This window comes from Lygodium microphyllum, chromosome 17 (assembly GCF_053477565.2).
Source record: "Lygodium microphyllum isolate KBCC chromosome 17, Lygodium_microphyllum_v1.1.10, whole genome shotgun sequence".
NCBI lineage: Eukaryota > Viridiplantae > Streptophyta > Polypodiopsida > Schizaeales > Lygodiaceae > Lygodium > Lygodium microphyllum.
Window position 1 is genome coordinate 19020585 of NC_141151.1, and position 72089 is coordinate 19092673.

The 72089-nt window shown below is 41.2% G+C and overlaps 2 protein-coding genes and 1 long non-coding RNA gene across 4 annotated transcripts; 1 reads left to right on the forward strand and 2 right to left on the reverse strand.

Annotated features, from left to right (window-relative positions):
• Positions 1 to 4529: 4529 nt before the first annotated feature.
• Positions 4530 to 46137, reverse strand: LOC148021642 (3-hydroxyisobutyryl-CoA hydrolase-like protein 5). Of its 2 annotated transcripts, XR_015694361.1 has the most exons (17): positions 45997 to 46137; positions 45850 to 45913; positions 45645 to 45728; positions 44857 to 44925; positions 44430 to 44496; positions 44271 to 44344; positions 44099 to 44182; positions 20228 to 20312; positions 13301 to 13386; positions 7920 to 8041; positions 6961 to 7021; positions 6279 to 6377; positions 6064 to 6165; positions 5930 to 5971; positions 5447 to 5559; positions 5255 to 5365; positions 4530 to 5163 (listed from the first exon to the last, which is right to left on the reverse strand). XR_015694361.1 is itself a non-coding variant. In XM_087697109.1 (16 exons), the coding sequence occupies exons 2-16, from the start codon at positions 45889 to 45891 to the stop codon at positions 5335 to 5337; spliced, it is 1161 nt and encodes a 386-aa protein (XP_087553235.1). In that variant the 5' UTR covers positions 45892 to 45913; positions 45997 to 46137; the 3' UTR covers positions 5188 to 5334. The 2 variants fall into 2 exon arrangements, 1 of the variants encoding a protein (XP_087553235.1); XM_087697109.1 differs by lacking the exon at positions 4530 to 5163 and having other exon boundaries at positions 5188 to 5365.
• A 16219-nt stretch (positions 46138 to 62356) lies between these two features.
• Positions 62357 to 63837, reverse strand: LOC148021643 (uncharacterized). Its single transcript, XM_087697108.1, has one exon. The coding sequence runs from the start codon at positions 63718 to 63720 to the stop codon at positions 62608 to 62610; it is 1113 nt and encodes a 370-aa protein (XP_087553234.1). The 5' UTR covers positions 63721 to 63837; the 3' UTR covers positions 62357 to 62607.
• Positions 63838 to 66360: 2523 nt separating this feature from the next.
• LOC148021644 (uncharacterized) lies at positions 66361 to 67650 on the forward strand. The gene is made up of 3 exons (XR_015694362.1): positions 66361 to 66953; positions 67046 to 67130; positions 67305 to 67650. It is a non-coding gene; the product is annotated as an uncharacterized LOC148021644 (long non-coding RNA).
• Positions 67651 to 72089: the final 4439 nt, after the last annotated feature.

Genomic DNA, 72089 nt, shown 5'->3' on the forward strand with positions numbered 1-72089 from the left:
CATTGCAAGAATTCTTAAAATATTTACTACAAGTACAATAATATAACTTCTATATACCTTGTGTACTTCACATTTCCAAGGACCTATGCTTCTCAATATATATCACAAAATAACCAGCTATTGACATGACATTTGCAACATTACATTATACACACGAAAGAAAATAGATGTAAAGTCAATATCGTACTATATAATGGATGATGTTCATTTCCTCCCATGCATTACGCGCAAAATAAAGTAGATATGAAGTCAACACGGTACCATATAATGGATGATGTTGATTTCCCCCCATGCATTGAACTAATTTTGTGAAATATTCAACTACTTGGAATTCAAATCGAGTTGAAGGATTTGTTAAGGGTTTCAACATTATGAAGACAAGATTATAAAAGAAATGCTAAACTTTGGTACAAACATTCTTAATATGATATCTTTCCAAGTCCATACTACATTTTCATAGATCTTTCCAAGGCTCACACTTCAACTTTGATGACTTTTTGGTCATGTTACTTAAGAATCACTTATCTTTTTTCTATGAAATTCAATAATTCCTCAATTTTGTGTAGCCATTTGGCACCTAGGAGGTTTCATTGTATGCATATAATTGTTGTGTAACTTTGAAAGCTTGTCAAAGATGCACATTAGGCAATGTATAGTGGAGAAATGAATATTATCAATGTCAATTGAAAATACAGATTTTCAAATCTTGTCTAAGCGCGGCCTATTGGGTGGCACTGTTTAATTGCATGCCAATGCTCTTCCATTCCACACTACATGTTTAACAAACTTGGAATACTTATATGTTTTTGTATATAATATGAACAAGGTAACGATACCAATGCCTTAGTATCACAACTCAAAATATGCTAAAGTACCTTGAAATCACCACCAAAGTGCTAGTTGACATTAAATTCTCCTACTCCTTTCACATAGAGCTTCTTACCATTTGCCTACATAGCAATTGTGTCAGAATAAGGAGTTCGTTAAAAGATCCATGGCAACACATTATACATCTTCTTAGATACCTCAACTACTACTGCTATCCACCAAATTTTCTTTTTCAGTTATATACTAAATGAAGGAGTAAGTGTTATGTCTTTCACATGGGCCATTGCGTCCCTTCACAATCTGGCATTCATCAAACTTCACAGCGAACTCCAAAGTCAAGCCAATTCTTGATAAACATATTAAACCATAAATATATTAGAATATAAGCACATTGTATTATATTATCAATGCACCTTGTAGAAATGAGCCATTATGCACTGCAATTTAACAAGTCAACAAGAATAATGTCGAACTCATTGTGTTCATAGAAAATAGTTTTCTCAAGTTTAGTTCTTTCTACTTTCATATGATCCTAGGTTTAAAAAAGTGTTGTCCAATTGATTCTCTAATTGATGAATTTCATGTTTATCACATAAATCTAAGTCAAAATAGGCAATGCAAGACTACATGCTTTATCTTGTTACAAGCTAGTGTATTCGCTATCATATTATATATGGCCTCATACCCTATGGATTGACCCCAGGTGTATCACAAGCTATTTGAACTTCTTCCACCAATAAACTACTAAGAATATCTATCATAATCTCATTTAAAGTAGCAAGACAAAGTGCTCTATGTTGAGAATCTCTCAAAATTACAACCAAATGCTTGTATTTTAAGAACATATTTAGAAGCTCTAAGTGATTTTCACATTAACCTCCCACATTATCAAAAAATTTCCTTTAAAGAAAGATGCATTATCAAAAGACATATAATTTTAGATTGTCTTTCAATGGGCGATTACAAGTCTTAATGCTTATACGTCTTTTCCATGCTCTAACATTTAAGGATAGTGACAACATTAATAATAATGAAATTTTCTTTCCTTGGAGCCCATGAGAGTTTGCATGTATGTTTACAACTTTTCTATAGTGTTCTTATCCTTCTCCATTTTCTCTAGAAGTGATTTCAATGAAGCATTCTCCTCCTGCAAGGTCTCATTTCTTTATGCATCCTCTACCATCTCTTGTTTCTTATCTTTGTAACTACTTCAATTCTTCAAGTTTATGCACTTTATTTTTATGGACTTACAAGGCTTTTGTAATACACTTAAATAGCCCTAGGATTGTAACAAATTTTAATGAGTATTATACAACATTGATTTATAATATTGAAGCATATGAATATTACACACCTAAGCATTTACATCAACTTAGTAGACCTTGTTTATTATTCCCAACAAAAGCAAGCAACTAAGTAATTGAACTAAAAGGTGGATTTAGCCTAATGCTTAAGATCATTTGGATACAAGGAACCATCTACTAAAAAATCAGTATTTTTATTTTCCTCTAAGTGATATTGAAAAGTAATTATTACATCTAATCCACACTTGCTTTAAAGGGGCTTTATAATAGCATACTCTTCATAAATCCACTTTTCTTTTATGATTGCTTATGTCCCTAAGCTGTTCCATTAGCAAATATAAGGCAAAAGAGGAAAGGATATGCATTAATTTTATCTATTTAATATTATCATTAAAAATTTAGAGGATAAAACAAAGCATGAAAAAAAACTTAGATAAACATATAATATGGTTAGGCAACATTGGAGATTTAAAATCTCACTTTTTGATGGGAAAGAAAAAGTGTCATTTTGTGGGTCAAAATTATCCTATCCCTACTGATGTGACACTCATGAAAAGTAGGGGAGCATAAAGTGGGATATAACTTTCTCTGTAGAGACCCAAGCACTATGTGTGGATATTTTAAAATGTAAAGTGATTTGGAGACAATTTAATGCGAAAGAGTGGTAAAAATGAGTATCTCAATGGAGCAGAAGTCCAAGCCAACATGGTGTTTTTTGAAGAGACATGAGTCATTTGTAGCATTTCCAACGACCTAGGAAATACAAAAAACACATCCATATATAATATCCAATGATCATGTGCATATTATTTATATACCATTCCTAACCACATGGCTGAGCATATTGGGTTTATTCCAAGATGCATAGTATCCAATGATCATGCACAAATACATACACATCATCCCTAACCACATAGCCAAGCATTATTCCTAACCTCATAACCAAGCATCTTGGGTTTATTTCAAGATGTATAGTATCAATGATCATGCACAAATGCATACACATCATCCCTAACCACATAGTTGAGCATCTTGGTTTTATCCCATCCTACCACACCAAGCTTTGCTAGAGGAGTTTTGATGAAGTTAAAAGAGTTGAATACGTTCAAACAAGAATGCTACTTCATACGTCCTTCATTTACCTTGATTGACATGGACATTTAAAATTTATATCGTAAACTTAAAGTATTGGTTAGTACTTTCAATCAAATTTAACCACTACAAGTCCTCCAAGATATGTTTTAAGGACGGAAGGACCCCATAGAATAATTATTTTATCAACTAAACGATTACTTATTGATCAAGACAAAAAAGTAACTTTCTAGCCATGCAAATAACGTTGTGCATATGAATATACTAGGTAAATTTTGTATCCATACTTTAACTATAATCTATCCTAATAGCTTGACTTGTCTAGCTAATGTTCTTTTTCATAATGTATCATCCTTAGGATGTTAACAAATAATGCCCAAATTTACAAGCCATGTTGGTGGGGCTATAAATATTTAAAAGGATATACTCAAGTAATTCTCCCTATGTATTCACAAAGGTTTACTCTGAGCTATAATGCATTACAATAAGCATCAAGGGATATACTATGCATACATCCATAATATCACCCATCTTAAACAAATCCTAAAAACTAAAAATATTTCCGTAAGTCCATTATAGTAGTGAGCTTGTCTAAAACACTTGATCTTAGTAATTTACCCCCCGAGTTACATAGCCCAACTATGCATAGGACAATGTCTTATCCTTTTGTTTGCATTGAAAGCCTTGCTAGTAAGCTTTTAATGTAGCATTTATTATGTAAGTATTATAAGAATGCTAACAACCTAATAAGAAAATCTTAATCAAACACTCTTAAGTAATAGGGATTTCATTCCTAATGACAACTATACATTAAGAGAAATTTTTATATGTTAATATTTGATCCATCACCTATTCAATACGATTGTATAGAATTGGCAAGAACATGAGCCGAGAATAGAATCTAATAGCCTTGTGAGCACAAACTAGATATTATGCTAGCCATGATTGACATGCCTAATCAAAGACTAGTTTTTAGGCAATGCGTGCTAAACTATGCTCTCCAAGAGTTAAAATTGTGTCATATTCCCATCATAAATAGATCATCATCACTATGATATTGTTTATCGCGCGATAGAGATGGACCACTAGGTATCATGTTCAACACACAAGAATACATCACATGTGTTTCAACTCTATGAGTGGATATGTTTATGCACTATATATATGCACAAGCCTTCCATTATAAAGGACAAGGTTCTCTTTGAGGCAGGATAGGCCGGATAAAGGACAAGTTAAGGCAACAAGAGACAAGCAAGCTAGATAGACCGTAGACTTGCCAAAAAGTGAAACAAATATAATGAGAAACATAAGTAGGCAACCGTTTTACATATCTTGTTCCAATCCTTTGTGTGAACTTGGCAATGAGGACACCCAAACAATGCTAGCCCTCTCACTGCTAGCTAGTAGAGAGGTGGCTCTGCGAATCCGTTGTACCGAACTCTTCCTTCGCTAAATCGAAACCACCCTCCACTTCAATTGCTGCATACGCTACCCCATGTCCGCAACCTTCCCTTGAAATTGACTCAACCACCGCTCCTGTTGTCTCCACTTGCATTATGAAGCTTGAGAGCAAAGTGTACAGAGAGAGAGAGAGAGAGAGAGAGAGAGAGAGAGAGAATTGACTATGAGACAACCATTGGTAATTGTTCTTGCATTATGAAGCTTGAGAGCAAGTGTACAGAGAGAGAGAGAGAGAATTGACCATGAGACAACCATTTGTATACGATGGGATCTGATTGCTGCAACTATGATGATAAAGAAATGGGGTGGAACTATTATTGTGATTGCAAAGCTACAAAGTGGTGTCTCTCTCTCACACACAGAACGAGAGAGAGAGAGAGAGAGAACAAGTCGTCACCTAGAGTTTAGATGAGTGTTCACACTTAGAAACAATCTATACTAACCATGTATACCTCCAAGTGGAGTGACGATTTACTTTCTGCTAAAGCGAGAAACAAAGAAGTGCTCAAAAAGGGAAGTAATATTAGATTGAACAATTAGACACTTGTCACAAAATTTTATAAGCATACTTGCTTTTAGGTGTTGATAAATTGTTAATGGTGTCGACAGAGGTGGCATTTGGAAGCCTCAACTTCGATGTGTAGTATAACTACACAGTGGTCTCAAATTTTCCGGCCCACCTGCCAATATGCAAATCCTTTAAAAATCAAAAAAGTAGGGGGGCTGACTAAATTAAACAGAAAATCTAAAACATTTAGTGCCTTGAAAGAGTCTTCTCATCTGGAAGTTGTAGCTCTTGGGTTGGGTCTTCATAGCTTTGAAACACGCAATTCAACCTCTCTTCTGTAACATCAACAAGAGAAGCAGGATCCCACTGCAAGGAGTGGAACAAGTTTCACAACCAACATGAGTGATTGCTGGTAGTTGTAGGATCGATGTATGATGCCTCATCAAAAGACCATGATCCTCTGACTGATCTTAGAATATACAGTTTGACAATCTGATCAATGATGCATATAGAACAAAATACGTACATACATACATATGATCATCCTCTGACTGATCCTAGAATATACAGTTTGACAATCTGATCAATGATACATCTAGAACAAGATACGTACATACATACATATGTATGTATCTATGTATGATATAGAACAAGATATATGTATGTATGTATGTATGTATGTATGTATGTATGTATGCAAACATGCATGTATGTATGAATCAGAAGTGAATTGGACCTTGGGAGAGTTGTCCTTATCAATCACAATGGCACGTATTCCCTGCACAAATTCACACAGCTAATCACCCTCCTCTATACACAACTTAATAATTTAATTGATTTTTAAAAAAATCATGACACTCTTTCACTCACTTCATAAAGATCATTTGAAGCCAAACTGGCAAGAGTACCCATAGTCAAGCGGAACTCCTTGCGCAAGGAATCAGCTAATGACTGGTCTCGTCCTTGTCTTAGCTGAAACAACACGAGGAAAAAGGGAGATGTTGGACACACACAGATCAATTGGGGAGAAGTAACTGCCATTTGTTGGCTAATAAACAGAGGATGTTCTTTTCATGTCAACGTACTGATCGAAATGTCATTTTTACTCCAGTCGGGGAGGATCTCTTGAGAACTTTGATAGCTTCTTTAATCCAATCTAAATCAGTGGCCAAGCTCTCTTTGACCTGCATTCAAATGTCCGTGGATAAGGACAACCAGGAGAAGTGAACCCTTCGGATCAATCAATCATGCCTTAAGATGATATGTCAAAATCGTTGAACTATGACACAATCATATTTCATAGGGTAAAGAAGCCAGTACTTTGATCAGTCCAAAAAGAACACAAATGTACAGGCTAATGCAGTTGCCATTGCTCATCACATGATACACTCATTATCATATCTTTGAGAAAACCACTTTTCCTCGCTGTGAAAGTTTCTGCAGCACCACACTTATATCTACTCTTTCCTGCCATTTCTTCCCTATTGCTCTGTTCTCTCCTTGTTTCAACTGCTTTACTCTAAGCCTTCTTTCTATCAAGGCAGACTTAGTGCTCAGTCTATCAGTAAAATTCTGGATCCTTATAAAACCCAAAATGTCATATTAAAAAAAGTACTTGACTGACCACATTATTTGACAAGGCACATACAAGAGCATGGGCACCTCAGGAAAATGCGATTGGCTCTCTACATGCATTTTTAACACAAAGAGATGTTACCAAGATAACTCTTAATGAAATGTCTGGAAGGGAAATACTGCAGAACCCACCAGCAACTCAAGTATCTCCTCTACACTGTCCTTTGAGAAAATTCTGTTCAAGGTCTCAGCACTGCCAAGTTCCAAAGAACCATTTCATCAGATTATGGTGATCTAAGAATGAGGATGTTCAAACATGACAAACTAGAGTGCACATATTAAATACATTGCTTAATTGGGAATTGAAAACAGCAATTCATGTGCATTGCAGATCATAACAAAAGCCAAATCAAAAACAGAGGTTAGGAGAAAGATGAGAACAGACTTGAAATAAACGAAATTCGTGATAGAAGGAAATAACCTGTAGATTTAGTGTCTAATTAAATTTGTAATCCATTTACTGTGAATCTGATAAATAGAATAAATGTCCCTCACTAGAAACAGTGGGGTTTATCGACTTCTCTCTATCAAACTTGCAAAGCATGTGCAGAATGGATACCCCTAAGGAAATTTGAATCCCTGTTGCCTCCATGAAATGCAGGTGTCCTACAGGTACTCGGTACTCCATGTGTGACATTTTCATGTTTTAAAACTTATAATCAAATTACTCCTAACATGACTGCTCTACAGTTAATATTATCTTACAAAAGTCAATCATGAATATAGACCATTTCCGCTAGAACTGTCCAAGCCACCATTAGGAGCTGTATGAACCTTCTAAAGGTCACCTAATTTGTAAGGAGATTACCACTCAGAAGCAGAATCAGAGCCTACTGGATTCTAAGAAAATTCTGGGTCCTATTCTTCAGCTTATCTAATTGTAAGGCAAGGTTCTTAAAACTGATTTAGCATAATAATCCTCCAGTCAAACAGTTCATACTAAAAATACATAACTTGATGTTTAATGAACTCTTGAAGAGTTTCCAGTCCCCCTGTAGAAACTTGAAATATTGAAAATAACATCAAATACAGCATTTAGTCAGATGAGTATAATGTGATCAAAGACTGCATGTATTTGAATGTTAACAAACCTTTGAAGCGCACTTTTCTTCCCAACCTGGACTTCAGACGAAAACTGCTCTATTACTGCTTTAATTGTGCCTTCATCTGAAGATTTCAATTCAAGCAGGCTCTTTTCCAGCTCTTCTAGCTTCTGTAAGGAGAATTAAAAAGAAATAGAAGGATTATTGTGCACATAAGCCACATATTCATAAAGAATGTTCATTTTTGTACTACACCCACAAGCTGACAAGTATGGCCCCAACTTGGATGAAATATCGTCACCATGGCCAGATAACAACCATAAGATTCCCACATGAACAAACAATGTCACATTCCAAAACATCTTGCAAATAACAATATACGAGCAACGAATGTCAATAATAATATTGAGATCCTATTAACCATACACTAAGCCTACTGAGTGGCTACCCATCTTGGAAACTTCTATTCTTATTAGATTGCTCTACACACATATTTCTGCTTTAGTGTCTGCATCAACACTGATGTCTGATGTTTCACATAGTCAATAGAAAAGGCTTTTTCATGCCTTGAAGGGGAGGAAGAGAAATGCCTTCTTGTGGATCTGGAATTCCAGCACCTTTTTCCATATAGACCTTCAGTTGGTCTGGCATTATGGCCCACCCAATCGGTTGTTCACACAACCATTTTATTTGTGATGTACTCAGCTACTCTTCACAGGGTTGTTTGTACTTTGTATTTTACCTTTGGGGGGTCTTCTCCAAGACATTTTTGATAGAATTTTCTCTTCTTTGAAAAAAAACGACTTTTTCATGTCTTTCGCCAATAACCAACCAAAAAATGCATGCCATTCATTTTGTCTAACACATCTACTTACCAAAATAAGCAGGCAATTTGAAGGCATTTCTCACACCTAGATTGGTCTTCCCTCTAGAGGGGACATCCTATTGAGGATGATTGCAATTGGCAAGATAATGTCTTCATCTTTGCAGTGAAGATGGCAATCTGCTCTTGAGAGGACTCAAGAGTAATGGCACATGGTGATAGGAGATGGTACACATACCCCTAGCTCTTGGCACATGACCATTGAACCAGCAATGAAGGATTTGACATCAGGCATGTATTGGACTAGTGCGCGGGCTATGTAGTACAAGGATAGAGAAAAAGAAAGTTGGGAAAAGTGCAATTTCCACAGGAGCCTAGAAAATGTGTAGTTTTTCCAAGGTTTAATGATCATTTGAAAGTTTCGCCAAGTAAGCAACTCATTAAGTTGTAAAAGAAGCCCAATACTTTAAGTTTGGTTAAGTGAGCAGCTCACTTATGCTTAATCGACCCTTAATTGAATTCTAATTTTGATTAAGGGGCAACAAGTTATTCGTTTAGAAAGTTGATGTTGGCTACTTCAGGTCTCTTTTGCTCTCATTTGACAAGTACAAGTTTGGAGACAGCCTTTGTTCTCTTGTTTGCTACAAAAGTTGTGAGTTTCAACCATGGAGTGTGAGCTAATAGTGTGTATGGAGTCATGACAATAGGTATTGGTGCTGGTTTTGATATAATTGTAATTAAGAGAAGTTACTACAACACTACGAGCAGAGATCCTCTTTTTGACCCTGAAATCTTGAGCCTTGTAAACTTTGGACAACTTGGTTGTGAAAAGAGTGACTTTCTTACACTTTCATCACAAGAAATCCCTCCTTTTGTGCGAGGAACAATATGGGATTGCATGGGCACTATGCAAGACGGTTGTCAAAGCAAATGCTCCATGAAACTCTACTCAAATATTGGCTGCCATTTTAGGGTTTGGTAGGCTGAAGTGTTCTTGTGCTCTTTTGAACACTTTAAAGTTGGTTGAAGACCACCATCAAAGGTGGTGACAAGGTCATTGAGCACTTGAGGATTAGTTATGTTAGGTGACATCGCTGAATATCAGCCGATATACCTAAGTTCAAGCATACAAAAGTGAGATTGTAGTTTTTCTTTTGTGGGAAATGCATGGATATTAGAAAAATGCAAGGCAAGATGGAATGCATATAGCAAGGATCAAAGCAATTTCCCTTTGGTTTCGAACATGAATTAAATGTTGAGTTGTTGTGGCAATAGTATTTACTCAGTTTGACAATGAATTGCGTGTCCAAAGGTTAGGGCAAAGCACTTTGATTGATGCACGACCAAGGCTAAGGCTTGTACAATAGATCATATCAATGGGGAACAAAGAAATGCATGTGTTATACATTGTTTGCATTCGTAGTAGTGTGGGACCAAAGTTTTGCACCTTTAATCTCACTTTGCAAGTCAATTGGACTGAGGACATGTATTCATATGCATCATACTTATTAGAGTGAGAATGGAAAGATTTTTCATGCATTTGGTCAAGGTTAATGAGAGAAACTAAGGATATCATGCTAGAGCCACATCTAGGTTAATCCAAGAGCAAGGCACATAGGAATCACTAGCCATTGATAGGGTGTTGGTTTGTGAGAATAGGTCATTTGAATTTTAAGCTTTGAGTAATGATAAAGAAACATTGTAAGGTTGCCCCCCTTTCAGGCCTACTGTATCTCCCCTTTGTGTAAGAATGTGAAAGAGCCATGCCTTGATAGACCCAATGATGCAGCCTTTCTTGGATAAACCACTAAGTCAAGGAGAAGGATTCAAATGAGTAAGATCAGAGCAAAGCTAACAAGCACTCAACATTGGCGTAGGTGTGGCCTCTTTGTGCCTTCTTATCAAATTTTTGGAGGGGATTAGCTATAATAGTAAGATCTCTCTCTTCTTATTACTAATCACCAAAGTAGTTGGTAGTTGGCTCTAGGTTGGTTATGGTAGAGATCCCATAGCATGTGCGAGATGCAGAGCAAGAGAGTGGAAACTTGGATTTGTACTCCAGAAAGCACAGATGGGGGGACTGTTTTGGATGTTGAGACTCATACGGTTGTTCTCCATTGGTCGCTATTTCAAACTATGTGTGCTAGTCATCAACCTTGGGTCTCTACTATTCACGTTTTCTTGGAGATCATTGGTTGTGTCTTGACTGCTCTCTTGGAAAGGGAAGCGTGATAACTACCCCAAGTTCAATCAAATGGCACGTTTGGGCTTGGTCTCTATTGCAGATGCGACTCTCTTGGCTCGCAATGTGATGATATCTTTCAGCACAATCAAAAGGGTTTTCTAGATCCCTGGTGGATACTGTGACTTATGGGGCAAGATATCAATGCAATTGCAAGTCTATCAACCCTTCCTCGAGCTTGATTTGATCCTCCTTGGCAAGATTGGAATCTTGTGGACCAGCTGAGTTTGGAGAGGGCTTCAATTAACCAAATATATCACCTTATGATTAGAGATTGCCATTGGTTAGCAACTAAAGCCAATGCTGTTGGGGGATTACATAACAACAAGGCATGATGGAAACTGACTATTATAGAAGGGTAGCTCAATAAGGCTCCATTCAAATGCAAAAGTTTTCTTTGGAAAATGCTGATAGGTAGCATGCCCCTTGCCTCAACTCTTTGTAGGTGTAATATTTCGAATTCCAACTGTTTCTTTTGTACTACCAATGTGGTATCTTCCCACCATAGATTTATTTTGTACCCCTTAGCCAAAAAGATCCGGTCCCACTTGTCTAACATTTGGAGAGTGGGCAATGAAACCTTTGTTGCATCCTTTTGCTTGGGTCTTTGGTAAGGCAAAATATCCCCACTCCCACACAGCCACATATGAAGATCTTGTTTCATTTTCTTAGGTTTTGGGGCTGCTAGCACAACTGGGTCACCTAAAATACCTTCATCTTCGATTCAAGCTCCAAGGTTCAAAGTCATAATGCTAAGCTCAAAGGTCTTCACCATTGGTAATTGGATCTTATTCAGCATGCTGGCCTTCTTCATAGGGAGGATTGAGTTGCCTGGCATCCGACAATTTCTTCTGCTTCTCTGCCATGACTCTCATATTTCAAATGCCATTAAATATAATTACTTGTTACAAGAAAAAGAGAGGAAACTTGGAGATATTATTTAAGGGATTGTTCTAGAGCTTAGGAGGGGGAAGAGCCCTTAGGATGGTCTTCCATGGCACAAATGAGACTATTTTGAGACTTGAGGTGCAGTAGCTTAGGTCATGAACAAAGCCTCAGCATGTGGTTATGAGAATGTCCACGGCAGCCATTAATTTCTCATTCTTGGTTAGCATTTGAGTGGCATCCTGATTCCAAATTATTTTTAGACCCAATGGACTCAAAGGCACCATCAAAGATGGGAGATAAGAGCATCATTGCTTGGTTCATTTGGATTGTGAGTTGTAGTCATGCCATTGACCTTTAGGATATCTCCACTACAAAGACACTCTCTAGGATCTCGATAGAGATTATTCCTACTCTCCGAAGAGAGTACAAGGTGACTAAGACTCCGGCACCTTGTTTGATTCAGCACCTCACATGGCCTGGCATTACAACCCACCACATCAGTTGTTCAAACAACTGTTGTATATAGCAGTCCTTCACATGACCTTTTTTGTACTCTGTATTTTACCTCAGTTATTTTCCAAAGTGTTATTCATAGAAATTTTCTTTTCTAGAAAAAAGTATACAGATGCCTTGTGGCAAGGACGTTTGGGGAAGCATATGACAGACTTGTAGGGAGCATGAATCACGACTCATGAGAGATTTTATGAAGCAATGTTTCTTAAAGTGAGCTGCAGTTCAGAATTCTAAAAGGGAATCTGCATCAAGCACAAGTGATCCTAAGTTCAGAATTCTAAAAGGGGACCTACATCAAGCACAAGTGATCCCAAGTATATCCTTACTGCTTCATCATCCATCCTGGACAAAATTCAAGGAACTCACTGAATAACAAAACAAAAATTCAATGCAAACAAAAAGACAATGGTACTAGTTGGAAGGTAACATGACAGCTGAGTACCCTGCAACAGTGTGCATCCAGTAGCATATGATATAGCAGGAATTGTTTCCTATATAGAGCTCACATGTGAAGTTATTCCTTTTCTTGTTGGATCAGTAAGGATGCAAAACCTGACACTTGGTACATCTCTAGTAAAACATGTTGAGAATCACACAATTGATGGAGCCTACATTTGGTTTGCATACTCGTAGACAGAGGCATGCAATGTGGTTGCATGCATCTTCGAGCAGTACTTGGTAAATATATTAGAAATAAAAATACATGGGAAAGAAACTAACTTTTTGGTTTTCCAAACAAGTGTTCCATCTTTTGTTCAGATCATTTTATTCAGAAGTTGATGAACTTTTCATAAATCCATACAAAATGAAATGTGCTTATCTGTTGAAATTTGAAGTCCATTAAAACAACATAGCATTGAGCTCAAGGAGATGAAGCAAAAAGCAAACCAGGACAACATGAAGTTTGTATATGCAGCTTCTTGAAGCAAACAACCAAACTCAAACACAGTTGTCTATACGAACCTCTGAATGCACAAAATGAGTTGCAAGGCCACAGTTTATCATATCAGCTCCATCAATTCTTGCACCAGTCAAAGCTAAATAGTCTCCTGTTGTTTCTACCACATTAGTACAGCTACAATCGGGTCAGAAAATTCAAAATGAACAAAACTTAGCACATGACCCACTATCTCTTGTTGATATTTTAGGCATCGCCATTGTAAACAGAAGTAAAGTAAATGCTGCATTGTATATAACAAGGAACATAATGCCCATACAACAGTGGAGCATAAGGAGGAATAGTTCGTAGGATTCAATCAATTGTTGGACAATATGTGAAGAAGGATCACTGCCTAGGGTTGTGAGTACTTTTGAAATTCTAGTTCTATCTTTAGTCATCTAACAAAAGAGGCATGTATCTCAGTTCAAGGATGCATGTGTGCCACATGTCATTCATGCAACACATGGTCACACAGTTAAGAAGGGAAGTGTGGAAACAATACCAACATTCCTATGACAACTTTCACTTATGAAAGGGGCTAAGGTACTCCATTTTGAGCATATAAGAGCTTATATGAAAGCTGAGATGAAGTATCACAAGGAGGGAAGAAGACATCAGAGGTTTTGCTGCTGTGACATGACAGCCTCAAAAGATGCCATTTTCCACTGCTGAATATTATCAATCCTCACCGCAACAGAGTTCCATTCTTTTCGTCGTGCCTTGTTCAACGTAGCAAGTTGATTTAGGTCTGCTGGTACTTTGAATTAGCGAATAAAAGCAAGGAATTTACATCAATCCCTCACACCTGCAACCCAACCAAAGCTGCGCCACTGCTTTACACTCCTCTTAAAGAGAAGACAGCTAGTTGTACGCAAAAGGGTGAGGTTCTTGACTGTTAACTGTGTTGCAAAGTAGAGAAGACCAAATCTTCTCTCCCGTTGTATGATTATGAGTTTCTTGCTGATTTTGATGAGCCCATGTAATTTGTAATGACACTAGAGGAAAACAAGTTATTTTTTAATTAAAGGACCTAGTCATTATGCATGAGTTGTTATATTATATCATGTCATAGTACAAAAAGAAAAAGTACTTTAGTTAGGGCTAGGTCATGTAAGAGACCGCCAGACACCAAGAAACTTAATCGTCTCTAGTCAAGATATTAGCATGCTGGATAAGATCAAGTCGCCACTAAAGAAGTCCCTTAAGCTTCGCCACATGAGATAGGACACCTGAAGTGGCATAAAACATGAAGGCATTGTGAGTGACCCAAACATACCAACAACCCTAGAATCGGAGAAGGTGGAACAAAATCTTCATATGAGGTTGTGCCAAACCATGACATTTAACCTTATCAAAGACCCAATCAAAAGGATGCACAACCTAGTCCCCACCATAGCATGCCAAATGTTAGAAAGGAGGACCCAAATCTTCCGAGAAAAAGGACAAGAAACAAATTTATGATGGGGAGACTCAACTACAATGGTAGAGAAGAAACAATTCCCATTGCAGATACCCCTATGGTCAAGAGGAGAAGGCCACCCACCAATATTCTCCAAATGAATACCTTACATTTGAATGCCATCCTGTTGATCCATCTCTCCATCACTCTCAAGTTCCACCAAGCTTTAGATTTGTGCAATCCCCAAAGCTTGTTGGCTTTGCTGGTCGACCATGAGCGATCTTAGATCATGAGATGATAAATCTAATTAACTAAAGAAAACTCCAGGGTTAGACACCTTGCAAGGTCCCAAGTCAAAAGATAGTATTAAGTGAGGGTTTGCAAAAAGTTTCTGGTCAATAAAGTAACAGCACCTCAATGGGAGATAGCAATGGTCAACCCCAAGACCTTCACGAAATAAGTAAGTGTATCCTAACCACTACTAGGTATCCATGATGAAGAAAATAGGCTAGGTGAGTAAAGCAACTATAGGGGGTATGTGGAGAGACAAAAAAGAAGTATGGAAAGCAAGCTGGATACGCTAAGCAAGCAAGGGAAACACCTCAGAGACTACCATGTGCAATGCCACAAATATAGCTAACCCCCTCTGAAGTAATGCGGACATATAAGTTCAGATCGTAAGGGGTAAAGTGGTATTCAAGATTTCGAAGGAACTCATCCATCCTCTAAAACCAAGACCACAATGCTTACTTCAGCCCATAGAGAGCTTTCCAGAAGCAAAAGATCTTATCTTTTTAGTTAGCAAAAGAAAATTGGAGTGGCTGCTCTACATAGACTTCTTTCTCCAAATAACTACTCAGAAGACACTGGCGCAATCAACAAACAAAAAGACATCAACCGTACACTAGGAGCAAAGGTCTGTTCATAATCAATGCCTTGCTTCTATCAAGACCCTTGCACAACAAGGCGAGCCTTGTACTTGTCTAAAGTCCCATAAGCTTTTAGCTTGGTCCTAAATATCCACTTCATCCTGATGACACTCTTGTGACTCAAACAATCCACCAAAAATACTCTCTAGCTCCTTCATGGCCACTTGCCAGTGGGGATGCTAAAGAGCCTCTTACCAACTATTCGACTTAGAATGCACTATGTAATCAACTGTAAACAATGACACAAATGAACCCTGAGATGCAAGCTGAAGCTGACCTTCTAAGACCCTCCAGAAATAAACCCTGAGGTGCAAGCCGAGCAGATCTTCTAGGACCCTCCAGAGTGGAATCCTGTGGAAGGATCCATGAATCCCACATGGTCTGCTAGTACTAGCAAGGTAACAGATCTCGCAGAGAGGGCTTGAGAGTTGAAGGATCTGCGGGGAGGTCAAGAGTAGGCAATAGACCTAGCTCAAAAGAAATCTGCGATGGAATATACTGAGGAATTGGCTCGAAGTCCAATATAGAAGACTGCACAATATCCCTCTCATAAAAATCCTCTCTCCTAACGATCATCTTTATTTAAGCATTCGCTTTGGAGCAATATCCTACAAAAATCAAGGGATCAACTCCAAAAGTGAGCTTTCCTATCTGATTATCAAGGGTGTGTATATATTTACAACTCCCAAAGACTCTGAAGTGAAAAACTACTAGCCAAGAGCCGAAGAATGCCTCAAATGAAGAGCCCTTTGATGAAAATCCCAAGTCAAGCATTGGTTGAAGATGTACAACAAAGTGTTAACAATCTTGACCCAAAGGCGCTCAAGGAGCTCTAGTACGAACAACATAGAGTGTGCCATATTCATGATAGTCTAGTTTCTACGCTCTATGACTCCAATCTAAGAGAGGAAGTTAGTAGAGGTAAGTTGGCAAGAGATATCATGCTCCTGTAGAAACTCAAAGAACTCATGAGAGGTAAACTCACCACCACTATCACTCCTTATACATCCTACACGACGACCAATTTGGTTATGAACCACCAACATCTAAGCAAGGAAATATGTAAATGCATTGAACTAATGCTCGAGGAAGTATGCCCACAAGAAGTATTGTGCATTGTTCAAGGTGACTGTGGATGTCCACCCACAAAGATCAACATGAATCAAATCAATCTAAGAGGCACCTCACCTCCATGCATAAACTGTTGAGCAAGTGGGGTATGGTATTGCTTCTTGATTTGACATGCTTTATAGATATCTCGAGATAGCTTCATATATGGAAGGCCCTTAACCATCTAGCAACACAATAACTCATTAAGAGAGTCATATCCAAGATGCCCTAAGTGAGAATGCCAAAGATGATCATTGTTCATGGGCTCCCATGAAGCCACTAAAGCTTAGAAGTATTGGAACTCTAAGCCATCAGTTGTGGGCTCAAAAAGGAACTAGATCATGTTTTACAGGCTACTAAGCTATGCCTCACCACAAGCAATCACTAAACCAGTTTGAGAATCAAGAACCTTGACTGTGGTCACTATAAAGAAAACTACTCGTCCCAATCGACAAAGTTGCTAAATGGATAACAAGTTCACCCCAAGCTGTGAAACATAGTATACATCATCCAACGTAGCGAGATCTAGGCTCTGGTTAGGGGCAAGAGACAAGACCATGAGCCTGAATCTTAATTGAGGAGTTGTTCCCAATGCAAACTATCCCGACTACAAGGACTCGAGAGATGAAACTGTCTGAGATGGGGTCATATAATGAGTAGTTCCATTGTCCACAATCCAAGGAGTAATTGAAGTACTATGCTATGATGAGTGGGCCTCTACAATCATGCAAAAAGTGTGCAGCTAGGCCAATTGTCGTAGCATGTCTGTAATCCGAGCTTGCAAAACCACCACAAGCGAGGACGAGTTTGCATCAAACTTCATGATAGAAGATCCTTTAGGACGATGCTTATGTATGTTTTCAAGTTTGAGAGAAGCCGACCGAGCATCCTCCATGTGTTGAGGTTCCTTGATAGTAGGCACATCAAAAGGAGGTAGACTATGAGAAGCCATGATGATAGTAGAAGAGAGCAATGTGGAGAGCAAAGGAGACACGAGAGGGTAAAGAGAGTAAAAGAGTAAGAGATTATTTACGATATCATATATAGCCAAGAAAGTATTCCAAAGAGGAAAGTATCACGTCCTGTAACAACAGAAAAATGTAAAAGATTTCTGTATTTAATGCAGATTCTCACTTTTTTTAAAATGGAAATAAGGGGGTAGCTTAAGGGAGTAGATTGATGATTTAATCAAGTAATCCTTGGAGCAATATAAGCAAAAAAATTTGCTCGTGCCCCAAAGAGGCAAAAAGAAATATTGATACTTTAATAAGCCAATTTGGCTCACACGTTGAATTTCTCTTTGCCCCCACGTAGACTGCCCAAACATTCCTGCCACACAAAGCAAGAGGGTAGAGATAGAGAACTGTCACTCCACGTCCTACCCCCCTTGCTGTTGAAGGTGCCCCCATCCAAACAAGGCCATCAACTGCGAAGCCAACTCAGCATTGCCTCTTCTTGCCACTATAGCCACCTCAAGCTAGGTTAGTGCCAGCTCTACTTGCACAGCTGCCTCAGGCCAGGTTAGTGTCGTCACCAAAAATCAACCCCTTCCACTTCCACACCAGTACGTCAAAAAGTAGACACTTTTTTTCCCCTCTTCTCTCTAGTCAACACTTCTTTGTCTCCTCTCTCCAAGCTATTTGCTCCCCCCAACAACGAAGAATTACCTAAACACTCTCTTTCATAGTAATATTAAACTTAATATTAACAATAACATTTGTCTTAACATCTGTCATAATGTTAACATTGAAATTAATACTAACGTTAACATGAACATTAAATCTTAAGAACATGGTAACATTTTGAACATATCTCAATCACACACTCAAACTAGCATGTCTTCACACATACAAAGTACAGTCACTCCAATATTCACCAACCTGACATTGCAAAATACATTCTCAATCTCTCACTACTACCATACTACGATTAATGAGGAATTCACATGCATCTCAATCCCAAACTGATGTGATTTGTTAAATGGGACCTCAACTTTCCAATAGCAATGGAGCTTTGCCCTAACCAATCTGAAGTAATTCAGACCTGTATACCTATTGTCTATTAAACCCTGATCTCCAACATACATTTTCCCTGAGAATGGATGCTCATGCTAATGCTTTGAATGGCTGGAAATAGACATGCATGTCTATATTGTATAAACATTTCCCCTAATATCTACCCTGAATCTTCAATGATTGGGCAACCCAAAACAAGAAGCAAATTGGGGATTTTCATTGGAATATCTTTAATAAGAAATTCTACACCCAAAATCATGGATCCCTGCAAATCTCTAGCCATTGATTTGCTATAGACAGCAAATACTAATTCTGATCTGTTATACAATAGTGTTTGCATAGCCCGAGAGAGGAGAGAGAGAAAAATACCAGCAAACATGCATCTCCTGTTGTTACAGCTCTCAAACCACACCAGAATGTGTGAGAGAGAGAGAGAGAGAGAGAGAGCCCAACAAGGAAGATATACTTGCATGTAGCCTAGAATAAGCCAAACTTGACTTGGCAAATAATCCCTTTTCACTCAGAGGCACATTCAACCCAAATAGGCCTTTGGACATACCCACATCAAAATGACATTTAATGCTGCCCAAAATTTAACGTGACATTTAAAATGTTTAAGCCATTTGAAACACTGACTGTTTCAATGTGCATTTAAAATGCTCGCATTTCACCTTCCCATAACTTGAAAAAAAAGTAATCATTTTTATGGCTCGTTTGTTGCCTTTGCCTTTATCTAACACTGCCCATGCACAGTCCCACGTGCCCAAACTATAAGCATGCATTCGCATATCGTGACAGTGGGGAAACACACACATGCTCACACACAAATGCTTATTCAATTCTGTTTGGACTCAATGATATTTGTTTGTGTGTGTGTGTGTGTGTGTGTGTGTCCGTCTATGTGATGTGTGCTTATACGTCTGTCTATGTGACGTGTGCTTGTGTGTGTGAGAGAGAGAGGTTGTTTTGCCACCTCCTGTATTATTGGGGGGAAGTTTCCCCCAACTGTTTCTCTGGATCCTAAAAACATTTCCCCAGCCATTCCCGCCAGCCCAGAATGGTTCCCCCCGAAACACATTTCACGATTTCTCAAAACGATTTCCCCATTTCCCACCTATATAGAAGCCATTTCGGGCCGTTTCTTGTAGTTGTGCTTCCAAGGCTACAATAAATACCTGCCAAAAGAATTAGAGAGCTTGATGCTGATTAGCTGAGTTCTTTTGCGGAAAGGAATTCTGATCAGAAACTGCAGGGGTTTGAAGATATCATATGCCAATAAAAAAGTGCATATACTCCTATTTTCAATTAATACTCTATCAATTCATTCCATCAATCATTCTAACAAGCAATTTATTGATCAAATCCTAGAAATTCATATGTAACATGTGGATGACAGAATTATATTCTATATCTGCTGAAGTCACTTTGTATGGTAACTCAATAGACTGCTAAGCTAGTTATTAGAAATTAAAGGAGATATGTGCATTGCTAACATACCAAAATGACCAGGTAAGTGTGAAAGAAAGTATGATGCAGCAACATCAGTGTGGTAGCCGATCGCAGCTTCTGGCATTGCAAAGACCTGTAAGAGTGCAAGAATACCAGAAGGACAATCAATAACCTAGCAAACTCTAGAACTTAATCAAATTTGCTTAGGAAGATCTTCAGCTAAAATGACCTATAAATATGCAATTTTCATAAAACAAAAAAGGATGAATGATAATATTTGGGAGACACATATGAGACCTACAGCTATGATCTATGGCAAGATTAAGCAACTTGCCAAATAGGTGCCATTTTCCTTGAATCAGACCCTCTCACTCATCTCTTCTTACTTATTTGATCTTGGCACTTCATGACCTATTCATCTCTCGAGGTTTCTCCCTGACTTCACCGTTATAAAATTCAGTGTCACATAAGAGCCATGAGACAGCTCTCTTGTTCATACCTTCAGCACTTGGCCTTAACTGAGTCAGAAAATCTATCGATTGAGCTGGGGTCTTCACAGTTATTTTCTCTCCCCATTCCTTAATGACTCCATGGTTGCAGAAGAGTTGTGGATCTTGGAGGAAGTGGTGCAGCTACCACAGGGCATTTCAGCTCAATTCTTGCAAGCACCTCAACTGCATCAGGACAGGCAAGTGTGGAATGGCAGGACTTAAGGTGGCTGCATTACTGCTGAAAATAGCAGAAACTATGGGGGTAATGTCTGAAATCTGGTAATCTCCAATTAAATGTGATAAGCGTGTTCAAAGAAACCATATCAACAAACCCAGAAAAAAATTGGTCAGGCTTCTCTCTAACAGTAAATCTGAGGGCATCAAAGCCCTGTTCTCTGCTCAAAATGGCAAGCCATGAAAGCTTTGAAAGTAATCGTATACTAAACTCATGTTTCCCATTTGTCTGTCCCACATTGATTGTAACATCAAGATCCCAGCTAGTCTCAACTTTTTCTTGCTGGGGAACCTGTCAGTCGATGTGCTATTCTAATCTATGTACTTGAAAATTTAAATGATATAATGTCTTTTCTCCAGTCATTGTTCAATGTGCAATGTTCCAGCTGAGATTAGACATTGGCTATGTAATATGAACTATAACCTTCCCAAACTGATCTTGGATTCAAGCTATGAACTCTCAACTAGATTTGACCTTGAAGAGTCATTGTACCATGATCCATTACCCGTGCTCTATAGATTATGACTTATCTTTCTATGATGAATCATGGCAGATGCACATATATTTTTTATTAGATGATGTTGACAAGTATTTGTATCTTGATTCTCTATCTATTATCATGCATCTTAGACTTGCTACTTGGCATCATGAATCATTTTGTTGTTTTGAGTCTTGACATTAGTGTTTGGATCCTGGCCCTTGGGATCTATCATCTATGATTCTATCGTTTTGATACTATGTCTGAGATAGTCGTGAATCCCTATGATCTTTTAAGATTTCTAATAACTATGCAAATTGCAACTCTATAACTTGCTCTCAATGCACTCTAATTTCCTTGTACATTTTAAGTTGTAAGTCAATATTTTATGTTCTTCAATCTTGATCATGTATGATGTAAGTTGTAACATAATCAAACTTCATGAATCATTGGACATAAAGACTAAGTTTTGAGTGAAATTTGAGTAAATGTTGTTGTGGGCATTGATATATTTAATAACCACATATGTATTTTAGGCTAAAATCTAAGATTCCTTGCCCCGTTTCCAAAATTTCTCGAAACTCCGAAACTCAGTTTTTGTTGTTTCCATTTCCCCCTTTACCGAAACTCCCTCATACTAAGTGTCCTACGAATAGGATATCCAAAGAGGAGAAGCAACTCTTTCACAGGTAGAAGAAGTATCGGCTCAAAGAGGGGAAAGCTTCAAAAAAGGAAAAGAGAGAATCGTTGAGGGACTACCCTTGGAAGTCCAAGGTGGTCCTTCACAACTAATGGAGACAATACAAAACATGCAAACATAATTTACACAGCTAAAAAAAGGGAAGAATTGCAAAAGACACGGCACCAAAAAAGAAAGTAACAAATCTAGAAAAGGGAAGAACTACAAAAGACATGTCACAAGAAAAGGGAAGAACTATGGATGAGAAAGAAAAGGGAAGGACTGCAAAAGACACAACGCTAGAAAGAAAAGTAAAGACATATTAGTCCACCCATGCTAATAGGAGTGGACAAGCACAATGGCATATGCAATAGAAAGCCTTAGCACAATGAAGCGCCTATGTGAGGAGCTCAAAAGAGATACTGCTCAAGCAATCAAGGATCGCCTAAAAACATAGATGAATCTAGATCAAGATAGGAGCATACACCAAGAGTTTCTAGAACAGTCTGCTCAACAGCTACACGATCTCCAGACCCAACATACCAAAGAAACAAAAGAATTGAATATAAAACTATAGGAGATAGAGGAAGTGAGGGATAAAAGCATTGCAGCCAAAGGCTACAAATTGTAGATCTCACGATCCAATTAGAACAGAAAAAGCCAAGACAGCTCTCCTAAAAAGAGAAATACAAGATAGCGAGCATGTTCAAGGGCAACTAAAAGCATCCTATATAGGTATACAAGATACTATTTGAATGAGCCTACCAAGAACTGTCACCGAGGTGGAAGGAGAGGCTATAGAGAAATAATGAGGCTACAAACATCAAGAGCAGGACATTCCACAATTGCTTGGATGACCTATCACCTTGACCATTGCATCGTACCAACCACTTGTCACCAACTAGGTCCTCTTGTGTGGAACAACACTTCAAGCTTGCCAACCCATCTCCTAGTTGCACTCACATGAGTACATTCCACATTTCATAGTGAGGTAGGCACACCCCTGGGGAGAGCACAATCAATCATCACAAGTGTAGCAAAGGACTCATCTAGAACAACCCATCAACATCAGTGGGCTACACTTATTTCCATCACCCACTCTTATTTCTTTGCCAATTCTCTACAAAGATATCATCTACCACTAGCTCCCTCTTCATCGATGGATGTGATTACCAATCACTTTCCAAGATACTAGCAACAATAGCCTCGCCTTATCCACAACATTTCCCTCGGCATCAACAATAGTTGCCAATCCTCCAATAAGACCACAACCATTCTATTGAAGAGCACCCTACCACACCACCAAAAGGAAGCTCAAACCGGCCAAGTAGAGGCTCCAAGTACACTTGCTGGCCACAAAACCTACAAGAAAACAATCCCCTTTTGCCAAGAAAGTATCTCTTCAAAACACACAAGAGGCACGCAAAAGATACATCAAGGTTTTGATCCTCACTCTCTTCCTCTTCTTCACTCTCCATTAGATCTTGCAGCGAATCACAAGAGAGTAAGAAACGAGAACAAGAAGCAAGAGTCGTGCCAAAGTGAGAAAGAGGAAAATGAAACGTGAGGAGAGAAGATAAAGAAAAAGAGAGGTTGTAACCAACTCAACTACCCAGCTCCTCAAATCCCACCACTCAAAACCACCTTTCCTTCTTTTTCATTATGATATTCAAATTTTCATATATTTGGCTAAGGTCTTAGAGACCCTTCCATTTTGAGAACAAGACAAAGGTGTTTGACCTTTCTTTTCCTTTCACAACATTTAAATGTGAGCCTTTGGACCCACAATTATACATTGCTTCATATGTGATTTTCAACAAAGGGTACAAAAGCAAAATTCTATTTTATACAATAGATGTTTCCATGATGAGAACATTTTTGTGCCTATTTTCTCACACATTTCCGAGTAATCATTCCTCCGTGAAGCATTCCCACGAGCAAACTTGAAGAAGAACCACAATTAGTTCGAGCAAATCTTCATCTCCATCTTGATTGCCTTTCTTTTGCTTGGAGGAGGGAATTCAAACTAAACACATTCAAAAGAAAAACCATACAACTAGGTCATAAAGCCTAGGTTTAAAAGCACACCAAATAAAAACACATAGCACATGAAAGATAGGGCTTTTCAACAATTTTGCACACAAGAATGGGCATCACACTCAATATTAGGCTGAAAAACAACCACACAATGAAGCACATAAAAGAAAACCCGACAAAGATATCACCATGAAGCGTTTCCTCACATAAGATATGGACATGAGATCCTCCACCTAGGTTTTGTCAAAAAGGAAAAAGAGAGGTAGGTATTATTGAAAATAAAACCAAAAAGTGGAAAAGCAATCTCTTATGTGGTTTGGGTGAGCAAAGAAACTCTCTATGTTGAAGAAAGGGAGCACAAGGAAAAAGGAAGCTACCCATATGAGCAAGGCATTATAAAAAAGTGGTTTATTAAAATAATATGTTTCATATTAATGTTCTTTCTTTCTCAGTTACAAGTTGGGGACAAGGCAAGAATAATTGTGATGCTACGTGGAAGGCCAATGACAGATGGGAACAATGAGCTGCACATGCTACATGGAGGATTGGAGTGGGGGGCTAGGGGAGGATGTTGTGGCTGTTGTGAGGCCAAGTAGAACAAGTCCAGGAGCATGGCAATGCATATGCATGGCAACAGTCTCTAGATGGCAGGCGAGAGAAGCCAAACAAACTAATGGCAAGGATGTGGGTGGAATGATGAGTATGGCAAGGTGATGGTAAGGCTAGAGAGGCATGGAGATTGAGAAGAGGCAAAGAGCATTGTTGTGCGCATAGGAGGGCAAGGAGGTGGTGGCAAAGAGGAGCCGCCATATTGCAATGATAAAGGTGGAGAATCTAGCATGGTGAGAAGGGAGCTGTTTTTTTTTTAAAATTAATTTAAAGAAGAGACGGCAACAAAAAGGGAGACGAAGAGTGTGAGGGGACAGCTTCAAGTTCTGCTAGATGATGGGTTGTTTGGGGGGAGTTGTGTAGTAGACTGTAGAGGTCATGCTTTGTGGGGAAAACATGAAAGTAGCACAATTAGAGAGGTATGAGGAAAAGTTTTGTTAGGGGACAAGTAGTTGATGACAAGGAAGTGGGGGACGTAGAGAGGGTTGTTGAAGGCACGGGTTGCAGCATCATCTTCTTCCACTAAAACTCTTCTCTTACTCTTTCATATTCCTCTTTCTTCAAAGTAGGGGACTCCATGATTGAAAGCCTTGTAAAACTTTATACCATAAACCGCATCTTTCCTTGGAGAATGCAGCCTTCTCCACCAAAGCTCTTCATGTTTTAGAATATGCATTCTTGCAGATTTCGTAACCACCTATTCCCAACTAGTGCACCAAATGAAGAGCACCCTACCATAGCACCAAAACGAAGCTCAAACACGCCAAGTAGAGGCTACAAGTGTCAAAAGACGACGTACCAGCAAGACAATAGGGTTTGCGAGGAGGAACACCGAGTAAACTGAGTAAACATTGAGAAGAGAAGGGAAGAGGAGAGAAGAAACTGTGATGATTGGAATGATGAAGTTCTAAATCATGGAGTGAATGTGATACAAGGAAACAAGGGTGCCTTAGCACAAGGAAGATGATAAACACAACCACGAACCACGAACTGCAATGTCCTCTTGAAGGGGTGTGAGGGCAGTGGAGAGGCTAGAGAGAAGAGGTGACGGAATGAATGAATCAGCCGTAAAGAATGGATGATAGAGGCAGCCTATAAATAGGCAAGAGACTGTCCCGGGTGGCACCTGGAGGGAGGGCATCAGCTGTCTAGGGTGACACCCCACTGTGGGCGCCCAGCCCCTTTTTGGGGCTATTCGTTGTGAAACCCTAAATGCAAAACACGAAACCCTAAACGCAAAACTGCGGGTGAAGGGTTTCTCAACACCCCCCCTCTCATGCCCAAAAAGGGGAAACAGAAGACTGGATGAGTTGTAAAACCCGAAATTCAACCTCAGGGGAGAGAAGCCAGTAGCTCCATGACTCCATGCTAGAAGGAATACGAAGGCCTAGCCACCAAGTCGCTGCTGAAGATCCAAGGGCCTCGATCTAGGTAGATCCTCTAGATCCTAGGTATGAGTAGAGGAAATAACTGCTCAAGGGAGAGCCACTCCTCGAAAGTGAAAGGTGGGGGTGTGTGAAGAACTTCATGGCACATAGGGTCCCTCTTTGAATTGGAAGGAGTAGAAGTAGGAGTCCCCTCTGAAGCCAATGAAGAACTTGAAGCCCCCTCTGAGGGCAAAGTAGACGACGCACCAAAGAGACAATAGGATTTGCGGGGAGGAACACAAAGTGAACTTGGTAAACACTAAGAAGAAAAGAGAAGAGAGAAGAAACTCTGATGATTGGAATGATGAAGTTCTAAATCATGGAGTGAATGTGATACAAGAGATTAAGGGTGCCATAGCACAAGGAAGATGATAAAGACAGCCACAAACCACGAACTGCAATGTCCCCCTGAAGGGATGTGAGGGCAGTGGAGAGGCTAGAGAGAAGAGGTAACGGACTAAATGAATCAACCATAAGGAATGAGTGACAGAGACAGCCTATAAATAGGCAAGAGACTGTCTAGGGTGGCGCCTGAAGGGAGGGCATTAGTGGTCTAGGGTGGCGCCTCACTGTGGATGCCCAACCCCTTTTTAGGACTATCCACTGTGAGACCATAAACGCGAAACGCAAAATCCTAAATGCAAAACTGCAGGTGAAGGGTTTCTCAACACCCCCTCTCAAACCCAAAAAGGGGAAACAAGAGAAGAGAGAGGTGGAGATGCAATGCTACATGTTGAAGAATGCTCATGCAACAGGTACCACTTGGACAGTGTCCCTCGTGGGAATTTGTTCACTTGCCCAAGCGCCCTAGTACAAAGATGATGAAAACATACAATGCATAGGAGAAATATCGAACTTTGTGCGATGGCAAGAACCATAAGGATATGCCCATATAGGATCTCAAGAGTTGGTTCCATGCTGACCAAGGGACGAAGAAGATCCACCCTGTAATCTCAGAATACCACTTGAAAGGAGACCTTTGAAGATAGTCAGGAGACTGGATGAGCTATAGAACCCGAAACTCAGAGAGAAGCCACTAGCTTCGTGACTCCATGCTGGAAGGAATACAAAGGCCTAGCCACGAAGTCACTGTTAAAGATCCAAGGGCCCCGATCTAGGTAGATCCTCTAGATCCTAGATATGAGTAGAGAAAATGACTGCTCAAGGAAGAGCCACTCCTTGAAAGTGAAAGGTGGGGGTGTCTGAAGAACTTCATGGCACATAGGATCCCTCTCTAAATCGGAAGGAGTAGAAATAGGAGCCTCCTCCTCTGAAGCCGAAGAAGAACTAGAAGCCCCCTTCTGAGGGCGACGTAACAAAATCCCCCTCTAAATCCCAGTCTAAGAGAGAAAGGGAATCCAACCACTCATGACTCACGGACTGCGAAGCATCTAATGACGAAGTGCCGCCAATCGTGCCGAAGAAGGTATCTAGGGCTCAGAAGAAGAAGAAGGAAAGCACCCAAAAGTGGCATCTCAAACCTGAGTGAAAGAGGGTGGGGAAGAAGGAGGCTCAAGATGAGCCAAAGATGGGGAATAGTCGCAGGCTCTCAAGAGAGTGGACTGTGGAGGAGATGTGGGCCGTGGGAGCCACTATACCCGGAAGTGGGTGGGGGGATCCTGCACGCAATGGGGTGGTCTCCAAGAGGGCTTATCACCTCGTAAGATCTTAGAGCCTGCGGCTTATTGCCTTGAGTATAATACTTCGATAGTCGATGCAAAACAATCTCTGTGGCCCAAAAAGGAGAGGTGGCACAAGGAGTGCCTAGTGGAAGACATATACTCTGGGGGGGTGGGGAGCAAAGGTCGAAGTCCGCAATCATCGATGGAAGCACAGTTCTTGCTGCAGTAGGAACACCCAATAGACTGATCATCTATTGGGGAAGAAGCCATGGGTACTAGTGAGCCTTGCTGAAGAAGGAAGAGGTTAGCCACAAACCATGAACTACAATGTCCGCCTCAAGGGCTGGGAGGGTAGTGGAAGGGCTAGAAGTGAGTTGCCAACTGCAAGGAGGAGCTGTCAACTGCCAAGGAGGAGCCGCCAACAACAAGGAGAAGCTGCCAACAGCCTGGTTGAGCCCCCACTAACAGAGAACAGCTGCCAACAGTTTGGCTGACCCACCACCAACAAGGAGGAGGCGGCATTGGCAGCAGCCCTGAACACAGACTGGAAAACAACAAACACAAGAGGGAGCAGCCGCCAGTTAGGATGTTCATGCAGCGGAAGAAGAAAAGAAGTGGATGCCGAACCCGCCACCAATCTTTGCCTTCACTGGAGTGGAGGATATTTGCCAGTGTTTGAGTAGATCAAGCTTTGATACCATGTCAAAAGACGACGTACCAACGAGACAATAGGGTTTGTGGGGAGGAACACAGAGTGAACTTGGCAAACATGGAGAAGAGAAGAGAAGAGAGAAGAAACTCTGATGAATGGAATGATTAAGTTCTAAATCATGGAGTGAATGTGATACAAGGGAACAAGGATGCCGTAGCACAAGGAAGATGATGAAGACAGCCACGAACCACAAACCACAATGTCCTCCTAAAGGGATATGAGGGTAGTCGAGAGGCTGGAGAGAAGAGGTGACGAACTGAATGAATCAGCCGTAAAAAATGAGTGTCAGAGGCAACCTATCAATAGGCAAGAGACTATCTAGGGTCGTACCTGGAGAGAGGGCGTCAACTGTCTAGGCTGGCGCCCCACTATGGGCGCCCAATCCCTTTTTGCGTTCTACGTTTTCCAACAACAAGTACACTTGTTGGCCACAAAACCTGCAAGAAAACACTCCCCTTCATAGAAACATGAAACGGGGAACAGGGACGCCAAACCTAGGGAACGGGAACGTGGGAACAGAAATGGCATTTAAAAAATTAAAATTCATGAAAAATTTTTAATATTTCACTCATAATCCATGTGGACTCAAATCATTTTAAGTTTTAACTTTAAGATATCATGCATCATTCTAAAACTACTAATTATAAATTAAATTACAACTTACAAGGCTCAAGAGGTAAGCTATTCAATTATAAAATGCATAATACATATGCCATAAATGATAAAACAATGAACAATGAACTAAACTTTAAAGTCTAAGCTAAAAGAACATGCTATGGTGCCATTGCCAAAAAACTTAAAAGATTACATATATGAAGTCTAAATTCTAATCTTTGAAAGAACATGCTCATTGCCTCAAAAAAGACTACAAATATAAAGTCTAATCTCTAGACTGATGAAGCAAAATGCGGCATGCCAAAATAGCCCAAAGGGCAACTGCAAGACTGCAAGTACAAATATAATATTGGCATGGCACAACAGCCCAAGTGTCACGACTCACACTATCATCTACGATCATAATATCATATACAATGTACATGTGTCATGTATCATGAGACTCATGATAAGTAAACTAAATCAAAGATTGTCATCATGATCTAAGGCTGCTCTAGCTACTCCTGAAGTGCCAACCTCATTATCATGTGTACCATGAATTGCTGCATCTCCCTCAACATCAGCATGTGTCTCCTCTTCTTGCGCTGCATCTCCCACTCTGTGAATGGATTAGACTTTGTTGTCGTACTGTTACATAACATCCTCAAATTAGCACTAACGAATACTAGATTGTTTTCCCTCTCCACACCAAGATGGTTCCTCTTCTTTGAAGCAATGTGAGCATATATACTCCATAATTGCTCCAACAAGAGAAGCTAACTGACTAACTCAAAATACGGATGGCTAGTTGCTGCAACTCAGGACCATCTGAACCATAGTCCTCCCACCACAAAGCTGCCCCAATCTTATAGTGATCCTCCTGTGCATCCCCACAACCAAAAGAACCCCGAAAGGTTCTATAACATGAAAGTTGATCTCTGATCTTTCGTCTATTGCCATGATCAAGCACTAGACGAGACAATATAAGTCTCCATGCATCCATAACCTCAATGTCATTCTCCTGACCCTTGCCCTGGAACTCAAGATCCACAACAAATGCAATTGCAGGCATGGGTAAGCTATAGCAGTTCCATCTCTTCACAACTAAATGGCGTATATCCTCATATGCCTCATCATTTGGTACCAACTCCTGCAACTTTTCATTGAGTCTATCCATAGCCTCATATACCTTGCCAATGCAAGGTTGCATAGCATCCATAACTCTTAATAAATGCACAATAGATGATACCATAGTATCTATCCGCTTTACATCATCTCAAAAAGTGGAGTTATTTGCTTTCTCCAAGCATAAGATACATGTAGGAGTATTTGCCAATGTTGATGAGGTGAACTCATCACTAATAAATAACTGCCTCAAGGCACCACTGCATTCTCTTAATTTACCTAGCATCAAGAAGTTAGGCAAATCTCGTATCAGAGTATTTTAAAAGTGTCTTCTTCGACCACAAAGAGAAGTAATGGCGAAGAAATTGGTGGTTCAAAACAAAGCTAACCATTTGACTTCCTTGCTCTATGATAGGTGCAATTCATGACAGGTTGCCAATATTCTTTAGTAGGTTGTTCAAGCAATGAGCCATACAATATGAAACTGTGATATGCAGATAATATCCCTGGATAATAGCACCTGCTGCCCTGTTTGTGGGCTCTCCATCTGCAACAAATCCCACAAAATGCTCTAGGCCAATAAGCTCAATACCTATAACCCACTCTGCTCCAAGTACATCTGCTGACTTTTCTGTCCCCGATGCATCATGTGAAGATATGAAATACATTTTCCCACAAGAATAAGCAACCATACCATGAATGGATCGCTTGCGTGTATCACTCCAACCATCAGCAATCAAGGAAAATCCATTTTTAGCCCACAAGCTCTTTCTAGTCACTGTTGCTTGCTCAACAAGGCGCTTTTCCTTATCAAGCAAAGTGGTGCGTAAGGTCTCTAATGATGGAGGTACATACAAAGGGTCATACTCACCAATCTTCTTGCACATCAATTTAAAATACTCTAACCTAGCTGCACGAAATTGAATGTGGTCATGATAAAAAAAAATGTGCCACTGATGTATCCACCTCTTCCTTCTTCTTGGGATCCCAACTAGTATCAAGTGTGCTCTGTCTACATGTAACATGTGGCATTGTTAATGCTATGGCCGATGCAATGCCTGCAGTAGGTGTGGAGGTAGCACTTCCTGATACCGACTCTGCTCTAGACACATCTGATGGGAATGGTGTCACAAAAGTTGCAGGGTTCATTGCAACATGTCGTGGTCTAGATGCAAGATAAGCTTGCTGACCTGCTACACGGTCACGAAGCTCCCTTTGCTTCTCCAAGGTCACATTCAGACAAAACTAAACCTCTGAATTTGGCTCATGTAAGAGATGAGCTCAAACCTGATTATACGTAAAACAGAACAAGTGGCAATTGGTATTCCATATTCTAATATTTAAGTAACTTTGAAAAATTAAAATCAATAAAAATTCAAAATACAAATGCTCGGCTCAATGGATTACCTTGTTTGCTCCACTAGTTCGCTTGTATGGGCAAAGCTTGCAAGTCCATGGTCGAGATCCTCCACCACTCAATGGACGGTCAACATTTACTTCTTCCCACCATGACCAATCATCAAACCTTTTTCCTCGACCACCAACCCGATGAGCAGGACAAGAAGATGAAGCAATTTCAAGCTGAAAATTGAAATAAAAATGGCTCGAGAGAAATGAGAACTCGAGTTTCAAGAGAAGGAAGAACTTAGAAGGCTCAAGAGTCAAGAGAGAAGGGAAAAGGAGAGAAGGGAGAAGGAAGAAGGAAGAAGAGAAGAGAAGAAGAAGGAAGAGAACTTAAAAAGGTTCAAGAGAGAAGATCCAAGGAAGAAGGAAGAAGAGAAGGGAGAAGTGAAGAGAAGGAAGAAGAGAAGGAAGACAAGGAAGAAGAAAGAAGAGAGGTTGGAGGCGGGAGGAGACAGGGGGATTGGCGGCTAGCGGACTGGTCACCAGGGAGGTTGGCGATCGGAGCCTGGCGGACTAGTCACCGAGGGCGAGAACGGGCAGACGAAGTGGGCGGAAATGCACAGTCATAATCTGCAAACTATCGGGCGGGAGCAGCGGCTGGCTGAAGGTAAGTGGGTGCCATGTGGCGTTCCCTGTCTGAAGCAGGACAGGGAATGTTCCATTGATTAGCAATGCGTACCATGATGGCTTCGTGCCGGGGATGGCGATTCCGCGTGCCGGGGGGCCGTTCCGGTTGTTTCCTATTTCTATGCTCCCCTTTCACCAAGAAACCATCTCTTCAAGACACAAAAGATAGGCATCCAAGTTGCAATGAAGCACAAGAGAGAGAAATAAGAACAACAAGTAAGAGTTATGCCAAAGTGAGAGAGATGGAAATAAACCATGAGGAGAGAAGATTAAGGAAGAGAGATGTTGTAACCAACTCAACGACCCACCTCCTCAAATCCCATGACTCAAAACCACCTTTCCTTTTCTTGCATTATGATAATCAAATTTATATACATTTCGCTAAGGTTTTAGAGACCCTTGAATTTTAAGAATGAGACAAACGTGTTTGACCTTTCCTTTTTCTTTCACAATATTTAAATGTGAGCCTTTGGACCCACAATTATGCATTGCTTCATACGTGATTTTCAACAAAGAGTACAAAAGCAAAATGCTATTTTATAAAGATGTTTCCATGATGAGCATATCTTTGTGTACATTTTTACACACATTTCCAAGTTATAATTACAATCTACACTATGCCATCTTGGATATGAGCGTCGTGGGTGGGACTAGCGCTCTTCTAAGAGGGGGATAATGTTAATGGCAAAAAGTGGCAAAATTTAAAAAGCAAAAGTCAAAGAAGAATCGAAGCAAGATTAAGCATACGAGTCAATAATTATTTTTAAAGAGATTTTAAATTTGAGCTCCACCATTATCTTTAGGCGCTTGTAATTTTTTTATGGCATCCTTTGTATTAATTGCAAGAGCCGAGCTCATGCTCGTGCAAATTGTATTATTTCCCATAGGCTCATCAACCAGGAAGAATGCGAGGGTTACAATGAGGTGCTCTATTAATTTATCGCCTTAGACTAGTCAAATAACCTTATGAAATGCGTACTTGATGAAGACTAGTCATGAGGCCATAAAGTGGACACAATGCCCAAGACACATGGAGATCCTAACTTTTTGTATAAAAAGGATGAAAAAGAACAGAGCAAGCTATTCACATGTGTGCAAACTTGAGTGTCTACACTTCATGTTATCATTTTGTTTGCTTTCCCAAGAGTGAAGGAGAGTGTGAGAGTACATGTGAGGGTGAGGGACTAGAAAGGTGAAGCTCTCCTCCACTCGTCTCTTTCTCTATCCCCTTGTGGCAAGCAATTGAGGGAGTGTGTGAGGATGAGTGTGAAAGAAAGAGAGAGAGAGAAAGAGAGAGAGAGAGAGAGAGAGAGAGAGAGACTTGTGTATGAAGTTCTTTGTACTCTTTTTCTCCCCTTCCACTCTACCATCTCCTCTCTACATAGGTGTGCATGTGGTGGTTGCAAGCACGTGGAGCTATGACTCTTGGAGCATCATGTGGATCATGGAGCTATCAACAAGCCTTCAAGTTTTGGAGCACACCAAAAGAGATGAGTTGGTAAAAGTTTGCTATGTCTCAATCTTGGTCTTGCATTTATTGCTTTCGTGGTTGGAAGAGTGAGTCCATTATTAGTTTGAGAGAAACGTGAGGCAGTTAGATGAAGGATAGCCTATTAATGTGGTTGATAACTCTTGAAAACAATAGAGTCTATCCAATGCCCCACTTGTGCGAGCAGCCCAATTTGAAGGCTCTTCACCAAGTATACGAATAGCTGTATATGGATGGTAATGATGGAGCATGACCCCCTTTGGAATTGGAGAAGGAAGATCCCCTTTGAATCCTCCTGAAAGCGAGATAGGAAATTCCAAAACTCGTGAATCTGTGCTCCAAAGAGTCTAATCCAGAAAAGAGATGCCAAGAAGAGGTATTATGGATGATCTTCTTAATGCTCTCATTGTAGTCGATGTCTATGAAATCATATAAGTGAGTAGATTTTGACAACTCTTATGGAGCCACAAGTACTAGAAAACCACCTTCTCTCAATGGAGCAAGCTACAATGATATAGGTGTCAAACAACCGCTCTCTCAATGGAGCAGACTATGGAGCAGATAGTATCTAGCAGTTCCTTTCTCTTGATGTAGCAAACTACAAAACCAAGGGTCATGGAAGCCATTGAATCCAAAAGAAGGTGGGGGAAACCTCTATAGTGTATTGCAAGGGTCCACAAGAGGGCTTATTGCCTCATGAAATCTTAGTGCCTCTTGCTACTCGAAATGGCTTAGTATGTGTTGTATTAATCTATTGCCTTGATTGTAGAAATCTGATATTGATGTAGAATGATTTGTCACCCAAAACCACAAAGTGGCATGAGTGCTTGTAGGTAGATGCATATACTCCAATAATGTAGGGAGCAAAGGTTGACAACAACAAGCTTCAATAGCATGTCCTAGATTGCTGAAGTAAGAGCACCCAATGCTCCATGCTCCTGTGACGAGATGCTCTAAACACAAAAACACAATACCAATCATTCAACAAAGGACAAAATGATAACACAAAACACAGTTAGGGTTAGAGTAACTCAGAGACAATGAACACAAATAATAATGAAATGAATGACTACTGAATATACAATGCTCAAGCAACAAACACACTATGCAAAGAGTAAATACTGTACCACCAACTCCTGTATCTCAAGGATTAGGGCAGGGGTAATCAATTGGAGAGTATCGTACTCCAAACAGACCCCAAAACGCAGCAAGAAAGCCTCCAAATGTCGAACACCAGCAAACACAGCCCAGGAAGGCTGAATCTAATGCAGATGGCAATGTAGGAGAGAGAAATAGTAAAACCGTAGGTGAGGAACAAGAAAACAAAAAAACGTGGATGAAAGAGAAAATGGCAAAATGCAACTTGTTTAGGATGGGTGACAACTACAGGAGAGAGAAAACTGCCAAATGCAGCTGCAAAGGCTGGGCAACAACCTACAGGAGAAGGCAACAGCTGAGGAGAGAGAAAACTGTGCAAGGGGAGCTCCAATCAGTAAATGCAAGCTGCTTGATGATGTGGGAAGCTGGCTACAGCAAGGAAAACCAGCACCAGCGGTCAGCAGGCTGCAATCAACTCTGAACAGTGTGTGGTAGGCTGGAAATAGGTGCCAGACTGTTGTAGATAGCAATGGCTAGCTTGGACCGCGATATCCTCCGTGTCCAGGGTATGGGCAGCAAGCTAAAAGACTTGAAATGTGAAAAAATGAGATTAAAGGAGAGTGGTGGGCTGCATATCTATTTATAGAAAGTTTGGGACACCCAAATCAGGGTTTTGCATGTGGGACACAGTAACTCTAGGATCACATTTATTTTTAAAATAAAAGGTTTGCTTTATTAACAAAGCATGTTTTGTGATTGTTTGAGTCAAGCTAATGCATTTTAAGCTCAACACCCCCTCTCAAGCCCAAAATGGAGCCATGAGAAATAAGCCCTTAACATATATAGTCTTTTACCCCAAGGAATCCCACCCCAAAGCAACCAAGGCATCGAGCAAAGGGTGCACGTTGGTTGCCCAGTGACCTACCAAGACTAGAGAGGCGATGGTTATCTTACCAAGGGAGCCCAAGTGATCACCCCAGAGAAGCCAGGGCATTAGACCAAGGGTGCGCGTCGGCTACCCAAGGGCCTATCAACACCTGCAAAGACGGATGGAATGATCTTGACCGAGGAGTTGTTCCCTACTCAAACTCTCCCAACTACAAGATGTCTGGTGGAAAAAATGTCATCTATAGGGATCATGGGATAAGTAGCTCCACCGTCCACAATCCAAATAAGAGAAAAAATGTTTGGCTATGACAAGTGGGCCTCTATGACCATCTTCTCAAAAGACAACTCATAGATATAGACAAGACTCACATCTAATGCCTCTAAAGAGATGATGTGAACTTCTGCAAACCAATCAGACAAGCCCTCTGGCGTTGAGAACGCTGTCAACTATGATGGCTGACCGGTGACAACGTGAAACCGAGCTTTCCACGGCCCCTGAGATTGGTTGACACCACCCTGCTTCCCTTGCTGGGGATTATTGTGAAGAAAACTGCTAGAGTTTGCACTAGGGACACACAGAGTATACGACCACGACAAAAACACAAAGAGACAGATGCAGCCACAGAGCAAAACTCAAACCCTAAACACAAAACTCAAAACTCAAACACAGAAACTCAAACACCAATAGAAGAAGTGAGAGAGAGAACACAACTCTGAAGTGAATGAATGTTGTAAATGAATGTAAAAGTGTATAGTGTGCTCAAGGGCAGAACAATGTTGGAGTGTGATGTCCACCAGAGATGAATCCCAAATCTGTGACCACCAATCGGAGTGAGAAAGTAGAGGAACTACAAAACGATGGTACCAGAGACTGCTGGAGAACGAAACTCAAGCAGTGGCGCATGCACAGGGCAAAGGGCGGCCCCAAAAAGTTGCAAATACAGAAGACTGAGTGTCACCTAATGGAGGGGAGCATCAACCAGTAATCGCATGGTAGTGGAGGACCAAAACAAAGGGTATTGAAGGTCGCCTGATGGAGGAGGAGAGTTGCCTACTATCGCCAACAGCCAGAAGTGGCAAACGCAAAGAGCAGATGAGGGTGGAGGTACTGACAATGAGGAACAAGGCCAAACGCTGTAAGATGGAGGGCGCCAAATAGTGGGCGACAGCTAGAAGAAGGTGCCAGGGCACTAAAAGGCTGGAGGGAGAGATGGCAGCAATCGCGAAGGTTGGACAGCCACGTGGAGGTAGACTAATGGCTGAAATCTGCACTGGAGAGTGTGAAACCCTCATAGACGGAATTAGGCTGAATAGAGGCAACCTATCTATTTATAGATCTAGAAGGGTGCCCCAAAAATTAGGGTTTTTGGGAGACCACTAAAACTCTCACGCACTGCTCCCCTCTTTAGGGTTTTTCATTAATTAAGTGTGTTTTGGGACTATTTAAGAATGCTAATCAGCTGAAAAGCGTATTTTAGCTCAACAGTTACTCTACTGGAGTACAGAGGATTGAGATTTGGAATTTGGCTATGTGCCTCTTGCCTTTGATCGATACTCCTCATCAAAATGGTCAACCTTCTGACAATGTTGACAATACCTATTCTTCCTAGGTACATTCTCCCACCCTGGTTTAAGAGAGGATTAACTATTCGCTTGGATCTCACTAGATGACATCTAAGTGGAATTTTGAGGTTTCTTACCTTAGGGCCACCGCTACAGGAAATGCCCCATGAAACTTATCGAACATCCTAGCATATCGCAAGAGCTGACACTCAAATACATAGAATATGAGCATAGTGGGCTGTGAGATGACCTATTGCACAAAGTTAAAGTATTTCCTTGGCAACTTGTTTAGGAACAACATGACCTGGTCATCAGGGGACTTAGAAGGCCCAGTCGTAAAGAACTCAGCAAGGAATCACCGATACTCAAACAACTTGACCTTAAGGTCATCCTTGTCATTAATGGTGAAACTCTGAAGCTCATGGTCAAGATTAATGCAACGGGTCCTATCCTCAGCCGCATAGCGGTTAGTCAAGTGTGCCCAACACCCTCACACTAAGTCGAAATGCTGAAGCTGAGAATGAAACTCAAGTAGTAAGCCCTACATCAGCTCAACTATAGCAAAGGCATTACGAGCCTTTCATGAGTAAACGACCTCGTATGAAACAAGTATAAGATCAGGTTGGGGTTCGAAACCTTACACAAGATCCCACAGGTTCTGGGAGTCTAGGACATGCCTCATCAAATTGGACCAAGTGATGTAGTTAGATCCATTGAAATGAGTCTTGTCATTGAATGAACCATGAGGTGTTGGTGGAGGTGAATAAGTGTGATGCGGTGATGATAAGATGGTGGAGGATAAGGAGAGGGAAAACAAGTAGAATAGGCAGAAATAGGCTACTAATGTCCAATGAGTGTCAATTGTTGTGGAGGCACTAGAACACAGTAGCCCTGTCTAAGAGTTGGCTGGGGCACAATAAAATGACCAAGTGGTCCACTGGGTAAAGCCATAGAGGCAAACTGTGGTACCAAATGATCCACAATCAAAGAATATCCTAGAGGGAAAAAACTCAAAAGTGTGTATATGGGAGGATGAGCTCCCATCACAGGTACACCATCCGAATAGGAGAAAGGAGTCCCAAAGATTGTGCCTAATGGATGACCCCCTAGTGTGGTATGTGGTGAATATATAGGTGCACTTAATGGAGGCTAAAAGGAATATGCTGCGAAAGATGAGAAGGAATGGGTGGCAGCCCAAATGGATTTGTGATGGGTGAAGATGTGGGAAACATCATTGGTTCCTTTTGCCCATTAAATGCAACAAAATGAGATGTACCTACTCCAGTATGACCATGAGAAACAAAATTATTTAAAAGAAAAGGAAAGGAAGGGATGGAGGTCAAGGATATCCCACAATTCCTAGAGATTGAGGCAGGCGGGCATTCCTTTAGGCAGCAGGTCATTGTGAGTGGGCAACCAGGGCAGTGCTTGCACTGCCACAACTTTGGGCATCAGGCAACAGTTTACACACGGTTTGGAGCCAAGGCGGCTCCGCCCACAGGTCCGCAGGTGGACGCTGACAGTTTCACAAGGGTCCAGAGGCGACAGAGAGGGAGACGGCAAGGGGAGGCGCAACCAGCCCCTCAAGCCCAGCCTCATCAGCAAGGTGATGGCGGACGAGCCCCCCCCTACACGCCCCACCCGGCAAGACCGATCCCCCCCCATTTTCTCCACATGAGCCACAGACTGCCTCGCCGGAGCCCCCACAGGCCCCTCACCCACCCCCACCCCCCCCCCCTCCACTAACCACGGCCCACAGCCCCCCCTTGCCAGGGCTACCACCCCCTCCCCACACCCACCATGCATCTCTAGCCATCCCACCATAGCACGATCCACTCCACCCCCATCACCCCTCCTACCGAGCACTCCCCCTGACCCGCACCCAGATCAGGTGAGCCCCCCCAGACCCACTCCCCCTTCTCCCACAGGAGGAATGAGCCACACACACCTACCTCCTCTGCACACCAGCAGTCCCCCCCCCCCCTCCCCCCTCCCCCCCTCCTTTAGGCAGCAGGTCATTGTGAGTGGGCAACCAGGGCAGTGCTTGCACTGCCACAACTTTGGGCATCAGGCAACAGTTTACACACGGTTTGGAGCCAAGGCGGCTCCGCCCACAGGTCCGCAGATGGACGCTGACAGTTTCACAAGGGTCCAGAGGCGACAGAGAGGGAGACGGCAAGGGGAGGCGCAACCAGCCCCTCAAGCCCAGCCTCATCAGCAAGGTGATGGCGGACGAGCCCCCCCCTACACGCCCCACCCGGCAAGACCGATCCCCCCCCATTTTCTCCACATGAGCCACAGACTGCCTCGCCGGAGCCCCCACAGGCCCCTCACCCACCCCCACCCCCCCCCTCCACTAACCACGGCCCACAGGCCCCCCTTGCCAGGGCTACCACCCCCTCCCCACACCCACCATGCATCTCTAGCCATCCCACCATAGCGCGATCCACTCCACCCCCATCACCCCTCCTACCGAGCACTCCCCCTGACCCGCACCCAGATCAGGTGAGCCCCCCCAGACCCACTCCCCCTTCTCCCACAGGAGGAATGAGCCACACACACCTACCTCCTCTGCACACCAGCAGTCCCCCCCCCCCTCCCCCCTCCCCCCCCCCCCCCCCCGTCCACACAGCTACCAGCTCATCTGCCCCTACCACCCGCCATACTTTCCTGAGACAGGCACAGCTGCTGCCACAAGAGTTTTTTCGCAGTGGCCCGTGGTCTTACCTACGAGTTGCGGAGCACGGAGAGTTTCCACTACCTCTAGTAGTGGGGATCTTCGTGGTTCGTAAGTCAAGGAGGGGCAAGGTCCACCTACTAGCACCACTGGATGGACCAAACTACGCTCTTTTTTCAGTCATCCTTCTCAGAGGAGTGGACAACCACACAGATTGAGGAGGAATTGAAGAGTCAGGTGGCAGATCACATCTCGCAGTGGATGGGAGATGAAGGACTAGCACTGTTCGCACAACAGTGGCCAGGTTGCATGATGCACATTAACTAGTGGGCTGGCGCCGACGTTCCGCATTTGAGCATTATCTTTCAAGCCCCCCCACAGTGGGGAGCGCCGAGGGATGTGATTGAGTGGCCCCCGGCACAGGCGGCCCATTTCTACCAGTGTACAGAGTCACGGTTTTCAGCATGGCTAATAGATGCATTGATAGTACCACCTGGAGCATCTATTACCCCTATGGTCCCGACCGAGGGCCACCATGGGGGACTGGAGCTCACCATCCAGACCGGCGGCAAAACGTACCTACATGCTTCGCAGTCTCTCTTCCTCATCTGCAGCTTCCACGCCGAATAGATGCCTATTCGGTCAGTCACAAGTTTCCCCATGAGCCTATACCTTGCATCCTGGAATGTGAACAGTCTCCACTACAGTGGGGCGCGTGGCTCGAGGAAGTTGATTGTCCGGCAGGAGCTGTAGCCTACCCTCGCCGGACGGATAGACATCTTGCTACTGCAGGAGCACAAGCTTACCCTCGCCCAGGCTCAGCGGGTTGGGAAGGTATTGCCGGACAGCTCGCATACTTATTGGGAGCAAGCCATAGGTGCCCACGGTAGGAGCGGAGGCGTATGCACATCTATTGGTCCGAGTCTCACCACCTGTGTACGAGACCACGAGATGATAGTGGTAGGAAGGGCTCTATGAATCAGACTGGATATTGGGGACTCGTGTATTGGAGTCCTCAATGTCTATGCCCCTACGGAGGTTAGGGCACGCAACAAGTTCGGGGTGGAAATTGTAGATGGACTCTCAGAGGTGGACTCTTGGATTGTTGGAGGAGATTTCAACAATCTGGAGGCTTTGGAGGACCAGCAGGGCAGGAAAAGAAACTATCAGGGCATGGCTGGGGAGGAGTAGGAGGACAGACCCGGACTCCAGCACGGAGTGGGGAGTCCCCTTAGGATTTAGATGGGTGAGCAGAGGGCAGACCGTCCGATATCTAGGGTTCCAGGTGGGACTTGATATCACTCTTGCCCAGCAGTTTCTTCCTGTTCTAGAGTCTATTAGGAGGAAACTGACCTACTAGAGCACGGCTCGCCTCTCACTAGCCGGTCGAGCACTGGTGGTTAACCAGGTCCTTCTAGCGACGGCCTGGTACATCACCTCGTGTTGGTGTTTCTCCTCATCGTGTGTGCGGAATTTCCTTTGGTCGGGATCTGATGGCTCCAAAGACTCCAGGGCCAAGGTGGCGTGGGCGACCATCATATGACATCGATCAGAGGGAGGGCTTGGGATCATAGACCCAGAATATCAGAGTAGAGCCCTCTTGGGCAAGTTAGTTGTCCGCGGTCTCACACCAGGTGGGCAGACCTGGAAGGTCTTACTGCAGGAGGGTCTTCAGGACTGTAAACCGAGGCTTGGCAGGGAGTGGAGGCTGTCCCTAAGATGGATCTTCACTTCAGCCCAGATTACCCCGCCCAGATCACCTTTCCTGCGGAGCCTACTCCGCGTGTGGCAAGGCCTCTGTAAGGCCCTAATCTAGAGCCCCCTGGGCTGCCAGGAGGAAATAGACCGCCAGCCGGTGATCTGGAACCTCCTGGTGAGCGTCCCCACATTCAATGGGTTGGGTGGGAGGCCCCGGCCCGGCTCGTTCCATCAGGACGTGGCGGGAGGTGTACAGGATGGCAGACATGGAGGTGCTATAGCAAGTATCAGGATGCACGAGAGGAGTGGAGTTGAGGAGAAGAGAGATAGACACGGCAATACCTCCGGAATGGCTTGCCCCCCCGATACGAGAACCGATAGAGGCCAGGGAAGTATAGGCAGCCAGGTTCTCTCCAGTAGGCATCCCTCTTTAGGTGGCAGGTAGAGTGGGTGGCGCCCCCCAGGGGACTTTCTTTACCGTTCAAGAGGGGGGACGTCTGGCCCTTGACAGAGGGCAACAGGATGAGGGGATTGCCACCCTTTCATGGAGGAGGATTCGGATGGTGAGTCTTCAAGGGAAGACTTGGCAACTGGACCCCTATGTTTTCTAGATGGAGCTCAAGGAGTGGCGCCTTTGGATCTGGGAGGATAGACCACTTGATTAGCTGGAGTGGGACCCAAGAGAGTGGCTATGGTCGGCCTCTGCGGTTGCAAAAAAGCCACCCAGGCTCCTAGAATACACTGTCAGGATTGGCAGACATGTACTGATGCAGGAAGATATGGGCTGGGCGCCGTCACGCAGCAGACACTGAGCGGAGCACAGCATCACGGAGCCCTTCCGATGGACCTTCTGGCACCGCCTATGGGATAGCTAGAGGCCAAGGCAGGTGTCATGTTTTTTATGGTTGGTAGCACATGGAGGATTGGCGGTGGAAAGCTGGCTTGCCTAGTTGCAGAAGCAGGGAGGTTGTAAGCGCTGCACACAGCAGTTTCTAGAAACCCCAAAGCATTGCCTTTGGTCTTGTGAGGCGGCGCAGCTTGTGTGGAGAGGAGCATGCCATATCCATCGACGTATAGCCCCCAGTCTTGGGTATATTTCATGGGGAGCTTTCTGTTGGCAGGCAGTTAGTCAGGGCCGTCACCTTCTGTTTGAGGCCGGAATGCAGGACACGATTTTCATGATTGAGGTAGGGTCATGCGCAATGGTTGATCTGGAAGCTCTACCTATCCGACGGGTACTGGAGCCCACAGCAGACCGCTTAGAGATATGGGAGATCATAGGGAGCCTTACTAGATGGCACATCTGGAAGGCGCGATGCCAGGTGGCCTTCGGCGGTGAGAGACTCGCAGCACCTGCGACCTTAGCAAAGCTATGGACCTCCATCATTCACTCCCTCCACGGCCGATGGGATCAGGTGCAGGGCGAGTCCAGGGCTCGTCAGGAGCTCGGTGGTCACTTCATGCGTACTTGGGGCGGCCAGGGCCTATTTTTCGTGATGCAGGCAGGCAGTCCCGTTTGGTGATATACCCCTCCCCCATGGCTTCTTGCCCCCATCCCCCCTAGACCGCCTTGAGAGGCTTGTATACATGATGTAGTGGTGACTTTGCATCAGCTCCAATTTACTCTGTTGAGCATGAGCACTCCGTTGTAATCAGTTTTTTTGAGTAATATAATCAGCCACATTCTACTGGAGAAAAAAAAAAAACCAAAACAGTTGCTTCCAAATATCATGCATATGCTTGAGCATCATAAATACGTTGAATCCCTTCCTTGCAAAGGATGTAATCACATAAAAACAGGACGACCTTCAAAGGTAGAAAAGCTAACTCTTTTCGCTGAGCAACAGCACAATATTGGCCATAGAAAACTAGAACATTGCAGTCTTCTAAGCTTTACTTGGAAATTTTATGGAGATTGCATCTACCTAATTTGTACTCAAAACTGAAGTTCTCCAGCAATTCAGCATTAGGATGCTACATCACTGCCAGCTTAATATTTTGCATTCAGAAATATTATTGTTTTGCCCCTACAAGTGAAAACTTCATGTGCCATGAATGAGACATTGAAGTGGCAGCCTAAAGTGTTCAAGCAAAGAATCACTTCTATTATTCAGTGCAAAGAATCCAGTCCAGGATACTATATCCCTGCTAGTTTAACAATTTGCAGCCAGAAATATTGTTGCTCGAGCCTAGATTGAAAACTTCACGTGCCATGAATAAGACACTGAAATGGCAGCCTACAGTGTTCAGTGCAAAGTCCCTTCTTGTATTGAATGCAAAATAGAGGTATGCAACATCAGCACTGTGCTTACTGACCAGCTCAAAGGATCCTTACATGTGTTGAATGCAAAAGAGAGGTATACAACATCAGTGATTGGCAACATGTAAAGTCCAGCATAGCAACACAAATACTGGACAAACGATATCAGTAAAGATCAAGCCCTACTCAAATGAGGAGAAAAATACCGTTTTCTCTGTGACAATTCTGAAACAGCTGGGCACAGTGAGACCAGCACCTCCACCCATGACTAACCCATTCAAAAGAGCTACCTGCACAATTACAACGTAAATATGCAAATGCTTACTGCCTGTATTTTGTAATGGAAATTAAAGAAACAGAATCAGCAAAAAAGATTACCATCGGCTTTTTGTACGAGTGAAGGTGGAAATCTAACCAATATTTTCTGTAGACTATCTCTCTGCATAAACCATCTGCAGCAAAACAAGATGTCTGAGATGAGTTGCTCTTTTGTGTTTCAGGTACACTTTCTGCCAGAAAATTCTTGTAACTAGTTACCGTCTTGTTTTCCATGACGGTAAAACATTCGTAAATCGCCACCAGCACAAAAAGCTCGACCAGCTCCCTGACAAAAGTTTTTGTCCATGACAATAACAAGCAGCAGAAATCCATGATTAACTTGACATCCAGTTAAGACAACAGATGCATTGATGTCCCATTCAGCTAAGCAAAAAACTACGTTGTTCCAATAGCTACTTACTGAACACCAATTATTGGCATATTGTCTACCTGAAGAATGCTCTACTTTGCCACATCACAACAAAAAGAACAAAAATTTTGCCTGCCCTGACGTAAACCTAATAAACATAAAGCCTTACTTTGCTCAATGCAACATACAGCACCGTTAGCTTTCTCAAATCGTAGCAGACATTGTATTTACAAATGGTCCACCAAACTCCTCAGAACAAGTAACTTTTTAGCTTACCTTGATAATAACCAAGTTCACAGCATCGTCTGCTTCCCATTTCTCAAAAACTTCACAAAGCCTCTTTACCTGCACACAGCAGATTTACACACATATGAATACAAAGATGATTCAATGCAAACCAAGAGAGCTTTGTCTGATGCTGAGACTTGAATTCACCAAATTTTTTTAATGCAATATTTTTAAACAAGATGCCAAGGTCCCCCCTATGGCTACAGCAGATCAAGGCTGGCCCATCCTTGGGATTGAACCGAGCCCTTCACACATGCACACAGCTGGTTTACCAGCTCGCCATTCAGCCCATTGGCAAATTCAGCAGTTTTTCCAGTTCTTTCAAACAGGAACGCGAGCAAACTTCATGGCCATAAAACAGACCGCCCAAAAATATGCTGGAACTCATTTCTTTCCATGGAATACAACCCACCCCTATATGGAGTCTAATCTGATATGCTGGGACACCTTGTAGCCCCACGAAATCTGAAAGAAACTGATAATGCAAATGACGACAAGCCATAATCTAAAGAGCGATGTTCTAAATCATCTGACGCCACAAAAATCCTCCACATGAGCATGCATATCACCAGATCAGTGTGAATGCATGCAAGTCCGGAACCACAAGATCAAAGCTTGTGTTAAGATGTGCAAATGCTGACTACAACAGCTTACCACTCTAAACGGCTGTATAAACAATTTCGCATATTGCTGTACAATTTCAAGGAAGTCATGACGGACTGATTGGATTTCTGGCACATATTCGCACAGGACTTGCAAAAATAGGAATTTCGTACCATAGGTAGCGTTATGCAGTTCAATTTGAGGGGTCTATTCAAAGTTAAGATTCTCGCTCCATTTTTCTCCTCTTCCACGAGGCCCTGCATTGACGCGGTAAGGCAATACGGATCGGATGTTTTGCCCTCCACACAATGAGAACATTGCCATTTTGGAAGCTTGACAATGCGAGGATGTTCAAACCAGAAATTAACTCGCACTCACCACCTCCACGAGGTAATCTGGAGACTGCCCGTTCGACTCCATCGACGACGATCTCGGGATATGCCTAACAAAACCAGAGGATAGTAAACAAGAAAGACAGGCAGACAGACAGACAAACAGACAGGCCGAGAGAGAGAGAGAGCGGACCAGTCAATAAATGATGGCGGCTGGGAGGCTAGAGCCTGGAAGGTGGCGAATCGCGATCGACTAAACAAACATACAATGAGGATTCAGCAACTCGCTCACCTCGCTCTCACTCACATGGGACTCGCGCGCTGCCTTGATGTGCTATTGCACGTGCATCTATGCTAGCTTCTTATTGTTGTGAAATCAATTAATGAGGGGCCGAGTTCCAACTGTATACCAAGGCAAAGCTTGCTGACGGGCAGGCCATAGAAAAGGGCCAATGAGCATCGAGCTTTCCCAAAAAAGGGCAGTGTGGCCTTTCTTGCACACTAGGCACGGACAAGTATACCAAAATGAGGGGGCATTCAATGCCTCCCCCCGCCCTTCGTTGGGCCCTGCTGTGCGTCTTGCTGAATCCTGATCTTCTTCCCGTTGCGTTTCATTCTGCTTCCTGCTGCTGCTCATTCTGTCAAGGTCCTCCTCACCTCCATGGATTGTTGATCGCTTCATCAGCGTGATCACTTCTCTTCCCGTTGCTGATCTTTCTGAGGTGCCCCTCATCTCCATGGATTGTTCATCGCTTCATCGAAGTGCCGCAGCATAGTCGAAAATCCAGGTACTCTTTCATGTCTGCCTTCTTGTTTAGCGCATAAATAATAAATAAATCTCCATTATGGAGGAACATTTTCTTCTTCTTCTTCTTCTTCTTCTCAATACATGCATTTCTTTTCTTCTTCTTCCTGAATCCTCCTCGTCTTCTTCTTCTTCCTCTCCTCCTTGCATATTCTCAGAATATTATTTCTTCTTCTCCCTCTTCTTCTTCTACTACTTCACCTCCTCCTCATCCTTCTGTTCTACATTGAACTTCTTCTTCTCCATACTAAACCACCTCTTCCTTTCTTCTTCTTCACACCCTAGTACTCCTCCACGCTAAGCCACTGCTGCCGCTGCTGCCGCTGCCGCCGCCGCCGCCGCCGCCGCCGCCGCCGCTCCTCCTCCTCCTCTTCGATCTATCATCATTTTGCAATCTAAATTAGGAGCTGTACTTGCGCCTATCTGCTTGTAGAAAATCTGCAAACTTTCAGATTGTTATATCAATTGTTACATAGGCATATGCAATCTAGCCTTTCAACACACATGGTTTTGTTATTAATTGTTATTTAAGCATATGTTATTAGTGGAAAATAGGGGGCCCAAAATCTATTGCTCCTTCGTTCCCCAAGTCATCCGTTCAGTACAGGGGACATCTGGATCCGGTTTCAAATTCGCTATTAGAAAATGACCTTGAATCCGCAGGAATTCGGGCGGGTTGCAGCAACTCTCGTAGTCGCAGCTGCCATAGTCTGCATGCATGCATACATTCTTGTGTCTTGGGGTCAATCTCCTAAATTGCAACAGTTATGAATGCACAAGAATTTTGAAAAAAAAAAATTATGGTGCTGACTTTGATACGTGATTTGTATGCTAGCAACATTGAATTTATGGTATAGATTTGTATACATGATTTGAAGCAGTGGATGTTGATGCATTTTTTTGCATGTTATAGCAATTGATTTAAAGAATGCATCAACACTAGATTGTAAACACATAGTTCTATTATGAGATGGCTACGATTTGTTGACAAATTGAGTGACATAGATATCTAATCAGACTACACTTGACATTCAGTTTGTATTGGATGCTTTGAGAGGACAGGTGTGCCGATAGTTTTTTATTTTATTTCATGCATGTTGATTATTCGTGTATTCTAAGTAGGTGATGATAATGCATTTCATTATTGTTAGTTAGTTTGTCATGATAGGGAGGGTGGATGCAAGCCCATAGATTTTGAAGTTGTCTTGTTTTGATCTGTATTTTGGAAGAGTTTACTCTACCTTGAGCAAAAGTCACGTGCTCTCTCTCTACACACATACAAATGAAAAGTTATAAATAATAAAAGTATTTATAAAAACATCTGGATGAAATATTATAAATGACAAAAGTCTTAGTAACCATTTGGAGGTTGAATAATAATTGGCTCTAAACATACATCATCTATAAACCGATGTCTAAATTATCATGTGTACTATGGTATATAACTAGTCATGTATGGATGTAGAGAATGATATGTAGCTTATCATGTATAGGCTGATTAGTATGCATTGTTATGTATACATTGATACGTAAACTTTGGGTGGTTGTTATATTGAATCATTGCATCATCTTATGCTTTAGCTTCTTGGATCCAAAAGAAGCGTAAGGACAATCATTTTTATATAAGTTATCATTTTTTGTTTATACTTGAACATTATTTGTATTAGTTATTAGATTTGAAATATTGTAATTAATTATTCAACCTTTGAAACTTCATGCATCTTGTATGTGTGAGTGTGTATGTATAACAAATTTGCATTAAGTTGATTCCTTGCATGGTCTCATTTATTAATGTTTTCAAATCTCAATGTGTATAAAAAGTTTTCATTAAATTGGGGATCCTTACATGGTCTAGTCTATTAATGTTTTCAAGTCTCAATGGTGCAATAGAAAATCTAACACTACAAGATATAAGCATTATACCGACGTTGAAAGCGACGAAAATATAAATAAAAAAATTTACTCCCTTCGTCACAAAAAGCATCGTTATTGGTGATGCCATAGAACAGACGGTATTAGCGTTGTTATCAGCGTCGCTATTTGCATCGGTAAAATGCGATGCTAATACCAACGCAAATAGCGACATTGATAACGACGCTTTGCGACACTGATAATGACGCTTTGTGATGCTAATAACGACGTCAATAACAACGTATGCAGGTTAATTTGTGACGTTAATAGCGATAGTAACATGAAAAAAAAATTGTGGCAGGACAGGTTGACATATAGTATTATGTGCTTTATTTGGACTATATAAAATAGTTTCTGCATTGTATACAATACTCGTGTAAATAAAGATAAAGTATACTTAAATCATAACACTGATACATAAAATAAATGCATGATTGCATAATGAAAGCGACTGGTACAATCATGGTAAGATATCACTACTACATTAAAAATGTCTACACAGATCACGTGACCAAAAAAGAAGGGTGTGTGAGCTCCAGGGATCTACATGGTAACTACGGACAAGAAAGATGAGTGACTTACAGGGTCGCCATATTCATACAATCGGTCGATCAATGTAGGGAGATCGTGTCTCTCTGCATATCGAGTCTCAAGGCCGATCGGATCGCGATTTGTAATGGAGTACTACAAAGGAAACAAAATACTAACTGTTAGAAACACAATTGTCAGTACAAAGGATATTGCAAAAAAATAAGCAAGCAAAACAAAAAAAAAACTTACAAAGTCCTTCAGATATGTCATGTGACCGCCACTCCCAAGATGATGGACCACTTCAATTTCTAGTTGTGCCCTCGCCGCCTCGCGTTGCTATCTCCAATGTCTTAGAGAATCTATAGCCTCCTCTCTTAATCGGCATTAATCGTCTGCGTCTAGCCACTCTGGCTTTGCAACCCCACTCTTGAGTGCCTTGCGTGCGTCCGATTGTCCGTGTGACATATATGCACGCATGCACTCCATCATCTAGCCCGTAGAAAACCTATCTGTGCGGATGATACCAGAAACTTCTCATGCAAGGATGCTACTATGTAGTCCTTGCTCCCCTCCGGTATGTTTTTTCAATGATTCAAGACGTGTCGAAAAACTTGTTGGTACAACTCTCTCATCCGAGCCATCACCCTCATCATTCATGATGATGGCTCTTGATCTATCTAGGGTATGCCTAAGATGGATCCTCTCCCACCTGCCACTACGCTCTTTGGCATATTTAGAATACCCCTGTACATCTGATGTACCGATCGGGGTAGTATCTATCGGAGTAGCACCCATAGAGGTACCACTTACGAATAGTTGAGCAAAAGCTAGAGTGATTGGAGTAGACGTCCCCAGAGGTGTAACAAATCTCGGAGGTGACGCAACTCCAGCAGAACGACGAGACGAAGACACCGCATCCGTGCCTCCACAGTAGCCACCTAAGCCACGCTCTCTAATGCCGCCACGACAGCGAGGAGTAGCACCTGTATCTCGAGCCGACCGCAGGCTCACTGCATCCGTATCTCTGCAGCACCCCCCTGACCTTGAAGCACTCCCTCCATCTGGCCCAAGTCTGGAGCGTCGACCTCGTCTGCTCGAAACTGAAGCAACTGATCGCGCCGAAGTAGATCTAATAGAGCAGCCCGACAATATCCGAGACAACTCCCGATCCGCCATATCTCTGAATCTCGCCATTTGATCTGGAGACATGTACGTGAAGATATCCTGCAACTCCTCATCGCTTATCCCTCGACTCATCCTGTTTTCTAAGTATCCACAAATGTCACTTGCATAGACAAAAAATGATATTAGCATAATCAATTTAAATCATACAAAGCACGGTAATATAAATCTTTAAAATTTTATCTTTCTTAATATGCATATCTTATGTATCCTTATAAGCGATTGGTAAATGAATTGAATAAGTGGATGCTCCAAGTATAAAGTATCATACGGTCCCATGTCAATCTCCTGATACAACTTGGTATAAACTGGAAGGTCGATAGACATGTCACCACAAAAGAATGAGTCCATATCGTTCTCAAAGAATTCTTGGACTCTTGTATTTTCATCATTGTTGCCCGATGCTGGCTCCTCTATATGCTCCAAGCTTTCGGTGGCCTCCACCCATTGCAATATCGACCCCTCTATTTGCATATTATCCTTATCTATGCTTAGAACATCGCTTTAATCATATACTCTCGTACTTTGGGGAGTTGAAGATATAACATACCACCATTGAGATTATCGGAGATTTGGATAAAAGATTACATGTTCACAAACACGTACAAGAGAGATTTAACTATTGTAACATGTACCATATCGTAATACAATTAACAAATAAATGAGTTCATGCACCTGTTCACAATGGGCTAGCAACACAAAGGTGTCGCGCAAATTCTTCCATTTTTTTTCGAAATCTATTTCGAGAAATCTAGATGGACCTCGTCAAACTGTTGCTCCAGCTCCTTCAAGTACCACTTTGAACCACTGCACATCGAGTAGTATCATGGAGAAGCTACAGTAATCCACTGTAACAATACTTTGCAAGTTTCCAAAATACTCCATCTAATCTATAACCATGTTTGGATCTGTTGCTTGTCGTTGGCTCTCTTGCTCGAACCTTGCCATGATACCACAGTCTATTGTAGAGCGCATTTTGTCAATACACTCCACACGGAAATATCGTCCGCGCGACCACGTTTCATTATATATTTTATACTGTACATTGAAGCACTTAATTAGTTGTCGCATATAAAATATAGATACGACAAACCCTAAACACGCCATCACCTTTGGACTACATCCCCTCGAGAATTCCCACTGCTCAATTGAGACCTTCGCCCATTCGCGAGATATTGCGGTCAAAGCTCCATGCAACCATCGTGTTGATATAAATCATGGCATCTCCTTCACACCCTCGAGATATCGAATCGGTCGATGGCGCGTACTACATCGAAATTCAAATCGCGCTTCCTTTCGATCTTACCTAGCTTGTTGGTACCTAGCGAGCCACGTCTCCACAAAGGCATGGTGCAACATACAAAAGCGATTCACTTTCTCCTCCATTGCAGCATCCATTCTTTTTTCTATCTCATTTCCAACCACCACATCTCCGGTTAGTCTATCATCGTCCATCAGCAACCATAGCATACTGTTATCTGGATCCACCGTTGGTAGCCATTGTGAAACATGCACTAGCGCCTCAGACACCAACCAACCTTCAGCCATGCTACCTTCTAGCTCGTTGTTGCACTAAGTCTTTCAGGGTTTTCATAAAGCGCTCCAAAAAGAACATCCATTGTATACGGACAGGTCCAGCAATCTCCACCTCATCTACAAGATGCACAAGAAGGTGGATTTGTATCTTGAGCATGCTGGTAGGTAGGTATTTCTCAAAGAGACTGACCATCTCCACTCCTCCCCGCCTCGCGGATTCAATAGAGGACATCTTAAACTCATTCTGTGAGATCCATTGCACTAAAGTCGACAATTTGTAAATGGCTCCGTGTATTTCTGGAGTAAAGCATCCTGCGATCATGATCGGTAATACAAATTGCCACAAATGAGAAAGCATTATGAACAATGACTACACTTCAAATAGCAAAATACGCAGGTCACTTGCAATCCATTCGTAATACAAACCTGACATATCTTATGCTAGCCATGGGATTTTAGTCCTAATAATTGGTCTTTAGAAAATGCAGACCTGAGAGAACGCATCATACCTGTTGGAGTGCGGGTAGACTTGACTATTTGCTTCACAATGCACTCTTCTTTAGTGGACAAAACCCAAGGAGCGCAAGGTAGTTGTATGCGACCATCAACACTCGACTGTGGCCAAAGCGCCTCCATCTTGCCTACCTCCTTCAAATCCATTCGTGCCCCTATAGTGTCTCTCTTTCTTGTGATGTGGTCCCATAGCAAGCTGCCCACGTTCTTGAAAATATGCATGGAATCCAACAAGTGTTTGATTTGTAAGTGGGTCCAATATGGCAACTCGTAGAAAACTAAGAATCGTCGCATTCCGTTTGGATGTGACTCCGCGTGGATCATTTTCAGCTCGTACCAGCTTTGGGCATTCATACGTATTGAAGGTCGTCCAAAAAAACCTTTCCTAAGTTCATGACCCTCTGACATGAAAGTGGCGTGTCTTTGATATACCATCTTATTCATGGTTTGTAACCTTCGGGAGTCTAACTAGGACCTGCACAATGGATATGCATGATAACTTGAGATAACCAGGCCTGTCTCAATACCTCTATCCAATGAATACAAACTTGAACGAGCTATGATAGATATTACCAACTAGAACGAAAGTCTATTTACCTGAGCACACTTCGAATCCCGGAAAGTCATGCATGGTCCACATGAGAATGGCTCGAATATTGGCAGACCGTCGACCATCGCACTTGCTCAACATGTTCAAGGTGGAAGGAAGGTCTCTCGAGACAATATCCATATGGAGGAATTTCAGTACTTTATATCCCAAATGTGTTAAGAGCTAGTGTATAGTAATGACATGATGTATTTCAATGTGGCTCCTCGAAATCCCCATATTCCAAGCCAACATTTGGGTGGGGACATTCTTGTAAGTACGTGTCCAAGTTGCCCTCCTCTAATTACCCCTTGTCCTCCTCAGTTTACACCATTTCAACGTTCAATGCATGATTGGAATGTTTTTTAGCATTCTGATTTGGGAAAATGATGCATAAATGGAACTTTGGGTCAATACTATCTTCTTGGTGATTGTGCTTACCCTACACGCTTTTGGATGCTACCTCCTTTCAAGGGTATCAAGGACAGACTATCTTTGAAATGTTTTTATTAGAACTACATTAAGTCGAGCGTTACCCACAGAGCCTTTGGAATCCTTGAAGCTTGATTTCTCATATTATTGAAGATATGTGATATGGTTCTTCAAAAATTCTTAAAGCTGGTGGCTACATGCCTTGTTCTACATAATATGTGCATTATGTACAAGTCAGTTTTGATGATGCATGCATATGTGAAGCTACAATAGAACTATAGAGAGATAGTAATGCACCTCATCAAAACATGGATCAACAAAATAGTATAAGAAATGGACTAGCAAAGGTTGTTACATTGACTAGCACAAATACGATGCAAAGTCATTCAACAAGGGTGGGATGTCTGGCAGCAGACAAGTGGTGGGTAGTGTGTAAACACTTATGGATGGATAGTTGATGGCTAGAAAAAGTTTTTGTTGCCCAATGTGTAAACATGTGGCACAAATTCCTGGCCAAGTTAGGTTTTTCTTTGCCCATAAAGTAGGCATGCATTGGGTGGGCAATGGCAATGTGCAACTAGCCTAACTGTCTCAAGGGTTTCCCATGGTGAGTTTGAAAAGGGCATGAAAGTTTTAGACACATACAATGAAATTTGGAAGCACCTTTCCACACTCTTAAATGCACTTTTCCTAGCTATCAACAGTAACTATGATGACCAGTGCAATCGGTGATTTGTATGTAGTAGTAATGAGAAGGAAAAGCTTTAAAAAAGGTTTGACCTCCTATTATAGATTATAAGGGTGAAGTTATCATGTTTGTTTCATAATCTATTCTATCTTATAATGCACAAATATCCCTTACATGGTAGGTATACAATGGTTCCAAGCCTCTTTTTAAAAATTATCTCCTAAACTTGCTTTTCTTATTTCTAATCCAAATATAGGCCTAGCATATGCTCTATCTTTCTCCCTCTCACTTCCACATGCATGCATTGATTTGATCTCTTAATCTTTTGCTAACGATAAGCCATTGTATTTTCTCTCTTTTTTTCTCCCTCTCTATCCATACCTTGCTCACTATCTGCAAAAAAGGTCCTCTCAAGATCGATTCTCATCTACTTCAAATCTACTTCAAAGTTGCAACAAGAATCAACTCCCCAAGCATGATAGCCATGATTGACTCCCTCTCTCTCTCTCTCTCTCTCTCTCTCTCTCTCTCTCTCTCTCTCTCTCTCTATATATATATATATATATATATATATATATATATATATATATATATACACACACACACACACACACACACACACATACGCATGCACACACACACACACAGAGATATATATACACACATATATAGTTTTGTCCTCTTCCTTATTTGCCAAAAGTCTAGTTTCTAAGTGGTTAGTATTGTAAGAAGCTAGGAATGTAGTTGTGGTAAGTCCAATTTGCAAAATCAAAGGTATCAACATGCAATTTCCTTATTAGCGTCAGAGACATCACTGTGGAGTTTCCTTATATGACAATGTGCCATAGGTCACATTCATGGATAAGATGGTGGCCATTTTAGAGAGGTCATGCATCTGGAAAGGGCAAGGGAAACAACATCCACATCTATAGCAAGGATAGCATATGCATTCACATTTGCCTGCTGCATGTTGCACATGATTGAAGAGACTACAATCTTCAAACTCTAAATAGTTATTAGAGGTTTGTTCCATTGCCATTCATTCATAGACCATTTTATCATTAGTTGTTGCTTATAGTTTAACATTTGTTTTTTTGTATTTAACATAGTGTGTCCATGTTTATTGCTCTTGGTTGTGCACTTATCAATTTTCCTTTCATGAACTATCATAGCAATCCGTGTTAATGATTTTGGCTTGAAGCTAAACTTGTCACTTAGTTGAAACCAAGGTATGCCATGTGCATGGGTGGATGAAGTAAGTAAGCGTCTTCATGGCATAAGTTTGAGAGACCTTTTGGGAGGTTATTAGAACAACTCTACTAAGATTTTGGAGAGAGACATCCCCATCCAATTCATTTGATTACTTAACTTCCATGGCAATTGAGCAAGTTTCTAAGAAGGCACTAGCAAAAGTTGTTCATGATGCACCAAAACTATATATCAAAGAAAACAAAGAGATTTCTCAGGTAATTATCCCACTTTATTTGGACTTTCAATATTCTATCTTGGGATATGAAATTAGTTTTTTCTCTATTGATGCTCTTGATTATCAGGCATAGGAAGTTATGTCCATAATCGCTTTCTTGCAACTGGCCTTTCCGTTTCAAAATCCTTGGAGTTTTTAGCATCGCTAATAGAATGTTAGTGTTTAAGGGAGTGTTTGGATGACAACATGAGAAAAGGGGGCTTCAAAAATCAATATTATTTTTGTGTTGCAGGCTTGTTTAACTACCGATTCAAGAGAAGGAACCGGCCATCTTAGCTTTAGTGCACAAGTTCTCTCTCTCTCTCTCTCTCTATATATATATATATGCATGTACTTTATTGATCAACATTTTGAGGTACATGTTCTAAGTATTATTTATGAGAGAAAGATGAGCACATTAGATTTCTATGGATAACAACAAGCCTCTTAGGAAAAACTAATAACGATGATAACATGCCTTTTATGAAAGTCTCCAGAAGTCTCTCTGAACAACAATAAGTTAATCTATGATTTGGGGCACCTTCCATTAAGGGGCAAGCATATATAACAAGGGATGATAGTGTGGGTCACCCCTATGGAGATGTTGGTTTTTACGGGACCATCCAACATAAAAAAGATTATGCAAAGATCTTGAAGTGAAGGTATGGGATGAAATTTTGTATTTATTATTACTAGCATTTTAATAATGCATCTCTTATTTATTATCAAAACGACCATCGTTATAAATAAGTTGCATCTTCTATTTGCATTTTTTACTATTTTGGGCACCTTGCAATGGTAATATGCTTTCCTATGGTTTGATTTGGGAAAACCCATGTTAGGGTTTGATTCCACTTTGCTCATCTTCACCTCCTCCAATTGATGCATAAGATAGGGTATCAAACTATTCAAAAGCTTCTACATGCATATTAAATTGAGCTTATTGCAAGAGTCTAATCATCACTATGAAAGATAAAGCCTGAGTGGAAGCACATAAGCAAAAGCAAGAGCTATGGCGAATGGAGCAAGAGAGCAAGAGAGACAGAGAGAGATACCACATGTGCAAACTCCAATAGTCACAGAATGCATGACTTGCCTTCTCTCATTATATTTATCACTAAAAGAATAAAGAATAAAGTGATAATGATGGGTATCCGCAACACAATATGTACATGTGTTTACTGAGTAAATGTGAGTGACTAGGCAAAGGTACATTTATTGTCGATAGCGTCCCACTTAAAGGTGAATGTGCCTTAGTGAGAAGTAAAAGAATGTGCAAGACACTAATAAGGGGAAAAATGAAGTAGGAAGGATAGGAGCCCTTAAGTGGATAATCGGAGAACTCAAGGAAGATAAGACCAATGTACTCAAGGCCAATCAAGAGCTCTAGGACACATTAGAGAGTACATGGGAAGAGTGCAAGAGCTTCTTAATAGATTCAAAAAAGTAGGTCGAGGAGCTCCAAGCTCAATTGTTGTGGAACGAGACAAAACACTGAAGGATATTCAAGAAAATATTTTAGGGTTTGCACCCCACTTTGCTTTATAGGGTTTGTACTCCTTTTGTATTTCAAGGTTTGTGCCCCTTTTACAATTTAGGGTTTCTACCATTGTGAATTAGATTTGCACCCTCTCTTAGGTGTTCAATCCATTTTGTGGGATCAATTCTAGTCATTTCTTAGAGCATGCTTTGTCCTTAACCTTAAATAGACCTACCCTATGTTATTCTACTCACAAATCCATGTGCACAACCCACACAACAATTGCAAGTGTGACAAATACAATCATAGATAATGATACAATGTGCATGGAAATAAGCCCGACTCTCACAACATAATACAACCATAATAACGTGATTTCCATGAAGCACAAAATAATACAAGTGTCTAAAAATAATGTCCCCAAGCACTCCAAAATATAATAACCCACTATCAAATAAATCTTGTGTATGCTTTGACCTTCTTTGACTTTCTTTGATTGTCTTACACTTTAACCTTCACAAAATATTATTAGCATATACAATGTTCTACTTGCACATTAAATCTCACAATAATCTAAGATTTTTGGTATGTCCTACTTTCGGTGCTTCCATATACACTATCCAAGGGAAAGAGTGAGAGAATGGGGGGGCTTTTTACCCGTTGCTGCTTGCTCAAATCCTTGCTCGTTCTTCTTTACTTCAACCTCCAAAACTAGCCTCTTTGTGATGTAGCTTTGAAACCACATGTAATAGACTATATTGTGTGGAGTACTAAACACACACAATACATGCAAGAAGAAGCTCACTCAAGAACACAAGAAGAGAGATGGAGACCAAAAATGTTTTCTTGCTAGTTTTTCTTTCTTTTTTCTCACATTATACAATGTACACAAAGTATAGATAAGATACAACATAATGGAAAGTGACCCACTAAGTCAAGTAGTATATAAGTGACTATACTAATTAACTAGTGCTATAACTATGTCAATTGTAGATAGACGTAGATGAGTTAGTGGCCATAAAAGAATCATAATGACCATCAACATGCTAAGTGTAAATGTGGGCATCCATCTAACCAAGCAATCCATCATCAATGTCTGCACATGTTGAGCTTGACGTGTAATGAACAAAGGTGTAATGTGACAAGGAAGACCAATTGACGAATGTGCTAGTGAAGGAGGAGAAAGTGATAAGATCGATGTGTGGTGAAAAGCCTTCTATAAAAAATCAAAATGTATATTTGTTTAAAAGAAAATGAACCACTCATATTTTGAATGACTACATAGAGGTGATGATCACACAATGTGGTACTTGTGCAGCAATGGAGTGGCAGTTGTGATAGAATGGCATAATTAGTTAGAGAATATTGTAGCAAGGTGGTTGCCAATTGCAAGGTGGATTTGGCAATTGGATTGTAAGATGATGGTAAGATTGGATATTGCAAGTGGGTGTAGTTGAATCATAGCCATAGAGGCATTAATAAGGCGGTAGGCAATCCAAGTCACATGATTATATATGTGTATGTGAGTTGTATGATGGATGGTGAATCAAATAGTTTGGAGGGCTTCTCTTATCTTATACAACTATGCTATCTCATTCTTTTTGAATGCTCCCAAGCTACTCAAGCCCATGAAGATCAAGCAATCTTGTGCAAGTAACCCATATGTCAAGAAACCTTCCAATACGCTTTCCTCACACAAGCTCAATAGATTGAATATTCTTATGATTTTTTCTAAGTTTTATTTTCTCTACTTGACACTTCTACACTACATTAACATCTCTCAATCTACTCTAATCTTTTTCTAATCTACTTTCACTTCCCGAACCAATTCCTCACCAATCAAGATTCCTAACTAATTGTGTGTTCTTTGGAGTAAGCAAGGCAAACAAGTCGGAAATCAATTTCTTGCTATTCCATCCTACTCATATACATAAGCCACTTACATGAGCGCCATAATTGGATTGATTTTCTCAATTGTCTTGGCAATAGAACCAAAACATTGGCCTCAATGAAGGCTCAATGGTGGAACATTGGATAGAGACTCTTAGTTTTTCAAGAACTCAACTCGCTCTCAGCTCAACACTCGTACAAGCCATCTATTTCTCTTCTCATACTCCATATACAAGTAAGAAAATCAAACAACTCGAGATGTAGGAGACTTACATACCTACCTTTGTCATATCATAGTCTAAATGCTTGATGCTAGCCTCGCGATCTATGTGGTGTGCTTTGATCCGCTTCATTTGCTCCTTCGAATCCAATCCAATCCTCACATCTATAGCAATTCAGAGGAGAAGATAGAGAAGGAGTATAAAAGGATGAAGAAGAGCTTCTATAAATTGTCTCTCACTCTCACTCTCATACTCTCCCTCATTCTCAACCTTCCAGTCTACTTCTCATCCTTCAAGCTATTGAAGATAGAGGAAAATAAGAAAAGGAAATGATTTTCACTCTCACAAGTCTCTTATCCGAGCTCGCACTCTCCCTCACTCTCAAGCTATTGCTCATAAAAAAAGACAAGAAGAAAGATGAGTGGAAGCTCCAAAGTTGCATGCACAAGAATGAGCTCTTCATTCAATTTACATGTTATATACATTAGGGTTTTGTTTAGGTTTTTCACTTAAATTGGTCACCATCACCCTTTGCCACTAGTTCTTGTGATTGATTCTTTTCCCTTTCACACATGCAATTTGACTTTTGTGGACTCAATTTATGTAAAAATGAATATTAACTACCACAACTTTCTTAGTGCTACAAGCCATCTAAATGTACTCTAAGAATAATTATAGTTTACTTTTGTTCCAACTCACCTTCATTGTCTTGAGGTTAATGATTCTAGAAGACTGGGTTTGACACGTACTTTTTGAAGAGGTCATTGATGAGAATGGAATAGTTCATAAGAGTCTAAGATAGCAAAGGTCGAAGCACTTATCAAGGATTGTGGGTGTTTAACCAATAGTAGATGACCATTACTATGATAGGACATGTAGGTTTTTAGAGTGCATGTGCAAATAGTAATTAATTAGGAAAAAGAAAATATTATTAAGGGACCTTTCTCTGAAAATGAGCTAAGAAATGTAGTCTTCATGATGGGAAAAAACAAGATAGTTAGGGTTGATGGTCTATTTGCTTAGTTTCAAAGAATATTATGAAATGTATGGTCTTAAAGAATATGAGAACAAGGATTTTCAAAGATTATATACTATTGATGATGCAATTTTCTTCAAGATGAGAAGATAGAGTCACAAAGATAGGATGAATTTGACAAGTTAACTATTTGATACAAAATTATTGCAAAGGCACTTGCATTTTGAATGAAATTTCTACTTTTAGGTATTACTCATGAGAAATACTTTGGGTTTGTTCAAGGCAAAAATATACGTGAAGTTAAAATGAATATGATTGTTAATGGATATATTAGTGTAGGACAGGATATTTGTAATGATTACTATGGATCTTGATAAAGCTTATGACAAAATGAGATGGGATCTCATAGTTAATGCTTGACAAATTGAAATTGATTTGGTCAATGGTACCATTCTCTAATGCCTTAGAATGCTATACTTGAATAGATATGTATAGTAACATTTGTGCTCAAAAAGATCAATAGGATGGGGTTTTTCATTGGTCCCTTTGTTATCTGCTATGGTATTTGATACCCTACTGAGAAGCATGAAATACTTGGTGGGAAAGCTCATGTTGCTTGATGGAAGTTCTTAGTGATACTTGTTAAGACAATCACATACTTAGTTTCCCTGTTGGATTGGAAATTACCATGACATAAATGTCTAAAGTGGTTGAAAAAAAAAGTTTGTGAGAAGATGAAGAGATGGAAAGAAGTAAGGTTGTTAATCATGGGGAAGTTGATGGTAGTCAAACATGCTTAGTGGTCAGTGACAATCTTTGTGGCACCCATTTTCCCCTATAGCAAATAAGCTTGGGTGAGATTGAGAAAATATTTAGAGATTTGGTTTGGGATAGCAAATAGAGAGTAATGACATTCAATAGCCTAGTCAAGTCACTACTCCAAAGGTGCTAAGAGAAATAGGCATCATGATCTACATAATGCTACAAAGAAATTCACATTGAAATGGCTTCAAAGTATTAGCTCCTTACAATCATAGGGTGCCCTTTTGAAATATTGAATTTAGTAAGCGCCCAATAAGAAAGAAGGCACAGTCAAATGCTCAATGGTGGGATAAGCTAGGTGTGGGGCTAGCTAAGCTAAGATTGGTCAATCTAAAACTGCTCACTTAATGTTAATGCTTGGCTTCTTCATTGTAGCAAGTTGAATGGATGGGATTTACTAGAAAAATGAGGTTACACACACACACACACACACAAAATCTATTTAACTTGACTCGTGTGCTCATAAGGATGATTGCTCCTTAGCTTTAAAAAGGCTTTCAAGTTGAGTAACAAGGGGATTAAGGCATGGGTTGATATCTAAGTTGGATCACATAATGTTGGACAAGGTGATGGTGATGTATAATCTAGATCAAGAAGAATATCATGTTAGTTACACACCACATGACAGGCGCCCACTTTATAAGTTTTAATCAATCAAAATCAAAGTACTCATTTAGGGGTTAGATGTCCAACCTCCTTAACACACTAGAGAGGACATGACCTGTTGATACTCCTTATCTAGTTTTGGACATGGAGTCCCCCCCTATTGTGTCCTTTTAGTGTATAATGGTATTGTACCCATGTTTGCACCCGATTTCAAAATGTTCATGCCCACACTCTAGATGAGCGTTGGGCATCCATCCTTGGTGTGTAACCATCCTCATTGGATGATGTAGGTTGAGCAAAGAAGAAAACTTTATTGCTAAGCATAAGCTAGCCTAGTGGGAAGGTAATGATATCCCTCTAAACAAGTTCAAATCAAAGCAAACCAAGGGCTCCTCCATTCAAGCACTTGAGGCAAAGTAGTAGAGTTGGTATGATAGGCATTTGAAGCATTCATCAATTTAGAAGTGTGTGTAGCACGGATAGAAGATTACACCCTTGCCTAGGATTAATTTCCTATGTTGGAAGGTATATGTGAAAAAAGTGACAACTCGTGAACCTTTAACTAATTGGACTATGGTTCCTCTTATAAGTACTTATTTCATGTGGACAAGGAAACAATTCATCGTCTCTTCCGTGCATACAGGTCAGTAAATCCCCTAAGGAAGTGATAGAGCTCAATTACCTAGCTATTTAACACGGAGGCAAGTTCTGCTCAAAGTTAACGGGAATAAGAATCCTGCTTTACTACCTTCAGTGGTTTTTGAATGTGCTAGCTAGTGTTCTGTTAATACAGACAGCATTAAAGCTGCTTGTGTAAGGCCCAAGGCCTCAGTTTCAGGCGTGAATCATGGTTGCAAGGATGTAAATATTTTCTGTCATTATAAATTTCGCTGCATTATCAAAAAAAAAAAGACGAAACATTATTTCACATTATATTCAACGTGCAGCCCTTACAAATAGATGATAGCAAGAACCCACTACAAACCCGAGAAGATATGGATCCAGAGAAGCTACAAGGGCAGAATACGATTGTAGATCTATACTGTAGTGCTATAATATCAGAATGGTGGAAGACACTTGCCCCATTCCGGAGCCGGAAATCAAGATTGTACACTGAGAGCAAAGAATCCAAATTTCCTTTAGCTTAGCAAGGATTCAATTCACTTGGTTAGATATGTGACTGTGGGAGTTTCATCTGACATAACTCGAATCCATTCCAAGGCACCTGATACAAGAGCGTCATGGTGCGAAGCAGTAGTGTCTACAACCAGCTTCTTAGAGGAGACGCTGGTGTCATAATCCCAGCAATTCCCATAGCTCTGGATGAGCTTCTGCAAATTTTCCCAGGAGTCTGGCTTGTGCCAGCCTCTAAAACAAGCTTCCTGGAAACCTATGCTTTTCCTGGTATCGTTGACTATATCCATATCTTGGTTTCCGTAGCTTCCTCCTGCCTCAGGAGGTGGCGATGCCGTGAAACCCTTGGTAGCGTGGCTAAGATACGAAGCGTGCTCCTTCTCGTTGAGAAAACTTTTTCTCACATGTATGTTTTCCTGGCACGTTTCTTCTTCACCCACTCTTTGTGATGCGTGGATCTCCCCGGCGGCACTAGCTGCGGTAGCCTTGATTCCCTCCTCCTCCTCCTCCTCCTCGTCCTTCTCCCCCCTAATGTCCATATCTTCTGGACGCTGCTCCCCTATTTCCTCCTCCGCAAGATTAAAAACTCCTTCCGCTACCATAGCTCCTTCGCTAACTCCACCTGCACCTGCACTGCCATCCTTAATATTTACCCCTCGTGCCAACTGCTCGCTGCTGCTCAGGCTGAGCCGTTTGGTCATACCCAGAGTTTCCTGATACTGTTGGCCTTTTTGATCCATCCCCGGTTGAGCGGCCGCACTCGCATCGGCAGCGGCACGGCGTCCTTGAAGCCTGCGTTTCCATTCATCGATATCAGACGCGACGCACTCGATGAGAAGGAGACGCATGGAATGGCGGCGGGCAAGCGAAGCCGCAGACAGGAAGAGGGAAGGGCGAGAGAGGGGGCAGTCAACGATGACGCTGAGGCCCATCTCCAGCTGCGTCTCCACAAGGCGCCATAGAGCCCGGTAGGAGAAGGAGTTGAGGAAAGGAGCGGGGACGCGTTGGTGATGCTCCAGAGGGAAGGTGCAGTCCCGTATGTCGTCCTTGTCCAGCACAGGCCACCCCAAGGCCTTGCCCAAGCTCCTGGCCAAACTCGACTTGCCACAGCCCGGGTGCCCTTTCATAGCCACCAGCATTCTTGCAGGAAAGGAAAGACTCAATCGAGCAGGAAAGGGAAGAAGGCCATGTTGTATACCTTGCAAAACAATCTGGTCTCCTTCAAACAACTTTCCACTAAAAGTAAGGATCAAGTTCATTCGCTTCACAACTAATGTTTAATCCAGCTAATCGTGATGAAGTCATGTGTGGATATTTGTAGATTGTTATCTTTCCGAGATGCTTTACATACATAAACTAGAAGCATCATCATCTATGCTTCTACAAATGGAATAGCAGAGCTTGGGATATTATTTTACCTTGAGGGACAGCGCATCAAGAAGAGGTTTAGGAACATCTTGCATTCGAGAAGTAAACTGTCAAAGTTTATTCCCATCTCCTCATATTGTGCATTGTGTAGGAGAGGCATGAAGAAATTGTCACGCATCTCTTCAAGGATTGCCCCCAAGTCTAGGCTATCTAGAGTAAAATCAGAGGTTGGTTGAGGGCACCTAACTTAAACTATTCAATTGCTATGAAAACACCCTCTTTGGTGACAAAGGAGCACTTGATGATCTGACATTGATGTTTTTCAACCTTATTCATGAGATAACATTTTCAGTTTATTTGGAAAATTTGCAATAAGGTTGTGTTTGGTAGGAAGCCTATGTTGACCACATGGGATAAATGCGAGGATTTAATTGACTCACTATGCGTGGCTAGGAAGATGAGATTTTAGCGTTGGAACTTTAGACATTTTTGTAAGGAGCTCGCAAATTGAAGTTGTTAAGGCTATGCCTTGATGTAATACTTTAAGTTATGTGTGTATATTCTCTTACTTTTTGGTAATATATTTTGAATATATTCTACATTAATCAAAAGAAGAGGTAATACAATGCAACACAAGTTCATAAGCAAAGTATGTGTTCCTTGGAAAGGTGAAAATTGGCCTCCTTTGATTTCAAATATGTACGGATGGCAAGAGCATGGGGCCTCCATACACTTCTCTATTTCCATGTGTTGACTACTCATTGTTGATAACTTGGCTTCATCAGAACTAACACTAACACTAAATAGACTTCATTGAGAGTTGGGCACAAGGCTAAAATTGAACAATTACACACCTCTTGCCCATGACACTACAAGCACCTTACTCCACATTAGCATCGCACCCTTGCACACACACCATTGCCCAAACATTGTGAAATGGGTGGGGCCTAAGGTAACCAATGCAAGCATGACATGATACATTCAAATATACAATTTAATCAAAGTGAGCATACTAAGATGCACATTAATGAATAATCTATACTATCTTAGGGGGGGTGCGTGCGTGCGTGCGTGCGTGCGTGCATGTGTGTGTGTGTGTGTGTGTGTGTGTGTGTGTGTGTGTGTGTGTGTGTAGGTGAAGCACTTCTTACAACCATGGCAATGATAATGAGAATGATATCAATATGCCTTCTCCTTATCGAAACCAATAAAGTATAAGAAAGTCTCCTACTAAATTAAATGAATCAAGTTGTGTGTAGAAATACCAAGTACTCCCATTGGAGCACACCTAAAGTATGAAAGTAGCAAAGGAAGCTCAATGCATAGAGTTCGTAGTATTTAAGTACCCAAAACATATCATGTATACATCCGGGAGCATATACCTTCAATAAGTCTTCAAGCCCACAAGTGGAAATCACTAGAGCTAATAAGCATTGCCCAAATACAACCAACTGAGATCAAATCCAAGATGTAGAGCTAAAAATAAGTATATCCCAACATAAACAACAATGCCAAGCATCAACATAAGCACGTAGCATACATGAATAGCGTATAGGCATTTAGTACATAAATATTAATTGCCTAGCAATAATATAGTTGTGACAATGCACAAAAACCTCGACAAAGGTAGACTACTAATCATAGGTACTCAGATGGACTGATCGTTATTAGTTGGAACTCAAACCACATATTGCAATGGAATGTAGTGAATAAAAGTTTGACTCAAATAGTTTTGGCCATTGTTAAAGCTTGATCATGTAAAGGAGTGTTGAATGTAATAACTAGGCCTTTGATCATGTGAAGGAGTGTTGAAGATAATGACAATATGCGCACAGGAGGGGATCAAGTCAACAAGTTGAAATAGGTACGTTCTATCAACATGGATTGCCCTACTATCGAGGATCTTTGGGAAATTGTACCTCCCATTTTCCTTTTCTTGATAATCTCGACCATGCTTTCTTGGGTAGGGATAAAAGAGTGGATCTGTATGCCACTCCTTTTGAGAATAGATGAAAGCTTCCCAGGCCATCCTATTGCCTTCCAAAAGAGCATATCGCCATTCTAGTAGTCCTAGCCATACTTCCATGGGCTTCAATTTCATCCTAAATCTTGCAAGTCCTTTGACAAGCCTCCACATCAAGGAGATCAAGCCACTTTACAACAATGTTTTTGGCCATTCATATGAGCAGTCGTACAATGCGTAAGGGGATGGCTTCCTAAATCTTCTCTCCTTGTTCATCTTGAAGTCAAACATCATAATAGAGTTGGCCTTCTACTTCTCTTGATATTTTTGTACCATCTTCTTGGGTTTTTCTTCCTCTTCTTGTGATAAGAGCTCAAGAGGGAATAGGATATTCTATTACTCTTTATGGTTGAGCTCATAAGGTCTAAATCATGGCCATATAGGCCTCCTTGTACTCTAGGTCTTTCTCTTTAGCTATTGGCTGGTCCTTTGACTCCCCTATGTTAAACTTTAGTAAGTCTAGTAGATCCTTGGGAAGTGTCATGACCATGGGTGGGTCTAGGGCAATGGAAGTGGTTAACTATGGCTGCTCAGGTTGTATCGATATTGATGCCTTGAGTTTGTGCTCTTTATATATGTTTTTCTTCAACTATAGAATTATGTCTTCATGATTTGGTCCCTCTTATTATCAAGTTAATTCCTTGAATTTTCTCCATGCTCTCTCTCCAAGGTGTTGGAAAGCAATCCTAATTAGGCCTTGAGATCTTCCAGACTCTCAGATTGAGGTATGCAAGCTATCATTTACAGCTTCCCTAAAAATAGCTCATGTTGCTTTATCATGACCAATTTGCAAGCTTCTAGCTTTGTGTTGGTTTTCATTGTATAGAGCTACTATGTCATTGGTGAGCTTCATCAAGGTGCTCTCATAGAGCCTCTATGTGTCATATTCTACCATGCTCACAACCCCTAACAAGCTATTGGAAATGATCTCCTATAACCATGCACATGAGACACTCCAGTATGTTAAGCAAGGGATTGAGGGTAGGTGAAGCTCTTCGTCATCTTCTTTCTTTTATCTTTTTCTCTACTAGCTTCTTAACTTGTTGGTATACTTGGTGATGGATGTGATGCAGTGACACCATTAGATTGTGAATCTTGGGTCATGCAACTATCTTTGAGACTTGAAGCCTTTAGACTATTATTTAAGAAGGCAAGTTGGTGAGTTCACTACACCTCGAAGCTAGTCTTTTATTCTTGCTTTCTTAGGATAGAGAAAAGGATGCATGGTTAGTTGGATTGGAGTGTTAAGAGATAAGGTGAGAGGTTGTCACTGAAGTGAGTTGTAGCTTTTGAAATAATAGAAGTCTATCCAATGTCTCAACTATTGTGCAGTTAGCCCAACTTTCTGGTTTCATTACCAAAACAAAGGATGGTGCAATCGCTGAGGTTCTCACAGTCCTACCATGTGGCGTAATAGGAGGTTTTTCCACTTGAGTGGATGGGATTGATGGGGTATTGATTGTCCACACTTGCAACTTACATACTCCAAAACGTATGCAGCTAGTTTAGAAAGATCAAATCAGGAGGAACTCGTTTGTTGGATTGAGCAAAATTGTTAGACTATATGAAAATTAGAACTCAAAAACATAATAGCACTCAAAAAATAACACAAAAGCTCAAATTTCAACTCTTTTTGCTCAAAGAAACCATGTAACTTCATTGTGGATTGAAGATTCATCATGCTTGTCATGCTTGTTTAGTTGTATGTGCATTGAAGTGAAAGCAATGCAAAATGGAAAATGTAAAAATGCAAAACGCTATACCAAAACTCAAACTCTTCTTGCTTAAACAAACATTATGACATTATTGTGGATTAAAGATGCATCATGCTTGTTATGCTTGTTTGGTTATGCATACATTGAAGTGAAACAACATAAAAATGTAAAACATAAAAATGCAAAACTCAAAACTTCTTACTTACATAATCCATGCATCAATATTGTAGATGAATCGAGGATATATCTTGCTTATTATGGGTAATTGATTATGGATGCATTGAAGAAAGGAAGCTGAGAAAAAAAATTTAAAAATGCAAAACTCACAATGAGATAATAAAATACATAACCATTGTTTTCATTGTTTTGTTAGTTGTTGCTTGTTTCCATTTGTTGTGTTGGTTGATTGCTTTTGGCCCTTATTATTTTCTTTTATCTCGATTGAGACCCCTCTTGTCGCACACTGTATCATTACTCTCCCACACTACTTCCATACTAGCACTTCACTTCCACACTAGCACTCCACTTCCATACTAGGACTTCCACCAAGGAATTCACTTCCACCATGATCAATTCCATCATGTAGTTTACTACCATCACGATCACTTTCATCACATAGTTTACTTTTACACGTTCACTTCCACCATGATATCACTTCCACAATATCACTTTCACCTCGAGTTTACTTCCACCAAGAAATTCACTTCCACTACGAGATCTCTTCCACAAGATCACTTACACTAAGACCACTTCCAATTGGACCCTAGAAGATCACTTCCACCATGTGCACTTCCCCTAACTTCACTTCCACTATATCCACTTCCACTGTAAGATCAATTTCACTCTAAAATTCATTTTCACCAAGGCACCCACTAGTTTACTACCATTGAGGTCACTCCCACCAAAGTTCATTTTCACCCAGGCACTCCTAAGTTCACTTCCACTTTGAATTCACTTCCACAAGGTATTCCTAGGTTTAATTCAACCTTGCCACCAAGTTCATTCCCATCAAGGCACCCACATGTTTACTTCCACCTAAAGTTCACTTTTGCTAGATCACTTTTGCCACACCTCGTTCACTACCACACACACTCACTTCTACTCACTCACTCATTCTACCCATCCACTTCTACTTACCCAATACTACCCACCCACTTCTACTCACCTAGTTCTACATCCTACCCGCTTCTACCTACCCACTTCTACTCACCTGCTTCTACACCCTACTCACTTCTACATTGCCCTAGGATTTATACCTTAGCCTAGCCCTTCTACACTCACTTGGGACTTCTACTCACCTACTTCTACATCCTACTCACTTCTATCTGCCCACTTCTACTCACTTGCTTCTACATCCTACTCACTTCTACACTGCCCTAGGATTTATACCTTAGCCTAGCCCTTCTACACTCACCTAGGACTTCTACATTAGCCTTGTTCTTGTACCCAAGCCTTGGCCCTAGGATTTCTACCTTAGCCTAGCCCTTCTACACTTTATCTTGGACTTCTACATTAGCCTCGTGCTTCTACCCAAGACTTGGCACTCGCATTCACACTAGGCACTTCCACACTATACCACCTGTACAGACACATGCACTACCCCCCACACACCTAATTCCATGCATGTACATGTCCATACTTTGCACAACACCAATCACATCTCATTGCACCTAGGCATCTTGTCCTTGCATTGTATACAACTAGTATTAGCACATTGATATCTTGTTGACTGTGATACATGTGGTATTGCTTGCATAAGTACACCTTGCTTTTGAACCCATTCTATGTGCTAGACAAGTAAGCGGCTATCAACCAAGTTGTGAAGAGTCCTAAGCTATATTTGTATCATTTCAAGTCTTAGAGTCCACCGAGACTGAAGAGGTTGAGAGGAGAAGCCACCCACCTTGGACCGTAATTTCAACACTTGCACTTAGCACATTATCACAAGGAAGATTGAACAAAGAGAGATAAATTTGAAGGATAAGCACCCCAAGCAACAAGTTGAGAGATGAAGGAGAATGCATACACAAGGAACCACACAAGAACTTGCCTTTCCAAGAAGAGTTGAAGAGTTTTGTCATATGGCTATCAAGAGCTTGAAACCCTATTGATGCACTAGAATAGCAAACTAGAATGAGAAGTCTAGAAGTTCTCAAACTTTATGAGTCCACAACAAAGAGCAAACAATCCCATCCAACTATCCATTCATAAGAGGCTAGAGCTAGCGATACAAGAGCTTACGCGCCAGCTAGTAGATTGAATGGATATATAAACATCCACAAAGATGCATTGAGTGTGGCATCACTCATATGTATCATGATTGTCCATCACTCAAGGTGTCAAGTAGCACCCAAACTAGGTCCATTGAGCCTAACATCCAAAAGGTCAAAGCCACCAATATTGACCCAGAAGACAAAGATCTTATATCTCTTATGTACTTTAGGTTCAAACTAAATACCAAGTGAGAGCTCATCATTGATACTCTCATTGAAAAGGGTTCATATTACAATATTTTTACTTACGATTTATGGACTGAGATCAAATAACTTGAACTCCTCCCAACCAATGCAACCATCAGACCTTATGGAGGACCACCTTGTCCCTTTCTAAGACGATACAAGATTCTTCTAATTGTAGAGATTGAGAGCCTACCAATCATTTTCTATGTGCCTCTAAACCAAGAAGATATGGGCAAGGAAGTCCTACTTAAGCAGACCTTTGAAGTGCACAACCAAATGTGATACTATGGACTGTGAAGCACACACAATACACTTGAGCTTACCATGTGTCTAGATTGTCATTTATTTCAATACTCTTCCATTGAGAAGGGTAAGAAGCATATCTTACAGTTAGACTAAAAACCTAATGAGGATGGCCAAAGAGTTCTAAAGGAACTACTACTTGTGCCTATGCCACCATGTCCTTACTTTACACATTGTGATCACATATGTGTACTTCCACTCAGGCTCTACCTTTCAACTAGTATTAGAGCCAAACATTCAAGGAGCTTCTTCATCCTTTGCTTTAGCTTAGATTCAAAGCTTCAACTCAAGGTTTCATGGTAGCCCTTGTTTTTTCCTCTTGAGGTATGCATTGAGTCTTTCATTCTCTCAACTTATTTTAGCTTGCTCTTGGCTTGTTGAGAGCTTCCTGGGGCTTATTTAAGCCTTGTTGAGTGCTTATTGGGCTGAGAAGTAGCCATTCTATCCATTTTGAGTGGATACAAAGCATGCTATAGAAGTCATGGATAGCTATGGCAACTTGACAGTACTGTTGTATTTTGGCCATAACTTTTGCATATGGTATTGGATTCATGTGTTCCATAGCTAGAGCCAAAAAATGCAGCAAGGACTATAGATCTAAGCACTCAAAGAGTTGACTTTATACATATTTTTATTCTATACCTCGAACAAAACAAAAAAATCCTTGTTTGGACAGCAAAACAATAAATTTCATAATGCATGTTAATACTTCAAGGATGCTATTTTGGTGCCTAGATGGTATAGTTATGCATTTGGGATGATATTTGGATTGTTTAGAGCTTAAATAACTTAAATTTGTAGAGGTTTATTGCTCTCATAATAGTTTGGACAACAAGCATACAATTTTGAGCTTCATGCTTTGAATGCTTATCGTGTCTACATGGTATTTCGGGTATGCTACATGTCTACAATGATATCTAGCATTGATGTATAAGCTTCGATATAGTTATGACATGTTTGGACACTTGGATTTGAGCTACATTTGATGTACTTAGACTTTCATTAGTTGCTTTGAGCTTTTATGCTTACTCACTTATTACATATATTGAAGCTTCGTTTGACATTTATGCTCCCAAATGTATTTATGATGTGCTTGGGCTTTCCAGTTGCTTTGATGTTTATGTCTTGAGCTTCACTTTTCATTCCTTATTTGCTTCTAGTGGGAGACTCATGTACTTACTTGGCAAAGCTTGGTTCTTTGAGATAATGGGACTCTTGGTCATGATATGCTCTCTTGTATGCTATTGGATCCATTTACCTCCACTTGTGGGATGATTTGATTTTGTATGCTTTGGACATAGGCACTTACCTTTATCAATACTTTGTTAGTGATGTATATGCTTATGGGATATATGGCTTACTGAGAATTTGAGTTTGTGACAGTCTTTGTTATCGGTGATCTATGCTTAGTCAATGCTAGTTGCATTCTTTGTATCTCAGTTGCTGCTTAGATATCCTTGGTAGTGGGAGCTTGTATTGTTGACTATTTTCCAGTAGTTGGATTGACATATACAACTATCTTTATTTCATCATTGTTGTAATTACAAATTTTAGCATTGTCTTAGAGGCTAGACTTTGTGTTTTGGCAATCTATTGCTTGTAGTTGGTGGACAACTTGATACTTTGGTATTCCCTCCTGT

Coding starts and splice junctions, on each gene's coding strand:
- LOC148021642 (XM_087697109.1), bottom strand. CDS start 45,891: ATGGAGTCGAACGGGCAGTCTCCAGATTACCTCGTGGAGGTG. Junction 45,729..45,849: donor CAGATTACCTCGTGGAGGTG/GTGAGTGCGAGT, acceptor GCGTCAATGCAG/GGCCTCGTGGAAGAGGAGAA. Junction 44,926..45,644: donor ACTGCATAACGCTACCTATG/GTACGAAATTCC, acceptor TGCTGTGTGCAG/GTAAAGAGGCTTTGTGAAGT.
- LOC148021643 (XM_087697108.1), bottom strand. CDS start 63,720: ATGCTGGTGGCTATGAAAGGGCACCCGGGCTGTGGCAAGTCGAGTTTG.